General features: G+C 31.8%; 7 protein-coding genes across 8 annotated transcripts; 5 read left to right on the top strand and 2 right to left on the bottom strand.

Moving 5' to 3' along the window:
* Positions 1–49,259: 49,259 nt before the first annotated feature.
* Positions 49,260–50,309, bottom strand: LOC108563999 (retinol dehydrogenase 13-like). Its single transcript, XM_017922868.1, has 2 exons — positions 49,856–50,309; positions 49,260–49,792 (listed from the first exon to the last, which is right to left on the bottom strand). Exons 1-2 carry the CDS (start codon positions 50,307–50,309, stop codon positions 49,260–49,262), a joined length of 987 nt encoding a protein of 328 aa, XP_017778357.1.
* Positions 50,310–52,005: 1,696 nt separating this feature from the next.
* LOC108563998 (retinol dehydrogenase 12-like) lies at positions 52,006–53,066 on the bottom strand. The gene is made up of 4 exons (XM_017922867.1): positions 53,042–53,066; positions 52,616–52,939; positions 52,252–52,571; positions 52,006–52,203 (listed from the first exon to the last, which is right to left on the bottom strand). The coding sequence occupies exons 1-4, from the start codon at positions 53,064–53,066 to the stop codon at positions 52,006–52,008; spliced, it is 867 nt and encodes a 288-aa protein (XP_017778356.1).
* Positions 53,067–54,695: 1,629 nt separating this feature from the next.
* On the top strand, positions 54,696–55,786 carry LOC108563997 (retinol dehydrogenase 11-like). The gene is made up of 4 exons (XM_017922866.1): positions 54,696–54,767; positions 54,819–55,142; positions 55,191–55,519; positions 55,577–55,786. The coding sequence occupies exons 1-4, from the start codon at positions 54,701–54,703 to the stop codon at positions 55,784–55,786; spliced, it is 930 nt and encodes a 309-aa protein (XP_017778355.1). The 5' UTR covers positions 54,696–54,700.
* Positions 55,787–58,550: 2,764 nt separating this feature from the next.
* Positions 58,551–59,795, top strand: LOC108564000 (retinol dehydrogenase 12-like). The gene is made up of 4 exons (XM_017922869.1): positions 58,551–58,719; positions 58,777–59,100; positions 59,157–59,500; positions 59,557–59,795. The coding sequence occupies exons 1-4, from the start codon at positions 58,578–58,580 to the stop codon at positions 59,752–59,754; spliced, it is 1,008 nt and encodes a 335-aa protein (XP_017778358.1). The 5' UTR covers positions 58,551–58,577; the 3' UTR covers positions 59,755–59,795.
* A 2,092-nt stretch (positions 59,796–61,887) lies between these two features.
* LOC108564002 (retinol dehydrogenase 12-like) lies at positions 61,888–63,116 on the top strand. Its single transcript, XM_017922872.1, has 4 exons — positions 61,888–62,081; positions 62,140–62,439; positions 62,496–62,833; positions 62,892–63,116. Exons 1-4 carry the CDS (start codon positions 61,943–61,945, stop codon positions 63,084–63,086), a joined length of 972 nt encoding a protein of 323 aa, XP_017778361.1. The 5' UTR covers positions 61,888–61,942; the 3' UTR covers positions 63,087–63,116.
* Positions 63,117–65,635: 2,519 nt separating this feature from the next.
* Positions 65,636–66,876, top strand: LOC108564003 (retinol dehydrogenase 14-like). The gene is made up of 4 exons (XM_017922873.1): positions 65,636–65,788; positions 65,847–66,170; positions 66,227–66,570; positions 66,632–66,876. Exons 1-4 carry the CDS (start codon positions 65,722–65,724, stop codon positions 66,824–66,826), a joined length of 930 nt encoding a protein of 309 aa, XP_017778362.1. The 5' UTR covers positions 65,636–65,721; the 3' UTR covers positions 66,827–66,876.
* A 2,378-nt stretch (positions 66,877–69,254) lies between these two features.
* On the top strand, positions 69,255–71,783 carry LOC108564001 (retinol dehydrogenase 14-like). Of its 2 annotated transcripts, XM_017922871.1 has the most exons (5): positions 69,255–70,144; positions 70,567–70,665; positions 70,724–71,047; positions 71,104–71,435; positions 71,490–71,783. In XM_017922871.1, exons 2-5 carry the CDS (start codon positions 70,599–70,601, stop codon positions 71,682–71,684), a joined length of 918 nt encoding a protein of 305 aa, XP_017778360.1. In that variant the 5' UTR covers positions 69,255–70,144; positions 70,567–70,598; the 3' UTR covers positions 71,685–71,783. The 2 variants fall into 2 exon arrangements, with proteins under 2 accessions (XP_017778360.1, XP_017778359.1); XM_017922870.1 differs by lacking the exon at positions 69,255–70,144 and having other exon boundaries at positions 70,512–70,665.
* Positions 71,784–72,089: the final 306 nt, after the last annotated feature.

Below are 72,089 nucleotides of genomic sequence, written 5' to 3'. Positions count from 1 at the left end.
TTGTTTGCTATAAGATAATATATTTAAATGGTAAATCTTTAGTACAAGTGAACAATATTGGAATACCTATATTAAAAATATATAAAAGCGCACCTCGGTTAACGAGGCTTTGATGAAATGAAGTCCGCAATTTCAAGCTTCATTTAACTTTTAAAAAAATCCAATTTAAGGCCTACCCCAGAAAATCATCCGAATTGTCGGGCTTTATCTAGATAGTTCAATCAATAGGATTCAAAAAAGTAATGTCTGAAATTCATTGCATAAAGAACATGATGGTTTTTAGTGAAAAAAAAATGTTAGCAAGTGAGACAAAATTAAAGAATGTTCTTGATTTAAGAAGAAGTGTTATTGTAGCAATCAATACTTATTAATTTGCAAATGTGATTTGTTTGGAACAATTAATATGGTTAAAATGATTTATTTATTCATAGTTTTCCTATTGTAACAGATATATCTGATATACACGATACATTATTTAAATGACATGAAATAGTACTCGAACAGCCTGATATTGATGTTGATAGTAGACAACGTTCGAAAATTAATTTTTAATCGAGCTGTCTTGTCAATGGTAACCCTATTGATCCTGCTTCATTGCATGCTCAAAGTTCTAACATATTATTAAATTATTCTGCACGTAGTAAAGTTCAACATAGAACAATTAAATTGAGTTAATTATTGTAATTCCTAATGTAAATTACAGTTATACCTCAATTAACGAATTAACTATGGTTAGAATGTGGATACGTTCATTCAATATATTTCTAACAACATATCACAAAGAAATTATACTATTTATTTTAATTAAAAATGTATTTTCATTGAATTTCAAAATATTTCTATAATTGTAATTGTTCTTGAAACAACATAACACAATTAAATGTATATATTTTTTTTCATTATTAATTCAATTCTAATAAGGTTATTTTATTAATTGAAAACTGTTTACCAGGAGAAATGTAAATTAAATGGTATAAAAAAGGAAGATTGTGTAAATTGCCTGCATAATACGTTGATATATGGTTGAAGTGGTGTGCCTTAGACATGTGCAAGTAATTAGTATATCCCTGGAGGCGGCGTCGGCGTCAGCTAATATGCATAGATGCATTTAAACACAAATTGGCGGCGGGTTGTCTTTGATATAGTCTTCGTAGTCTGAGGGCATTCGGCGGACATTAGTGCGACCGCACGCGTCCGCTAATTACCGCCAGCCGGCCGTTTGTCATCGTTTGTCTCTCTCTCTCCTTGAGAGTTAGTTGGTGGCGGCGGTAACGGAGACGACTCCGCCAAGAATTTCATTAGTCCACCGGAAGATCCGGGTATAATTGCCGACCCCTGCCGACCTGTATAACGCGCGATCCGGCCGAGAAATTTCGTATGCACGTGTTGCCCGCAACGTCATCCATCGTACCGCCGCCTCCGCCATCCCTCGCTCTGCAAATGTTGAACGAGCGAATCCATCTGACCAGACAGAGATCTACGGCCGGTCCTGTGATTAACACGGAGAACACGGTCGCGGAGGCGGCGGCGGTGGCGGCTTTGGATCCACGCTGCAACGCCGACTCAGCCGCCGCAGCCGCCCCCCACGGGACCTGTACGTTGCATGAAACATGCATAAGCCACGAAAATGCGTTAGTATCATTTTCAGTAAACTTATAACTAATATACGTATTTTACTTGTCAGATGAGTTAATTTATACATTGTTATGGAAATTGCAATTACGGCATTCCGTAACAACTTTCTGCGCTGCATGATTCTATGCTTTTTATTTTCAAACTTAACGCATTAAAATGCTTAAAGTCAAGTCAACTTTACTATTAAATAATATTAAGCACTTTATACTAAAAGCTTATTCTGAACTATTGTTAGTCAACTAGAAAATTACTAAATACAATGCAAATCACAAAATTGTCACAATCACAATATTTTCTACAACGCATTCAATCAATATTTAACATATGCAGAAATACCTCGCATAGTCTGAAAATGTCAAAACTAACTAAATTTTAATTAAATGAAATACAAATAAATTCTAAAAAAATAGTGCACAAATTTCTTTCTTTTTTCAACAATCCTAGTTTTTTTTTTATACCGTAAAATTTCTGTTTGTCCAGTGCGGAATAACTGATTACCTGCACTAAGCGAGTTATTATTATATACAGTTTATTTTGTATATATTGGATATCAAAAAAATATGGCAATTTAAAAAAAAAACTGAGATTTCAAATGTAATATTTCACATTAAAGTTACAGATTTATCTTTTATAACATTATTATTTTCATAATTAAAATACTTGCACTAAGTAATTCACAATGCAAATTGACTTGCTAAATATCTCTTGGTTTATTGTTGAGTCTAATTTAATATACTCTAATACCTTTGGATTAATGATAGTAAACACAAACTAAATCACTTACATATCACGTTAATAATTTAATGCAGTGCTTAAACTACCGGGAACTACTTAAATTAAGATTACGTTATAATTTGTGTTATATAATTTTACACTTGTTGTAGTGCAAGATAATCTAATATATAAACTGTCTAATAAAAATGCAACACATGTCAAGCAAGTGTTGAAAATCACTGATCTAGTGTTTCTAACTACACTACTTTCACAAATCTTGCTTATAGTTATATTGCTAGTCTTCAGCAAATCTAAGGACATATCTTTTTTGGAAAAGAAAGACAAAAAAAATTAGAAAATAAATACAACGTAAATAAATTAAACATTTTATTAATTCAAATAAACATACACTAAGTATGATTACATCACTTTTAATTATTTAATTAAAAGAGTATTTTTTCATTGAATGAATATCTTTTATAAATATATTTTCTAACAATATATTGGAAATTTCGGAGCAAGAAATATCCTACATATTTACGGAAAGTGCTGTAGCTAAAGTATCAACATTCAATCTTGATTTCTCACATGTCCAAAAAAACTCCTTCAACTACTGCATTAGTTCCAGAGCAGCACAACGTAAATTCAATCAGTTTTCAAATTTCTTCAAATAGACAATTGTCATCGACTTTAATATCATCGATGAAATATCGAAAAAAAGGACAGATAGGAGGACACTTTTCGACAAAAGAAGAACATAAAAAAGGACGATTGGTCAACTTACATTACAGGAATTGCTAAATCGGCACTAAATATATATTTTCTTTTTAAATGTTGTGTAATTTTATTTACAATGTATTCATCAATGCAAACATTTAGAAAATTTAAGATCGCGGTTGACATTAGGTAGGTAATCTTTCCTAGTAGATAGTTATCATTATGATGATTTGATTTTTTAATTTGTTGGTTGGCTGTCGTCTTATAGGTTAACTTCAATAGTATATTGATGCTCTGCGATTCCACTATTTCCTTTCACTGTGAATCTGCTGCTATCATTAACACTGTCATTGTCCATCGACTTGGCTGAAGGTCCATATGCTGAACCTCATTCATTTCACTGTCGATCTGTGATGAACGATGGCCCTATTGCAGCAAGCACAGAGAGGGCTCACAAAGGGCCTGGCTTGACCAGAATTTAAACCGGGAAGTTTGGTTTCAAATGTATTTTAAAAATACATACGACTTCTAGTGCATTTAACGTGGTTGTTTTACTGAGCGCTTTTGTTCTACGCGAATTTATTACTACGTTACATTCACTAATCGACTTGTCGTTAAGTGATCGTCGTTTAAGAAGCGGCTTCATCACTTGGTAAAATGTTTGTTAACCGAACATGTGTTTGTTTTTCGAACATAAAAATATTTTATATTTTAACATTTCTACATTTATTTATATCAGCTCAAAAGTCTATTAACAATTTCGTTATAGTAATTACACTATTTGAACCAATGCCCTTGTCTGTAATTTATCGGATTATCCAGAATTATGGTATTGTGAGTTTACACGAATTTATTGCCAGACATAATTTGAGCTCCGCAATAACGTAAATAGTGTTAAACCTTGCTGAAACTACTCTCAGCATCGTTGGTTCCATTGAATAAAGCGTAGTGTTAATAATGCTTCGAGGAATAAACCGGAGTGGAGCGGAAAATTCTCGAGTAAAGCACCTAACTGGCCGTTGATGAATGCGTGGATTGCGGAATGTAAATGGGGGGAATGGAAAAACAACCGAATAACTGACGGAGGGGAAAGGAAAGGAAGAAACAAAAAACAGTGGAAAGTGGGTGGATGGTGAAGGAAGGACAATTGCTAGCAAAAACCCCGACACGTACAACACTACAAACACATCCGGGATGTACAGACAATGAGACAGAGTTGGCTATAGAGAGAGAAGGAGGTGGATGTGCAGCAACCCTAAACCCGTCGCTGCCACCTCCTGCACCCCCCGGACGGTAAAGCTGCTGCCAACCCCGTTTATTTCATTGTTCAACACCCCCCGGCGATACTTCACGCTGCGCTTTGTTTCGCGGCCGCTGATAAATTTCGAAACGTCAACTTCGGAATGGTTTGGGTGGGAGCGCAGCTTCCGCACCACCCTCAAACCTACCACGAATAGAACCCCACTCACTCTCTGTCTCTCGCACATACTCACGCACAGCACTTCCGGTTACGGCAATAATCATTATAGCGAAATCGTTGCGAATGTAACCTTTCTTTTATGTTATTTTTCATTTTAATTATTCCCGCCGAAAGTCGAATTGCAATTACTTTGGAGCTGCAGACGCACGAATGCGGAGGCTGAAACCGACGCCCTCCCGCTCCTCCTCCCGTTTTCTGATTAAAACTTATGGCCGAACATTACCAAGGATTTTAATTAATATTCCATGCGCTTTTTCGTCTCCCGCAACTTTTGCGCTCCGAGAATTATGTGGCAAAGTCAAGTTTGAAGGAAGAAAAAGGGTGCTCGGTTTTGGTGGTCGGATCACTCGATGAATAAATCAAACGATTAGTTTATTTGAGGATCATTTTTCATGGCGCGCCGCATGTTCATTTCGCCTGCAGAATTATCATTTGTTCCTCGGATGTTCCATCCCCTCCTGTATACGAAACAATGCAATACAATGGTCGGAGAACAAAGGATAAGTAAACAAAACCCAATCGGACCGGCAAACATGAAAAAAAAAGTGGCAGACGTGGTGACGTAATTTATGATTGGAAATACCGCAGTTCAATTTGTTAATCGCAGTATTAATTGCCAAACAAAAATTATACTTATCCGGATATTCAATTTAGATTTATGTAACAGTTATGAAACGACTAAATTAAATACTATTACAGCAATAACTCTCATAGTCCGAGTCGGTTCCGCCAATGTCCAGAAGTATTTAATACCGAAACTAAAAATATTCTGTACCATAAGATACGTTGATTGATTTATGTATAAAAAATATTTTTTTTATTTTAATTTTGTCATTTAAAATTTAGTTTATTTTTAAATTTATGTAGGAAACAATGTGTTAAATATCCTCTTAAATAATAAATTATTATTGAATAATAATTACCAAAAATGGTAGTAAGACAGTCTTATTTGAGTGTAATTGAACAGACATCCCACAGGGTTCCAGTCTGGATCTCATATAGTAGACATTTAACAGATAATACTTAAATATTAATAGATAATTTTAACATTGTAAGTAATCAATTGCAATATATATTATGAATTCAACTAAATTTACTTAACTAATATATTGTGAATTGAAATTAATCAATCAAAATAAAACTTATATCTTTCAAAAAACTAATGAACTAACTTAAAATATTCTTTTAAATTATTATAAAGTATAAAATTTTCACAAATTACTGAAATTTGATTGTTTTTATGAATTTGAATAACAATTTGGTTCAATATGAATTTAGAATTATTCTTTAAAATGCAATAAAAATAATTAATTTTACTTCTGCGATGTTGACTACTAATAAGAAAATAAAATAAGTTATTTACAACAAGTAAAGTAGAATTTATTATGTACATAAAACCATTTGACTACAGTTTTTAATAAACTACTATAGTATGGTTGTAGCTTTATTATTAAATGCACTCTTATATACTGATTGTTCAAATCAATTGGATTATAAATAAATATGGGACGTATATAAATATTGAAAGTTTATAAAACAAATGTATGATTGTTTTCCACTCGATTGATAATTTTCCCACTCGACTTCGGCTCTAATTAACTGAATTGCACAAGCACTTTACCTACATTAATCGACGTGCGTCATTTTCATCATCAGCGAACAAACAGATTCAACTACAATCGCACGTCAAATTAATGGCTCACCCATTTGATACTCGTCAATTAACGTCAACAAAAATAATGAACCACCGATTCCATTGATCTCTACAATCAACAATAACTGCGAGAAACATTAATTCTCGGTGGCCGATCGAATAAACATGTTCCTGCTCCCGTTTCGCTCTACCCTTCATTTTTTTTGTTGTTGCTTCTTGCGTAGGTGTTCGTAATGGCGTTCGACCCATTTCAATTGGATGCCAGAGGCAGAATTAATGCGAAAAAAAACGCATTTTTCAATATCTCACCCTCTTATCGATATATACATTTTTTTGCGTTGTTGTTCGGTAAAGCGGATTATTAATGGAAAACGACAAACGCAAATTGTGTCTCGAGGTATTTATCACCGCAAAGGCATTGTGAGAAAATCCATTGGAAACATGCTTTTCTTACGGCCTTGACACAATGTGTTTTTATAGTTGCTTAATCGGCACATAAAAATGTAGTGATAATATTGGTAAAGTTAGAACCGATCAAGCTTCAAAGGATTTCATATTTAATTTAATGAGATTAAGATCGAAATTAAAGTCAATAAAAATGTATAAATAAATAATATATTTAAATCAATATAGAAAAAAAATATTAAATTAAGAAATTAACTTTAATATTTTGTTTAATTAATACATATTTATAAACAGGACTAACGAAACTGTACGTTATTGTAAACATATCAATTGTGATTATTCAATTATAATGAATAGTAAATGAAATTCCGATAGTTGACGCGATTCAGAATGTTATATGCGCCTGCCGTAACAACGTATGAAGTGTAAACACAGTATGCAAATGTCTATGTGAATGTCACACAATGGATCGTTGTTAGCGTGGCTTTCGACTCTTTAATTTTTCAATTGCTATCACGTTTAGTTTATATTTGTTTCCCTTGAGTATACATTTCAAATTTAACGTGAACAAATGTGTTTAAATTACAAAAGAGAATAGAATAGTTTTAGATACCAACACAAACTTTGGTCGAGTAAACTTCATAAAATTTGGATGAGGATGAATGACACCGCTTGCATGATAATATTGATTAAATTTCTTTTATATAAAATTTTGATGTAATTTACTTCAAAATACAAACTAATTTGATATTTGTATTATTTTCAATTGTTTCAAAAGGTAAAGAATGGTGCGAAAACATTGCCTTTCATATGTAAAGTATTTTGTTTTTGACGTCTATCAATAATTTCTGTAATATTAAAGATTAAAATAACAGCAGTGAATATTAAACTGAAGTAAAATTAACACGTTAATATTATTGTATTTGACAGCTATCAATAATTTAGATAATAATCAATTACAGTAAAACAAAAGTGACATTTAGTAACTATTTATTAATTAATTTTATTATGAAATTTACTTAAATTTATGCTTAATTGTTCAATATTACACTTTATTAATACATTGATAATATTATTTTAAATTAATTTGTTTATATTTGATAGCTGTCATTAATTTCAGTTATGTCAGAATGACAGTTGAACATAAGTGATAATTAATAATGATTTTATGTTTATTTTTTGTATTTGATAGCTGTCAATAATGTCAGTTAACTTTTATAGTTAGCAATGACAGTTAAATAAAAGTGACATTTGCATATTTTATGAAAATAAATTTTTAGAAAAAAATAACGTAACAGCTCTATTACCACGAAAAGTAATATTTGATATACTGTGGATGCATCAACAGATGATTCTGAGTCATGTTGAAATGATGAAACCATATATATACAGCAGGATAGAAAAAGTCTGCGCTTAAATCGCTGAAGAGGCAAATATAAGTAGTACTTAAATTAAGGACGATGATTGCTGTTTCCCTCGTTGTGAAGCATAATCTGCAGTAAATCGAATTCGATTCCATTCAATCCCTTTTTACTATTTCATTTTCGTTCGGTTCTCTGGTACATAAATGATAGATAGAAGACATAAAAACTGGAGGTTGTTAGAGGAGTTTGTGTGTGTGTGCAGAATCAATTTGTGTTGGTTCGTTCGTTTTTCATATCCGGGAGGTTGCACGCGCCGTTTAACCGTCGCAGATGAAAAATTGATGTGCCCACAACAATAACTATTACGAGATACAAATGACCATGAAGCACATTGCCCATCGAAATTCATCCATTTCTTGCTTTGTGTTTTATCTTAAGAATGGTGTTTTTGACATTTGACAGCTTATATATCGTTTAATCCGAATGATACTTGGATGAACGAATAGTTGTATGAAATAATTTGATAGTGTTATGATGTATCCACATTATATATGACACATGATGTCAAGCTACCATTGATTATTATATATTCTTATGACAATTGTATATTTCACTGATATAAGGTTGCTGCTATCGTATGAATTTATTTATTTGTGACAAGAATTTGAAACAATTTGTATTCAATAATCTAGTTTGAATATGTATGTTCTTATTGACTACAGCAATACCTCGCATAGTACGGGTAATTGGTTCCGATAATATCTGTTTAAAACTGGACTAATTAAAATTTAGTTGGTTTCGAAATTTTCATGTCGGATCCGAACAGATCGAAACCGCACTATGCGAGTTATTAAAACAGCAATAACTCGCAATTAAATTTGTAATAATGGCTGTGACAAAAAATTGGGTTATATTAAATGATTAATTGTTCACGAAATTGACAGCTGTCACCTTGTGTCAAGTTGTGTCGCGCAGCAAGACGGTTGAGAAACCTTGCTTTATACAGAAATACTACTAATGTCTTACATTATACGTAAATTTGGATTATTCTTAAGGAATCTTCATAATAAAATATAGATATTACTACTATTTTATTTTGCTCTTTATATATAAAACAAACGTAATGGAATTATCAATTAATATTTTGCGCGCTCCGAATGATGGATGCTCGTGAAAAATTAATGAAGTAAACATCTGCAGGCTTCTGAGCGCACTCCATCCTTGCGAAATCCCTAAAGCCGCCACTCCTGAACTCCAACTTCTCTCTCACTTTACACATATTGTCAAACCTAATACTTCAATTTCATTTTTATATACCGCCTGAGCCTCTTTGCTGGCAATAATCAATCAATTGTTTAAAATTTTAATATAAATTATAATATTTTCATGATTTCATTATATTCATTTCATTAATTGATATGTGTTTATATGTTTATATTAATTAAAGACACTTAAATTAACATAATAATTATAAACAAATAAATTTGACACAAAATCACATGAATTAAATATGTAAGTTAATATGATTAACAGTATTTTTCTATAATGTTAACATACATGTTGAAGTTTCTATTTCATAAATTTTGAGTTAAATTTATACAGTAACTACAGTATGTTGGTGTTTTAGAAACGTGTCTTTGTTTAGTAACATATTGTTTTCTAAGAAACTTTTTTGGGTACTTCAGAGGAAAAAATACAAGTTTTTAGTTACTTTTAAAGTAACATTCAAAGTTTCATTCTAAGAAGTATATCAATATATTTTATTAATATATATACACTAAATACTATGTCAATTATGTGTAAAGTGTTAAAAAAAACGTTAATGAAATAAATAAACAATAAAAAAATGTAATACCATGAATTATAAACATTATTAAAATATACTTTTAGTTTTTTTTTTAATTTAAATGAAAAGTTTTTAAAATTATAAAGGAAAATACGCGTGTTAAAACCGTAAACTATTATGTTTATGTGTACAGATTCACCTTACATGTTATAAGTATATTTTTTAAATTATCTGAATGCATAATTATTTTATATTTTTTGCTGTATTTGTTATTTATCAGCCGTAAAATTATAATGAAATAAACAAATATTAAAACACTACTGAATAAAACTATTGACTCAAATATGGAAACAATGATTTTTGTATAATTAATGCCCTGAAGTCTAAAGTCAAAGATTATTTACTTTTGTAATTATTTTTATAAACGTTTTTTTTTACTATTCACTTAAATAATAACATGAGACGTCGTTGTGTATCGTTAAAGAAAGCATGTACCATAAATTATAGTTATTACATATTTACCTTCTCCATTACACGTAAAAGGAGTCGTTTTTAATTGTTTCTCGTTGATTGATCTTTTTTTACAGTGATAGTCGTACGTTGTTGCTGTTGTTGTATGTGGTTTACTTGCTGGTCGTTAAAGGAAGTACGGACCGTAAATTACGGCCATTACCTATTTATCTCTTGCATTACACGTATAAGCGAATTGATGGTTTCTATTTTGTTGTGATTTACGCGGTGTTAAACAGCTGAATAATAAAGCAGTGTTTAGCATAAAGTTTTAATAAAATCCGAGTTGAATGAAATTTAAACGTAATTTATGCGTGTGTCTGTGTGTGAGTATGTGTGCGAAAACGACGCGTTCGGACGATTTAAACGACGTGTGTAGAATGAGAGCCGTAACAAATAAGCTTAAACAAATTGAATCGCCTCCTCTCCCTTGCTCTGTTCCCTTTCCACAAGATCTCCCCTTTTCATATATAAATGGTGTCCATCAAAAGTCACATACACAGAACAAAGTAAAAAAAAGAGGAGTCGGAGGAGGCGGCAGCGGCGTGCTCGCAATTAAAGGGACACCCCCGCATCACCCTCATTCTCTCTCTATGTAAACGGTCGATGTCTGCATCGCCGCACTCTGGGATTTCATATTCTAATAAGACCCGAAGGGGATGATGAGATGAGACAGTTGTGACGCGTGTCATGTGTCAATCCGACCGCACGCATATCCACAATGATGATGATGGTAGTGGTGGTGATAATCATAATAAAGATTCAAGGGACAACCAAATTGAAATTTAAATTGCACTTTCTTCTCAATCTTTGTAATAATAATATTTATCAATACTGTATGAAAATAATTAATTTTTAATATTTCATAATCATTAAGCAAAGATTAAGAGATTGGTTTCTAAGCTGCGGTAGATACGTTCCACAGGAAAACGCATAAAAAATAAATCGCCCAAAAAAGGACTAGACACACGTATAAAAATAAAGGATACGTTCCATATTTTTTTAAAACCGCATAAAACTAAATCAATGAGTTACAATATACTGATAATCGCATAAAATAGGGTTTATTCAATTTCAGAAAAATAATTAGTCTTACTATATTCTTTCTGAAATGTTTATTCATAATTTTATAAAAACGTTAACAATCATAGACAAGTTTATTAAATTTCATAAAAATATAATCTTAACATATTCCTTCTAAATTTATACAAAATACAGAATAGGCAGATTTCGCAAAGGAGCAGTGACCGGAAGCGGATCTTCTTATCATAACCATCCCTTACTCGTCGTATTTCTAATCAGTCTTAGTAATAAAGTTAAAGAAGCAACTACATTTGTCTTAGAAGTATTGTTAAAGGAACAACTACATAGTCTTAGTAATAACGTTAAGGTAATGGCAGTCAATAACCATAGTTGAGACAATAAAGCAAACTCATTAACAAATATTTAAGAATAAACAACAAGTAAAAACTTGTTATTTACAAATCCTAAGACTCCGAAGAAAATATTCCCAAGTGATTCCATATCTTGGACACGACAAAACATTAACATCCTTATTTTACAACGCATCTTTGAAAAATAACTAAATTAAAACGACGTAAAGCAAGGTTTGGGTGTAATGAAGTATTAGATAAATAAAAACAATTAGACAATATATAATCCTTTAAAACGAAATTAATTCAACGGAAGTTACGCCCGCTGCAAATGCATTTTAAATTTCGGGGCCAATTTAAAAACGAAAATGAGCTTTTCCGCACATACAAAATTTAATTTGCTAAACGGATTTTAGGGGGTGTGTATGGAGCGCTCTTAATGTCCTTTTAATTTAAACGCCGCTAATTTCCATCCGACGGCTCGCTTTTTTGTTGCTGTAGTTGTACGCTTTTACTTTTTTCGATTGCCGCCCCTCTCGAATGTTGTATGTGCGTGTGTATATTAAAAATTTAGATTCTCTCATCCTGCAAATGGAAACGTGGAAAATTCCCGTACGCTTTCACTGCCGTGTATCTGGTGGGTCCCGTGCTACATGCGTGTGCTCGTTGTAGACACTCGTAAAATGATAATGGATTCCTTTATGCTGGCCGCAGAAGGGGGAGAGATCGATTGGGTGGTTGCTTGGTTGGAGATACGCTAGGCCCAAATGGCACGCCAATATCACTCCAACCATCCATTCATCCGGACACAGCCACTACCCTTCCCAGTCTTTGATCAATGGACCACCAAAAGAGAGCGACGGAGATATGATAAAAACGACGAATTAATTCGTAGCGTATGAAAAAAAAGAACGGCATGGAAAAGAAGATGTCAGATGCCGTTCGTCATGCGGGATTTTGATGTTTGCATGGATAAGAAATTGAAATGCGTATGCCTGAGCAGTTAGATATACACGTTGGAATAAAATGTAATGGTGGACATAAAATGTATGGGAAATGTAACACTCGCAACCTGTGTACAGATTATTCCGCATAGATACTTTGAGCATATTTTATTGAATTTTATGGAATTTCTCAAAGAGATATAAATAAAATATTCGAAAATTAGGAATTTTAATGCAATTACATGATTTAAGGCGACTAATAGCCGAATGGTAAAGTTGCCCTACCCACGTGCCAGTAGTCACAGGTTAAAAACCTGGTCAAGCCAGGCCCTTTGTCTCGGTGCTTGCAGCAATAGGGCCATCGTTCATCACAGATGGGCATATGGGCCTTCAGCCAAGACGATGCACAATGACACTGTTAAGGATAGCAGCTGATTCACAGTCAAAGGAAAAATTACCTACCTAATCTTAACCGCGATATTAAATTTACTCAATGTTCACATTGATGAACAGATTGTAAATAAAATTACACGACATTAAACAAAAAATAGTATCGCAACTATTTATTGGTATTTTTAATCTTCTAAAATAGTTTTATACTAAATCTTATAAAAATATTTGTAAAAATTGTAGTTCTACATATTTTTCTTAAATTAGATTAATCTTAATTAATACTTATAATTGCATATAAACTATCAAAGAAGTATTATGTTTTATATTGTATAGACTTTTCCCGCGGAAAGTTAATAGATGTTTCGTGAAAATAAAATATTTACTACAAAATAAACAAGGTGTTCCGTGAAAATTTCAGTATTTACCAATTATTCCGTTTCAGGAAAAGTTTGGAGAACCCTGCTATAGACAATAATTAATTTACTTAATATCATTGCACATGCATACAGATATGATAGAAAATCATTTATTTTCAATAAAACATAAATATTTTTTCAAGGTTAAAAGTCCCAGGAAAACTTACATAATTGGAATCGATAATTAAGTTAATATATTTAATAAGTAATATACATTTTTTAATGCAGCGTTTCTGGACATATTCACCGCGTGAAGCAATATATTTGTTATTTGAGAATAAACATTGGTTGTTTTCTCTTTACGGCATAATTCTATTAAGATGTTTTCTACTATACTAAGCCCAAAGAGTTACATAATAAATGTATCTCAAGGGCTTCACAGTAAGTAGAAACACTCGTCGAGTAAGACTTAAATATAATTTATTAATAATTTATAAGAATTGATACATTCTAATATTTCAGTTATATTATTAATACTACGTAGATTAATCACGCAATGATAAGTATGTTCAAATATTGAATGATTCATTTATAGATTAATTCTGTGTAACAAAAAAAGGAGTAAAATTACATTTTCAGAAAGTCTACAATTGATTACCCTTTATTCCACGTGAATTAATACATATTTGTAAAAAAAATGATATTGAATGTGTTAATGAATTTTGAAAATGCAACAAGTTTATATTTAAATGTTATATTTATAATAGATTAATATTTGTAGAAACGGTAACATCAGTGGTAATAATGATTATCAAGAAAAATGTTATACTTTAATGAATAAATTGTAATCACCTTTGAATGAAAGTCAATTTGACGGCTAATATCATATTGTAAATACAAATGCTGTCAAATTGACTTTTTAAACTTATTCATACATTGGTTAAAGTCACCTTTGTTACCGACGCTTCAATATAACGACAAACTTGTGGTTGGTAGACATTTCTTACAGTTATAATTTCATACTTACTATCATGCGTAACCACTTAAATAAATGTATGTTACTGTTTTGGACGAAAGACCAAGTTGCGCGGGTGAATTGAAGAAAATCATTGGGGTTTCAAAGATGGCGTTTATTTACTGTATCTTACAAACAACGCTTACAAATATATTAAACTTAAACTTCTCAATGGTAACTTAAGACTCTCTAACTAATAATGTGTGACTAATAATGATCTCCTCTATGCTTAACTTCCCTAGCTGAGCGTTCCACTTCATGGTGTACATTTTTGCCACCTTTCACAACCACTGTAGCTCTCAAACAGTTATTATATTTCGTTATTGCTTTTACTGGAATTATTTTTCGCGCATATCGTGCATCATAAAATACAAACAAAACAAAAAACCGATAGCAATGCGTACCAAATTAAACAAATTTATGTTTCTATATTTCGTTACTGCTTTTTGTGAAATTATTTTCCACATATCCCCTCGTGTAAACGCAGCAAAACGTAATAACAAAAAAAAACAAATATTAATTTCACCTAAAAACCGTATTTATAGTTAACACTCAATAAAATGGTGAAACGGGCGTAATTAAAACAAAAACAAAAATTGGTAAAACAAAAGCAAAACTGAATCGCGGAAGGTATAAAACGGATAGTTGGTAGTATATATTGGATAGTTAAACGCGTGAAACGAGATTAGTCGTGTCGTAATTGGGTTCGGCTTGGAATTCGCGTGGGATTAGATCCCAGCGGAGGTCGGGGATTCCCCGTGGGGACGCGAGATAGGCAGATAGAGAAGAGGAAACCCTGCTTTCATCTCTCTCTCTCTCTCACTTGAAAGCAGACCGCTAATTCAGATAATTAATTTAAGCCGGCATCGAATACACTTATACACTCTTTTTTTTCGTATTATCCGTCGCTCGCTTCTTTCATTCGTTTAATATTTTTTTTCGGTCTCGATACAAGCAAGACCTCGGAATTAAGTTTCAGACAAAACAGATTGCTTCGCATTTTATTTTACGCTTGTTTTATGCTCTGCTTGTATTTTATTCTTGTATTAATTTATTGAAAGGATTTGTATTTGAATGAATGGCGAACGGTGAGCGAACATCTTCTGGGAAATTTACACAAGACCTGCGAGTGCCGGAGGAACGAGCTCGCATATCCTCTCTCACTCTCTCGTTGTTCTCGGTTAATGAGATTTTCGCGTTGAATGGAAAATCTGCACGCGTTCGCCTTTCAATTGAGGAAAGAGAGTGAACGGCATCTTCTCTCACTCTCAAACTCTAACTCACTCATTCCATCTCTCTATATATTGTATGTATATATCCCATATCTTCTTGTAAGGAGTGTGAGGAGTGGGAGAGAGACCAGGGAGGAGAGGCATGCATGTCGAGTGTTGTGTTATGATTGCCGACTGCCTGACAGCTCAATTTCCAGTGCAGCCCACTTCAACAGATAGAGAAAGATAGGTTGAGAAAAAAAGGGGAGCAGCAGATAGAGGAAACGACGTGGGTGGAAAAAAATATATATAAATAATAGGGAAAACCCGGAACAAGAGAGAAAGGCGCAATCTTGGGCATGTCTCAAGTATTGATTGTGTCCTATTACCTTGATAAATATCACATTATATTATCAATGAATGTACAATTATTGGAATATCATTGACACCTTTTAATGCAGTGTTGTTAAAAATTTGATAGTAGTATTCCCATTTCCTTCGTAAAGGAAATGAAAAAAAGTTTTATTAAATTACATTAATTCAACTTTCGTACAAAAGGAAATCACATTTTAAATTCTGATGATTGTCTGTGATTTTTTTCTTATATTTCTAACATCTTCTTTATTTTCATTTTTAAACATACCTACTTCTTGTAATACAACTTCTGGTCATATTTCATATTTCAATATTTTTTTGTAACAAATGTATATCATAATTGACATTATAATTAGTATTAAGACGAAGTATGAGTAATGTCTATAGTTTATAATAATTGGTTATTATAAACTGTAGTTTTTCAACTTATAAGTTGCAAAATGCCAGCTGTCATCAAGTATCAAAGAGAAAAACTGTCGAAGTACACTTATCAATTGGGTGTAGCAAAAAGGTTGAGAAATTCTTTTATAAACGAATAAGAACATAGCATAATTATATTTGTGTTTATACTAGTAATAAAATATCATTATAAATCAAATACTCGAATTCAAGTACTAATTTATAAATAATTATATTTTGTTAATTAATAATGTAATTAACCGATTTCTTAATAATATGTTAATAGAAAATGTATACTCAATACTTGTTGGAAACTTAATTACAGTTCATAATAATGATTATATTGTTACAATAAAAAAAAACAACTGTGTTTTGCCTGAAAAATGTTGATATTTTTGATTTTATTTACAATATGTTCTGAGTGAACATTAAGTAAATTATTTTGTGATTACTATTTGAATGGAATTGCCTTAATTATATAATCAATTTTGAATCAGGGTTGCTGATTCAGTGAGTTGAAACGTTTCAGTCATTGTGTTGTTAAGCTGCTATCAAGTAGATTTATAGCTAAAACATTTGTATGCCATTCAAGCCCATCTTCTCTTTCTTTCGTAATTTTCAACCCGTTTCCATTTGTAGGTCCCCATATATCCTCTTGCTTCATTGATCTTGTTTAGGCTTGTCGACTGGAACCTTAGGATCATTATTCGTTCCATTACATTTATTAAGTTAATGTATACAGCACTACCTCGCATAGTGCGTGTAATCAATTCCGCCAATATCACGGACTGTCTGAAACCGGACTAATCGAGGAACTAAATACATATAAAGAAGAAACTTCAAAAGAGATTTGAGATATCTTTTATGGATAAAAACTTATAGTGTATTTTTTTTAAATTAATTTGTTTTTAGCTCAAGAGAGATTTAGTTTGTATTGAAATTTTTAATAATTAAACTTCAAGAATACTAGACCTTTTTAAGTAACAATAAATTACAATAATACGTCGATTATCCGGGGCTCAAATTACCGCGGTTCGGGTTAACAGAACATTGCAAATCTGCCGTTTAGTAAATAATTTTATAAGGAAAACAATAAAAATTTACAGATTACCTTTTAAAATTGTTGAAAATATGTTTTTTTTATATAAATATTTAGATATTAAGTTTTTCAAACAAATAAAAGCGATGTATTAACTTGAATGTAATTGCTTTGAAAAACTCAATTAAAAAATATCTTCAACAACCTGATGATAATTTGGTTCATTATTTAATACTCTAAAAACTATTAAACTCGGTTTTCTAGCAAGTCAGAGTTTTTTTTCTAGTTCTGTAAATTTTGTATGTGCAATAGATCCAAAATAAGTTGTAAAAATTCCTTTTCTCTATATTTTATGAAAATTCGAAAACCGGTTTAAATGAAAATTGAAATTCAAAAACCGGTTTTTCAAAAAGTCGGGTTTTGTATAAACCCTAGCCAATATCATGTACAGATTAATCGTGGAAATAAATGTATACAAAAATAAACAGCGCAAAAAAGAATAACTTATATATAAAAGTAATTGTGTGTACTAATTTTTTCCAATTTAATTTTATTTTGCTCAAAAAAAAATCAAATCTGACTATTGTGAATCCGGACTGATCAAAGTCACACTAAGTAAAGCTATACCTTACTTAGTGTGACTTTGATCAGTCACATGTATTGTTGACATTATAAAGGAAATAGATCTATCATATAAAATTGTGTTTTGCTGAATTTATGTTCAGTTTGTCTTCAAATTTTCATAGTAGTCTATAGACAAACCAGACTGATTAAAGCCGCACAAATCGAGATATTGATGTAATTTGTAAAACTAATACTTTGTTTGGTATTAGTTAACAATTAAAAAAGATCATGAGAATGAAGACAATTATATAAAGATCGATTTGCAAATTATGTTTATGTCGTAGTAAGACATCTGAGGACAATCATGTTGATTGATGTTATTTCGTTATTGGATATTTTGTGATACATTTTTGATGGAATACATTATGTATATTTAAAATGCATTACATAATATCAAAAAATGAACAAAAATTTAAAAAAATCCATTTTCATAATTCCAATAGCTATTGCAAAAAAAAAGAAAAGTTTTATGGTTTTGCCATCCTTTGATTCATTTGTCGAATAATTTCGTTAAAAATACTCTGTATATCCTTAATTTTAATGGACGGAGCGAAAGCAACGAAATGTATTGTATTTATTAACGACATAATTTCCCCTGACCCCGTACCACGAATTTATTCCAAATAATAATTAGTGTCGGATTACAAATGAATATTACTTTACATGTGTGCCACGGGATTTACGATTATTATTACGATTCGGATCCCTCCGCAATCCAACCGCCCCCGCAGCCCTCCGCGCACACGCGGCACTCCATCACGGCACCCCATCGGAGCGCGCGATCGCAGCAAATGCAAATTGGTGTAATTCGAAACAAACCGACCCTCTCGCTGAGGGAAAGAGATGCGAGAAATGCAACCCCCGCGTAATACACAAAGAATGGAAAGAATAAATAAAAAAGCAGTGGCATCAGCGGCGGCAATGGCGGGAAATAAAATATGAAGAGTGCTGTTCGCTGTCGGGGTGGGCGGCAGACCGACTCGTTATTCATCCGCGAAATAATTCCGAAGAGTTTCCTTGTCTAGTTTTTTTTTATTCCATTCGCAACACCTACTCCGCATCCGTTGGGGGCGGTGCGAAGGGGACGGTTGGGTTAGGTTGGTGCACGCGGTGGCACCGGTTCGGGGGGCGCATCGATTTACAACTGCTACAGCCGTCCTCCCCCGTTCATTAACGCCGCATGATCGTTGCCGTAATTGCGAATATCGTTAACAAAACTAGAGAACGGAGATCAGAGACAGAGGGAGCGAAACAGACACATTATATATTGTCTGTTTATTTCTATATTCTTTTTTGCAAGTATTAAACTATGTCCAAGTCATTAAACTTGAGAATATGAAAGACTTGCAAATTTTAGTTAGAAGGAACAATTTGTCTTGTTTATATATAAAAATATCAAATTATATTCATTATAGAAACAAATCTTAACATATAATTCGAAGCATATTCAACAATAAAAAAGTCCAGAGGATGAAATACATAAATATATATATCAATAATTTTATAAAAAATGAATAATTTAGGTTGAAACCCAAAAAATTATTGCAAACCCGAAGTCTTCGTGTAAAAATTACATTGTTTGCAACAATGCAAAGCATAGGTGCATGGTGCTTCGATTACTATTTTACAAAGTTGAAGCTCAGTTAACGTGAATAATACGTATCAAAATTGTAATACGTTAAAGGAATGTATTTTAATCTGACTATGTATTCTTAGTAATTGAAAATATTATCTTATCTAACTTAATATTTAAACTACCTTACACTAACTTAATATAAAAATCATCTATGTTTGTGATGGGTCTCTTCTTTCTGATTCGTCTCTGTGTTGATTCGTTTGTTTCATGTAGACCTTCTTCGAATAGACGTTTTTTATAAAGTTTTTGGAGTCATTTAACTCTTTCTTCATGCTACGTACACGATGTTCATAACTACTTTAGTATAATGAATATACTTTGATTAATACTTACTTATAATCAATGTAAAATACAATAGAAGAAAATTAAACTTTTTGTTTTCTGTTTTAATTATACAATTTATTGATTAGTGTTATTTTGGTTAAAAGTTATGATTGGTTATTAAATAAAAGATTTTCTTGTATTAATATTTGAATTAATTTACATAATTGAAGGGTTGAAATTCAAAATTCTTTGTCCCTTTGTATGTTTGTAATAAATTATGTTTGTTATTTAATCATAAGATAAGAAATTAAGTTTGACCAATTTTATATTCACATTGTGCGGTATATGTAACATGAAAGTATATAATGCATTCCAACACATGACAAGTGCATAAAAGTAGTTGGCAACTACTTGGTTTTATTGCTTTTGGTTTATTCCATTATAACTAATAGTAATTGATACACCTGATAATTCATGATTCGTATAACGTGAATTAACTTAACCGTTTGTTAAATGAACTTATAAAATAAATAAAATAAAATTTTTCTATGGATTTCTTGTAATAATTGATATTTTATTATTAATTTTCAGCAATATTTTCAATGAAAAAAATATGTGCAACTTTTTGGTAAAGTCAGGAAATTTTAAACTTAAATCGTAAAATAAGTGAATTAGACTGATTTAGATATTTAGCAACAATATTATTTTATTGCATGGTATTCTGATAAATAATTTTTCTTTTCGTTACGACATAAGAAATTAACCTATACTGGATGGATAAGTATTACTTGAATGTACATTTATACTCACTTGGTGTTTCCAATTGCAAAACAAAACAAATCATTTTATATACAATATAAAGATTACATTAAAGTACCAACAAGTATTTAGGCCTGTTTCACGACTATTTATAACTTAAATAGTGACATAAATGTGCCGGTACTTACAATCAAACGACAAAGGGTTTAAATCTTTTTATTTTTAACAATATTATGTTAATTAAATCGACAAGTGACGATTCTTAATCAACGAATTTTTCTGTTCTTATTTGTATAAGTGACGATTTTCCAGAGAAACAGGTCTTTACATATTTACTGTTTGATGGGCAATTGGGAAATAAAATTGGTAACAAAATCAGATGCATCACTTATTCTGCATTGAGATTGCACACTTCAAGTATAAAGGTGGTTGATTTCTGGTACAGTCTGGGATCTACGACGCTTTTGAAATCATCGGTGGCTTTGTCTGCTGCATTTCCTGTAGGAGCGAAGATGATTGACATCCCATCCTTTTTTGACGCAGTGTTAAAAGGGTGTTTTTGAACTCGTACGAAACGTAAATATTGCGCCATCCGTGTAAAACCTGGATGCGTTCCAAACGTACAGTGTAAAAGACTGAGAATGAGTGAGATAGATATGGTGCAGCTTTCGAAAGACGAGATGTGTTGTCTTTCGTTTTGGGCTGTGCAGGGTGGAGACGATTTTCATCTATTTTGCACCCACCCCTCCAAAAAAAAATAGAAAAGAAACCGAAGGGTGGGTTCGTGTTTATAAAAGTGTTTGGAGCAGGTGCGCCGGGCGGACGGGATCGGGATTTACATTTCCATTCCTGCCTGGCAACTTGGCTCCATAAAACCAATCTCCTTATAAACCCATCCTCGTCCTCTTCTTCCACCTTCCCCACCCCATCGTCCCCACTGCGCACACATTCTCACTTAAACCTTCATAGACGTTTCAATTTTTGCGCGACGCCGTCGTCCGCAAACTTTTCAGAGAGGACACTTTGTGCGAAAAACCATAACCCGTTTTCCATGAAATGCACCGCGACCAACTTTATGGCCACCCCGTTAACTATGTAATCATCGTCTACCGCGCCTCTGGAATTTTACGGGATGTAGGAAAACCGTGTGTCCATCCCTCGATAAATCATCCCCATGTCGCGAATACGAATCGGGACATATTAAACTAAAAAAAAAAGCGAGAGATAGGGCTTTGTAATAATATATAAAGAAGAAACGCTACGAATAACGCAGGAGACGAGACAGTTTTATAGAGGGGTTGTTTCAATGAAAAGCGCCCCCGTTTCTTTTCATAATAAATAAAACGTGGAACAAAAGCAACCGCGAGGGGTGGGCCTGAAGGCAACAAGATGAAGAAGAAAAAAAACGCGTTTATACACGCGTCTTGTCTTTCCTGTTAAGATTAACGCAACGACACACAACGAAAGTAAAAGAAGGGCAAAGTCGAGGTCGCCTCCCCCGTATCCGCAGCTACCCTTAAATCTAGGCACGCGTTATCTTGAGCTTTATGAGACGGCATCGAAGCCCGCACAATTGTCTTTACGAGATTTCCGGATTGTCGACGTATGTGGTTGGGTTTCAGCCAAAAAAAGAAATAAACACACATACATACATACTTTCACATATATAGATTTAGAGGGGGAGTGTAAACGCGACGTGCGTGACGGGATTTAACACTTAAATATGCCGATACAACCCCCCGTGGCTAGAGCAGGAACGCAACAAAACAGAATACGAAAAAAAAACAAACTTAATTGGAGAACGTGGAAATGGGGAATAACGGTGGTGGTGGTTCTCCGCAAATGAATTACATACATCCAGGAAACCACGAAACAAAACAACGGGAAAAATGGATACACATACGCGACAATAAAAGTCACTCGCACCCCTGTTTGTACGTAAATTAAATGCACGCGATGTTCGAAACGCCTGAGGAAGACCAAAAAAATAAAACGACAACAACAACATACACGGGGAGACAACTGTTACGATTATTTATTTTTATTTTTTGGAACGTGTGTTTCGTTCGTGATTTACCAAAATATTATTTAATTTCCCCTCGGCCGCTATCTGATTTCTTCATAATAGATGTTTTAACTCATTACGGATTGTAAAAATAACACTTATGGTAAACATACACACGATTTTAGATTCACGCATAAACGAATGGAAATGATGACATATATCAGTAATTAACACGTTGTTAATTGATGTAATCAAATTTACTTTGCTGATATTTTAATAAACTTTAATAAATTTAATTATAATAAATAATAATGTTTATTGCATCAGTCGTTTAAAAAAAATATATACAGTAATAAAAAACAAAATAAATATATATAATTTAAAAAAAAAAGTCAAATGATACAAAGGGCTATTGACCATAGGTCTTTCTTCCAAGTATAAAATTTTTACTCAAACTCCAACAAAGAAAAAAAACAAGATTTTATCTTAAAAACCCCTTCATTTGTAATAACTAAGCACAAAAAAATAACATAGCACATTTTTTTTTCAAAAATATGCAATAAAATCGGTGTACTCGGGTGGGTACTGTAAAGCATTATTTTACGCACTATGTATGTTTGCATTGTTTTACAAATCCACCTGATTATAGCGAGGTAACATAAGGGGTTATCAATTATTTGTGGAAAATGTGTAGTATTATCATTTTGTATACGAATAACAATACAATAAGTGTTCACAGACTGATCACTTAGATCAACTCCTCCCATTTTCTTCCTATAATTTTTGAACTCATAACAACTAAATCATTGATTTTATCAAATTGAAAATCAAAAGTACTTCTCAGTTATTCTTATAATACCTTTGACGATTGTAACGGACACTTTGACGTTCTATTTTGCCCTAAAGCCTTTTCGGTGAGAGTTTTCATTAATTGCAGAGTAGATGTCTTAGTTTTTTTGGTTATACTGTATAATTCTATATATTAAAAAACAAATATACATCTACAAGTTACTTATCATTGAATTGCTGAAAATTCAATAAATACTGCTGTACCTTCTTGGGAACAGTGGGCAAAAATGGGTTAATGGTCGTTAACATACGTTACACTTATTACATTGTACTTGATAATAATAATTATACACAGATTTTATCTTTTTCACTCATAATATCTTAACAGGTAACGAACAGTTAAGAAGTAAATTAAATACGGAAATACCTCGCTTAGTGTAGTTCGATCAGTCCGGGTTGAAAATTTAAAAGCAAAGTAAATTATATTTGAAATAATAAAACTAAACTCTGAAAAAATAGATCACAAAATTATTATCTGTATAAATTAAATTCTCTTTTTGTGCAGTTAAGTTTTATGCGGATTCAAATATTGCGGGATATTGGATATTATGCGAGGTGTTGCTGCATAAATACAATTCCAATATTGATATTCATTTATTTATTACTGTGTACTTGCCAAGTAATTATTATTTGTACTATTATTGTACTATTATTATAATAACTTCGACTCTTACAAGAACGAATTGTAAAAATAACAGTTATTATTTAAATTAAATATAAACACAAATTTAACATTGACATTAATTTAATTATTACTTGGTATAAACGTACTCATAATAATTTCGACTTCTACAATAACTACGTGTAAAATTTATAAGTAATAAGGACGCACTGTATTCATTATATTGAATTGTACCTACATTATGCATGAGGAAATAAACTTGAACATTGCAAAATTTAAGTACATAAATCTACATTTTTCTTTTAATTCTAATATATGTTTGAAATTGGAGTTTTAAAAGCTATTTATTTAAAATATTTACTTAATAATATTTACTATTTAATAAAGTTTCTAATAATTATATTAATATTAAATTTTGATAGTAATTTATTTATGAATAATTGCTTATTAATTTGTTTTTCAATGTAACGTTAATGTTTCACTTTTCATTTTCATTTCCTAAAATATATAGTGTAACATCAAACTAAATTTTAATAAAATATATCATTTGTACTAATTTAATAATAATTATTTGTTTACTGTAAAATTATTAACACAGGCAAAATTATATAAACAAATATATTTATATTAAATATTTATGTTTTACGTAATTTATTTGTTAAAAATAAAATTATTTTATATAGAAAGCACGTTAGAAAACACTACTATGACATAACGTGTATTATTTGCTATGTTTGTGGTTTCACCTTTATTTATACTTGGTGCATATATCAATAAGTTGATTGAAATAGAATTATTTCCCAATTTAATATTTTCGGATTTCTTCTTCCGCCCAAATAATTAAAGTAAACAGCTTCTTCCAATAAAACTATAACTTCCTTCTTCAGCCCAAATAATCAAAATAAACAACTTCTTCTAACGAAACTAAAAATATAACTATTAAACCAAACTTAAATTAATTTCAATGAAATATATACATAAGAGATACGGTATGATAGGTAAAAACAAGAAAGCTTACGAGTCGAACATAAAAATATAACATATTTCGAACCGGGGCCCCAGCGGTTCAGTACATGGGTTCTTGGAGTTTCAATTTTTAAATTTGCTTTGACAGTGGCTGGCTTGTTGGCGCGTAATGTGGAAGTGGGAAGGAAGAAAAAAAAATGCTTTGCATGTGGCAGCGACACCTATCCAAAACAGTCAACTCTATCTTGAAGCACCCTCTAGCGAATAAACTTGGTTTCAACCAAGTATAAAGTGAACTACGAACTTTTATCTGTACTGTGGCGACATCTATGATTTGTTTAAATACATTAAACGCTGTATACATTTGGTTGCCTATAATAAATAAATATGAATGTCACAGATCTTACTTAATAAATCAGTAAAATCTAATTAGATCGTAAGGTTCTATAATCAGTATCATAGTTATCAAATTAAAACTAACAAGAAATAATGTAATAGGAAAATAAAAAATGGTTGAAAAGATAGTTAATGCGAAAAACAACTATAAAATTAAAACTTTATAAAAATATGTACGTTATAAACATATTGAATAAAATGAAATATTGAATAAAAAACTTCATTAAAACTTTCGATCTCAAAAAAGTTTGATATGCCATTCATAGAGGGCGCTGAATGCCGTATACTGAGTTGCCTACGTTGCATCTCGTAACAGCTTTAATCGCATTGGATATTGTCGCCTGCCTCACAAAATCCTTTACAAAGGTGATGAGTTGGAAACTCAAATCAAGAAAAAATAATAATTTTTAACTTTAACAATGAATATGAAATACGCAATAATTAGGCACTCTACAACTTTTTTTATTATAAAATTATCATTGATAAAACGTGATACTTATGATGATGATGATTGATGTTTCGATAACTTTTTTAATGTGGTAACTTTTAAGAAGTTTGTGAACTTATTGATGTCTTTACTTATTCACAAATGAATCGATAAATTGGACTGTCAACAACATAGGAATCTAATTAGGTGCAAATTAATTTATTGACAGCTTTTCTGAAAAAAAATGTATAACAATTCAAACAATTCTCATTTATAATTTATGTTTAAGAATATATAAATTAATAAAAAAATTGAATTTATCAAACGCAATGTTAATTCTTCATATTATGAAAAGAATAGGTTTTTTAATTTTTTCTTTGATAAATCTAATTAAATTATTTGGTTGCTGGTACAATATTCTTTTATACACTGAGAAAATCAAAGATTAAAAGACAAGAAGAAGAAATTATATTTTCGAGTAAAATTACTTTCATTTATATAAGTTTTTAATGAAAATTCCTTTATCGTAACATGGCTCATCCATACGGTATGTAAGTTGTTACATATGTAAGTGTCAGGAATAATATAAATTGACAAGAATTTCGAGGACGTTGACGTCTACAAAGCAATTCTTAAGTTTATAAAAACATCTAACGCCTCTATATGATTTTAATTTGGTAACGTTTCTAATTAAAACCCATCCGAGGTCTCTCTAAGTACCTATGTACACTTAAGAACATGGCACAATTTGCAATAAAATACCAAAGTAAATCATGTTATTTGTACATGATTTTATAAATTAATTGAATATAATGATTCGTATGTAAATATTCTCATGTATGTTAAACTTGATGACTAATTATGTATTTTCTTTCTGTTTACCTTTAGGTAAGTTCCCGTTACATAATCCACTGCTCTGTACGCACGCACGACATTCGAACGGGTGAGTAATGAATGTGTGAAATAGGGGTTGTTACGATGAGTACACTCATATGTACATAATATCGAAGAAACATCGAGCGATAAAAGTAATTAGCGGTTACAAACAGCTAGTAATTAATAATGACACAGAGGCCAGTGTTTATAATTGTAATTAATTGATTAAAACGTTTGTTTGAATAGGACCGGTCGTGTAATATGGACGACACGGCACTTGAATATTCGATATTACTAAATAACTTGAAAACGATTTCGTGTGCCACATTAACGGCAGACTTTTCGCATCATCATCAACATCAGGATGGTAATGATGATGATGACGATCGTCATAGCGATGGAGAGATCGTAATCACTTCTGAGTGCGTCGAGAGGGGTGGCGTGTATTGTTTCAATTTTGTAGCTGGTTGTTGGTAGTTAGTTAGCCGGTATTATTATCATTATGACAGAGAGAGGGATGCTCTGCTCTCCACCCCAGCGTCACTGAACGTAGATCATTTCAGTTATCGCCGGTCATTACAACCCTCTCTCGCTCTGTCTCTGTTTGTATGTCCCTGGCAGCAGCTCGCCGCTTCCAACCCCCTCCTCACCCGACGGCAGCCCACATATTACGCAAAGTTCTGATTGAATCCCGGCGATAACGTCGACCGATAACCGTGCAATCATAATTTACGCAGTACCAGATAAACGCGAAAGAAGAAAAGGGGACGAGCATTTCACCACAAATATATTTACACGTGCGGCCACACTTAACGAGACACCCTCCAATATCAATCCAGGTTCATTTGCAAATGGGAATACTAAGCTGCTCCGGACATAGCAATGCGCACACAAATTATCTTTCATGACGACAGCGTTAAATCGTTATCCAGTACATGATTGACACTGATAGAAGTCTCTTAAAATATTAATTTACTATCTTCTCGTTACCCTATACTTGCCAAGTAGGTTATACAAGTAGTAAATAAAGTACTCATGAAGAGATTACATTCATCCCGTGTACAGTAGACAAGAATAATACATAAACTACGAAATTCTTTTTCAAAAAAAGTTTATTCAACAGAAAATCTCTAATGGAATTATTTAAATATTAAGACATAAATTTATTTATGTTGGTATTTACAGCAGGATTTTTTTTATTACAAATTATCACTAGATTTCCTGATGTTTAATAATTGGTAAACTTAAGTGAATGAATCCTGTTAAGTGTGGATGTAGTAAAAAATTATTGATGATATCGGTGTTTACATTAACACTAAACAAATAGTAACATTTACATTGTTTTCTTTTACAAAAACATTAATTTTAACAATACACAATTATCATTGACATACATCAAAATATATTACTTGCCAAGTAACTTCAGAATACAATTCCGCCAACGCTCCGGCCTGTTTGAAGCCGGACTAATCGAGGAACTAAAAACATATAAAAATCTGAAAAAAAACAAACAATTAAGCATAAACATATCATTTTGTGTACTATTTTTTTTTATATTTATTTTTTATTTTTTTCAATTAAAGTTTAGTTTGTTTTGAAATTGTGAAACCGGACTGATCGAAGCCAGATTGTGCAAATTATTGCTGTATTATTCTTCCCAAAAAGTGTTTGTAAACTGATAAATCATTTTCTAAAACTAACTTATTGGGACAAAATTATATACCTATATTACATCCACACTATGTGCGATATGAATCATACGTACGCAATATGCGAAATAATCCCCTCAAAGGAAGTGATAACATAAATTAATTTATGTTGGTTCTCATTTAAAATTAATTAGTATTAATTTGCTGTGTAAGTTAATTTTCAGTAAATGTATTCATAGATAATGTTTGTGTAATTGACAGTTACATTTGAGAAAATTGTTACTAATCAATTATTTTACACTCACACAATAACACTGACAACATTACAATTTGTACATAAATCACTGTCACAATAATTATTATGTTATATCTAGTCGACAGTTAATAGTACAGTAGATGTAGTTTAATGGTCATCGCATTACATAATAATAAATAACAATCAACTAAATACTAACAATTTTATCTTAATGTGCGGATGTAATATTATAGGTTTATTAACTTGAAATTGAATTTAAAATATAAATTCTAACATAGCTGAACACAACAATGAGCATTTATATTAATTATCATAACAATATTAAAGTTACCAAATACACGATCGTCACTCTCAAAATCTTTACTTATGAAAACTATGCATTACATTTATTGAATACAAGATTTTAGATAAATATTGTCAATTTATCAAAAAATAAACTTAGAAATCGTAAAATTAAAAATTACCGGGACCGCATTAAAGTTGTCGTGGGCCCTAGGCAACAGACCTTCTATCACCAGCGTATTTGTCCTAATTTCAATATATATTTCTTGTGCATTATTTCAAGATGGCCCTAAGCACTGTGTCTATAGTAGCTAATGTCAGTTACTTTATAATGCATCCCGACTATGCGTGAGTCACAACGCAATATGCGAAAAATAATTCCCCCAAAGGAAATACTTACATATTATAGTACTTATAGCATAATTGCAAGTTGTTTCTTTCTGACATGACTCTAATAATCAATGACTACAAACTACTCATTTTTTGGATGCATTATATATTTATGAATAATTTCACGTACAAATTAATTAAGAATATATAAGAATAAAAATATACTTTTTTGATGGCAATAATAGTAATACAGTAAAACTTGTTTTTGTGCTGTAGATAGAAACCGCATAAAAAAATAGCACAAAAAATACAATTAAATTACACATGGAAATATTTTAAAAACATTTAATTTCTCATTGTACATTCAAAAAATGCACATACATAATTCACTGCTACTCGTTCTAATCCAAAACGCTCATCTTCTTGTGATGAATTGGTTCAAAGTCGACTAACAGAATCGTTTGAGTAGGCTGTACATATACACACTGATAGAAAACATTACAATGGTGACAACGTCGTTGAAATTGGTTAGATTTCGTCAACCGCATAAAAAAGGACCGCACAAAAACAGGTTCAACTGCAGTTTTTAATTTTTGAATATTAATTTGTAATCACTTCTTATTTGTTTATTACTTATAAAAAATACATTTTATAATAACCGATGATGTTCGTATGTATTTATCGTACATATTACAAGATAAATACATTTTATTGAATGCATCATAATGCACATTAATAATACTATAAACACGTATTTAAAATAATGTGTAATAGATGAACAAGACTTAAAAAAATGTTTTTTTTTAAATATTTTTTAGAACTGCACTTTTAAAACTAAATTAAATAAACATCATCACTTAAATGTAATTATTACTTATGTATACAGGTAGGAGGGTATACAGGTTTTACGACAGGGTGTGGTATCTTGCAAAGAAGGGTCGTAAAATGAAATTCCTTGCGTTGGTAGCATTCCTACCAGAATGCTAAACGAAACACGAAAATCGTAAAATGTTTAGGCGTGTATTTGCTATCCAATATTGCCACGCAACTTGTATTTATAGAAGTACCACGTAAACTTTAAGTATTTACAAGTGCCGAATAGCCCACTTTGATAGCTTTTTGTAACGCATAATATTTTTTTATTTTATTATGATTTGATTCATAAAGACGTATTCATTTTTTTTTAGTTATGTCTAACTTTTATTGATTTTTGTTTCTCACGTTTGCTCACATTTTCATAAAATAATGATCATTATTGCAAAATAAGACATACAAAAACCCTAGTCATTAAAACAAAGGAAATCATACAAATATATTACAAATTAATTGAAACAATATAATTTAATTAATAATAATAATAAAAAAACATAATTTAAAATTTTCATACAATAATAATAGTGGAACATAAAGTAATTGCTGTAAAGGGCTATTAACCATAGGTATTTCTGCCCTAAAGTATAATTTAATTTAAGCTTTATTCATCTTATCCAATGTTTTCAAACAGTGAAAATATCCATTTATATCTTAGTTCATTTTGATTTATTCTAGAAACTTTTTGATTGATGTAAACATCATATTTCAATTGTTTCCATTATAAGAACATTTTAAGTCCAGTTGTTCAGCTGATGCTCATATCAATCTAAATGCTCATTTCAATTTCGAACTAAAATTATGTTAGCAATCCGCTCCGCAGAGACGCTTTGTATCCATAGCAACATATCACTGGTATTGACAGCGGGTTCCAAATTTCGACGGGTGGCGCTTATTCGCACATTCCTTTGCCCGTATGTATTTATTTACAATGGTATAAAGTCCTTTATACCTCTGATTCCCTACTATAACATCGACATTTTCATTATATAATACCCAGTATGTGTACTCTACACATTTCTATGTTTGAAAACAGACTATTGTATATAAATTTGAAAATGGAGCTACTCAAAATATAGATTACAATACAACAATACCTCGTATATTCCGGGTAATTACTTCCGTCAATATCGCATTTGAAGACAGGATTAATCGAGGAAATAATCACATAAAATAAACCGTACACAAAAACACTTGACAATATAAAGAAAGAAAATCTGCTATTTATATATAAAATATTCACTAAGTATCATTGACAATTCCTAAATATATCAGAATTGTGAAAACAATGAACGAACTTGTGTGAAAACTGAGATTTCAACAGTTTTTAGAAAAAAGTTTGATTTGGATGGAGAAGATGGAAGAAAACAAAGTGCATTTTAGAGTTTGATACTTTTCTATTACTGTAAAGCCAAAAATGCCGGAGAAGTTGTTTTAGCGAAATGAACTTTAGGAACATAATTCTCTAAATTTAGAGCTGATGATTTCAGCATTAAAGTTCTGCTAGTAATAATGATGAAATCAAGACATTGATCGAGAATAACCCGCACTAAATGACACATGAATGAGCAGAGATATTAAAAACAACGAGCTTTTATGCAATAAATTCTTTTTTCCAATATAAGTTGATTCTAACTTATTCCATCCTATTTTCAATATAGTATATAATAATATCTAAATTGTTTGTTTACCCCGAATGTATTGCCAAGTAATAAGAAGAACAGAAGTATAATAATTTCAAAACCAAAAGGATACGAATCTGTATTTTCATGAAATAAACAACTGATCTTCTTGATATCATTTCAATGAACAAATTATTTTACGATTACTATTTTTATGTTAATAATTAATTTATTGTAGTAGAATACGAACTTACATAAATTTGATAGAATTATGTGAAAATATGATCAACGTAGTTTGATGTAAATTGTATCTTTAACAATGTTACGCGAGATTCGAGCATATTGATGTTTTAAGGAAACCAGGATCACGTAGGCTATATTCATACATTCCCATTCGTTAGTTAAGCATTTAAGTGTAAAGCCTTTCATAACTTACCGAATTTCGTAAATATTCCTAGCAAAATGTTATATGCGAATCGAATCGTCGGTTATTTAACAAGTATAACCCCGGTAAATTTCGGCGTTTCGGTCTTGGAGAATTTGTAGTTTCCTCCGACGATGCGCCCTCTCGTTCCTCCTCTATTATGCAAGTAGTTCATAGCTATTCCTCGCTCTTTATCCTTCAAACACACTCACCATATCTCCATCCCTCTCCCGTATGCATATATACACACACATATAGATGTACGTGTATTTGAGGATGATGTGTGCGTTTCTGTAAGTGTGTGTGTGTGTGTGTATGGAGGGGATATTAATATTCAGCGTCTCGCATCATTATTCATGTTACCGAACGCAACGCGAGGATCGTCCCACTTCCATTGTCTGTGAACTGTGGCGTGGGCGGAGGAGGAGGGTTATGTTGGAAAATCTTCATTAAGGGCGACTTTTAAGTGCGCCCTTTTTAATTCGAGGGCGCCAAAGTAAATATACGTGATTTCCCAACCGGCTGTGCAGACGCGGAATCTGAGCGCCACTTAAAGCGCCCCCCCGCTTTTATTTTTGGGACCTCAAACCGAAATCAGGTGTGTCTAATTTGCGTAGGTTCCGCTTTCGGGAGGGTCGCAACCCCGTCTATTTTAAAGTTGCTTTTTCTTCTTTGTTCGTGCATACATATTTTTTTTTGTTTGTTTGGGCTCTGAAAAATGACATTCGCTTCCTTCCGGTAAATATATATATATAAAAAAATAACAGTATGCTTTCTCTCATGCATGCGTTCATAAAATGTTGTACCATAAAAAAAATATCACCATGTGTAAATTAAATTTTATGCAGTTATAGTGTGCATTCATGTTTAGAAAAAAGAAAATAAATTAAATTAATTGCTGTCATTATTCAATTTTTTTTATAAAATTGTGAAAAACAAAGACATGTTTTAATAAAAGTTCATTTTTCTTAACACATAGTTATGTGATGGTTGGGCTCGTTTAATTGAAACTAAGTTTTTAGAATTTTATCATTATCAACTTTCTAACAATTTGCAATTTAAGCCAAAAGTTTCAACGACACTATGTGTCCTTCTACATTTATATTATATACGTTATTATCTCTTAAACGATCTTTTTAAACTCCCGTTTTCCTATATGAGATTGGACAAGAAATTCGTTCAAATATAAAAAAAATAGTGAAATACACACAGCGTTCAGTTAACGTACATAATGTTTACTAAATTGCCGTACCATAAGCGAATATTTGTTAGTTAAATGGTAAATCACATATAGAATTATTGATTTACAATTTATTGGTTTGAACGTATATCTCTACATGTACATATTGATTATACGAATGTTTACTGGTTTTTGTTTTTTATGACCATTTAAAAGGTTTGTTTATAATAATGTCACCTGTAATGACTTACGAACTTCCGGATTTACGAACAAAATTTTAAAAGCTCTAACTTGTTACAAAATTAACTGTCCAAGCAAAAATTGATAATTGCTTTAATAAAATATAATATTTTTGTCTACATTGAAAATTTGTAAGTAAGTATTTTGTTTATTTTAATCTATTTTTTCAAATGTATGCAGTTAGTAATACGGAATTTAACTTATATAAAAGTAAAAACCATGATAAAGTGTGGTACCTCAAATAATTTGCTTAAAAGGTTGTATATACTTATGTACGTATTATCGAACGTTTATAGATATATTTAATCAAAATTGTATTTAGATAATCAAATAGCCAAATAGCTTCAGCGTTCGGTTTAGATCAACATATTATAGTGAAAAATGTTTGAATTTTATATTTATTGGTGCGATCATATGAATATTGACTGGTTTTTGCTTTTTTTTGATGATTTAATAGATGCGTTTATTATAATGTGAGTACATTTATTTTTCAAATTGCTTTATTTACGTACGTATGTATCTAAGTCAAAACGTGTTTTTTTTACGAAACGAGTTTTTTTAGAAAATAAAAATTGAGAGCGCTTCAATTTGAATTTAACAGAAGTGAAATATACAATATTAATGTTCATTTTACCGACTATATACATCATTGTACGTTCGGACATTTTGAACATTAATGTGTTTGAAGGGCTGTAAATATTCATGTACGTACGAACATTCTTACATAATTTCAATCAGAGATTATTTGCATATGCATTTAGATAAGCAATTCGTTTAGGTAAACTAAAATATTAGTTAAACACCTTCAGCGTTCGGTTAACAATTAATTGGTTTGCACGTGTCTTTTTGTTTAAACGAATGTAATATAAACTTTTACTTGATTTTCTATGATGACATTTTATTTTTCAAATAACGTCACGTTTACGTATTACAATTTTATTTCAATCAGATCATGATTTTATTTTATTTTAAAAGACTTGAAAATACTGTAATAATGAAATATGTACGTTAAATGAACGCTGGCAATAAACTTAACGTCCGTTTATTAGTAAAACGATGAGTATTCATGTTTGTATTATGTATATAATATATAACTGCTATATAATAAGACATTTTATAGTAAGAATATGGATATCTGTATCTTTATTTTTCAGCTTGAAACAATGAGATGCACCATTAGCAACTTTTTTTGGTATCTGTTTGTTGAGATTTGTGAGACTTGGTAATTAATCGATCAAAAGCTGCAAGGAAACTGTCTCGAGACGCGATATACGTTTGCATACGGGTGTGTTTCATCCACCATTAAGCCACGCGGATCCAATAATCCATCATGTTTGTATACGACGAACAAAGCTATACAAAAAAAATATTAATAAGCTATGCCGGTGTCTGCATTAAAGGGCTTTATGCGCACCGGGAGGATGAGAGGTAGCTCGGTATTACGTAACTGATAACATGACTGCGTGTGCGAGGGTGGTGTAGGTTGGTTGGATGGCGTCGGTGGTGACTAATTAATCGAGGGGGATATTATGGTAATTGAGCCGAAGCTCAGTCCCGATTATATGTGGGTTTCGATGATTGAAACTTTGCCCCTCGCGCAATCAATTCAGAACTATAAAATAGAAAATTAGCGTTCGATCGAATTACGCAGAGCGAATTGATATATCAATTCGTCCTTTTTGCGCGCGTGTGCGGGCATCGGCGGTACTGGTTAATTGAATCCTATGGATTAGGACTTTGCTACCGGTCGTTTCTCGTTTCAATTATTTGATAAGCAATCGATCTTGGGCCTCAGATAAGTGGGATGGCTGGGCGTGGTGGTGACTAATTGCTCCAACCACCCATAAACCCATCGTCGAAATACAATTCACCATTGCAATGTTCCTGTACCAATAATAAATCTCTGAACAGAAAAATTTGATTGTGAAATGGAAATTATCTCTATCCTGATTTCAAAACGTATGTTTCCTGTCGATTTGTGATTCATTTTAGTCAAAACTGTGCAATACATTTCGCACTATTATTAACCCTTTGCCGTCTGACTGTACTTGTAAGTACAGGCACATTTATGTCACTATTTAAATTATAAAGAGATGTGAGACAAGACAAGATGTAAGGTAACTTAATTTTAATGTGTTTTAAAATATTTTTTTTTTAATTTTAACTATGTTCAGGTAACAAACGGTTAAGCCAAAATTATTAACAAAATTTATGTGAAAATGAAGATTGTTAATATATTTTAACTAAAATTTATTGATTTTTATTTCTACTTAATATTAGTAAACTAATATATATTTTTTTGTTGTAAGTTAAAATTTATTATGTATAAATTGTACTTTTTTTCTCTTCTTCTTCTGTATCTATGTTTGGCCAATAAATTATTATTATTAATTATTATTAGTAAACTAAATAAATAAATCAGTTTAATAGAACTAATAACAACATATTAATTTAACATCTACTTGTAATAATAGTAATTATTCGCTGTGTGTTTATTAATTTGTTACACAATGAATGTTCAAAGCTGTACAATTCATTTGATGAGAAATAAATCCTTTATTCGAAGTATTATTAAAGCAAAAATTACCAACAAAATTTATGTGAAAACGAAGATTGTTAAAAAAAATAACTGAAATTTACTGATGTTTATTTCTAAATAATAATAATAATTTATTGACCAAACATCGACACATAAGAAGAAAAAAAAAATTCAATTAATACATAAATAAATTTTAACATACAATAAAAAAATATATACTAATAGGCTGGCCAAAGGGCTAACGACCGAGGTCTTTCCGCCCAGGAACATAAACTTTATTATGAAATAATATCAGTATTATAATAATAATATACAATGAACAACAGAAGAATAAGGGGAAAAATATGTATATAGAGTTGTAGTTTATTTTTTAATAATCAAAGGATGAAGGGTGGAAGGGAGTAGTTGTAGGGTGTTATTTTGATATTGGGGAAGTTCTGAATGTTTATTTCTATTTAATCTTAGTAATCTAACAACAAATAAATAAATCAATTTAATAGGACTAATAACAACATATTAATTTAATATGTACGTATAGTAATAGTAATTATTCCCAGTATGTTAAAACACATTTATAAATCACTAATTTGTTACACTATGAAAAATTTGTTTCAAAATTGTGTCTATAAATTTATCTGAATTTGATTCTAACTAAATTTTAGTAAAGTTCAGTGTACTATATTAGATTTAATATTTCTTTTTTTGTATATGATTTTATGCAGGAATTACTAAAATAATAGATTAAATAAACTAGAACAGATTATCCGACTTGACATAAATTCTTATGGTGAAAATTTTTCGAACTGCCAAACAAAGTATGTTTGATAACCGTGGTTCCATTGTACATTCTTTTCAATTTCTCCTTATAATTTAAAGTTTTTAATAAATGAAAATATTTACGAAATATTAAAGCAAAAATATGTATTACGGTTTGAAAATTGAAAAAGAAATTAAATTTTAATTGAGGAAATTAAAAATGCATTTTAAAAAAATGGTACACAAAATTATTTCGGCTTCGTTTTATCCGTTTCTAAACAGTATACAATTTTATCCATTTTTTTTTGTTTCCATTAATGTAGTTGTAAATCTGTAGGTATTTAGCGTAACGTAGCAATTAAACAACGTACAGCTTCTTGTATCAACAGTAGTACCAACCATTACTATACGATGTAACTGAAAATGTCGTCAACTAGTTGGTTTGTCAAACTTACAACAACTATTAAAATACGATCTCACTGAAAACGAGTTGGCAACTGTAATAGTATACCGTAGTGCTGCATCTTATTCATCTTGACATACATTTATTTTGGTTCTCAGGCAGGTACAATGTGGAAGCAGCATAATATACACAATAAAACATAAATCTGACAATCCTTGTCATTCCCTAAATAAACATGTACTACATGACGTGTAAAATTCGATAAATCCGTCCCTTACGCATTTTTTTTTTCAATTGGAACCTCTCATTTTCTCCTGAAGACCCTATTCATACATTTTTTTTCTTTGCCAATATTTACCTTCCCCATAACATTTTCTCGCTTTGTTAGGATTAGCGCCGCGCGCCTGCTCTTATTTATATTTACCCGCAAATATTTTTTTTCGCCCGTCGCAGTTTCTTTCCCTGACCTCTTTTTTCCGCTCTTCTTTCTATCCTTCTTCTCCGCCTTCAAATTGGGCTCTATTCCATCACGAAACCATGCATACCAAGTGGGGACGCGGGCAGTTTTCTGGTTTACTTTAGTATCGACGTTTTATAGCGGGAACCCTTTTTCCCCTTCCCGACCCCATCCAGAATCCGAACCCCGGAGAAAACGGCTGCATTCCCTAATCGCCTCCCTTTAAATACTTTCATTCATCCCGTAAATTATGTTCAACTGCGGACCCAATCGATCCCTTTTACTACGTTGGATAGTCGAACCCTCCTCCTTCTGCTTCACCTCCACCTACTTCAACAACCCCCATTCCCCTCATAGAAGAGAATCCCCGCGCAAGATAACAACTTCCTAAAAGGGGGGACTCCGCGCCCGCAAATCGCCCAATTTACTGCTGATACCGGGGCCAATTTTTATCTCCGACTCGGAACAAGTAAAGGCATCTTTTTAGCACCTAAATCTCGGAACGCGTCTTCCCTTAATCTTCTCAACGTTAAAACGAGCAAAAGAAACTGGACGTTAGTTCCGGAATAGCGACACCCTGTATACTAATTCTCGTAACGCGATTACAGACAATGTTATTGATTCTGATGAATTCGATGCCACCCTCGTGTCTATCCTCTTCTCTCTGTCTATTGTTTTTGTATGTATATACTTTTCCCCCCGTTGCCCTCGGGGGCAGCTTTTATGCGCTTCTGTGTGCGGTAACGCAACGAGCGTCGCGACGCCTCTCATCTTTATGTCGCGAATAAAACTTTGACGGAACGAAGCAATAAAACATCGCCGCAGCGAAACAACAGTAAAACAGTGAAATATGGGTGTATCGGTGCATGTTTATGCAGGCGGCAGGAAAAATATTAAAATTATTATAAAATTCGGCGCCGCTTAATTAAATGAAAATACTATAGCTCCGCACCAAAAACAACATTGCGTATCAAATATCTGCCCCGTAGTTAATATTAAATTAAATTTAAGGGTGAATGGGAGGATGTAAAAAGAAATGCGCTATATTTGTGGCGTAAAGTAAACGTTAGTCTAAATTACAAAACTCGCTTAATTAAGCAACTATATTAATAAACACGTTTATAAATTCTATGATATACTTTCATAGAATTTATTATCGTAAATTGATCCGAATTGTGTACAAATCCTATAGATTATTATCGTTCTATACATTGCCTGTTACAATGCACAATACAGAATTATATACTTTACCAGTAACAATATTATAGTTGAAAAATTACTATTGTTAAAAAAATATTTCCACATTTCTATATTCTATGAACTTTTTTCATTGAAAGAATAAATTTTATCATTGATCAGTTTATGGATACATTTCTCTTTCGGTATTTTATTATAATAAAGATTTATCTTGTTTTATTATAATACATTCAATAATATAGTATAAAATTAGTGTTATGTGAAGTATATTTAATTATGTGTAAAAGTTGTCTAAATTGGACCAGAAGGCAGCTGTATTGTCAAATATTTCCTATAAAACCATTTTATTTAAAAAGTTTTGCAATTTTAAATACATTTATTTGTGCTTTTCTTTAAATATTTCCGATTTCAGAAAAAAACAATAGATTTATGTATATTCTCTATAAAAAATATATATTGAATATGTGGGAATAATATATATTGCATACAGATGGAGAATTATAATTAAAAAAATACAATAAATGTAGAAATTGTGATGTAATGAACGAAAACATACGAAAAACATGTTTTATTTGTTATGAACTGCAATACACACAGCATGCATTGATGCTGTGCGTATAGAAATTCGTAATTGATATTAAAAACTTGCTTAATATTCATCTCCTTCAAAGTCCAAATTTCCTATCCAAATTACAATCATTGAAAGATAAATCTAATTATATATAGCTATTCCCATGAGAGTATTTTATTTAAAAAAATGTCTACACTTTGCTTTCAGAAAGTATTCATAAACTTCTGAAATATCATATTTGTATCAATATAGATTGTTTATTGATATATAGTACTAATTTTAACAGTAAATATACATATAGAAATGTTGGTATCATGTGTGTTTCAAATTGTTTATGATGATGTAAAGTTTAAGCGAAATCCATATCTGATTAACGATATAAAGTAAAAACCCGTTTTCAGAAAACAATATATAAATAATTTAAATATGTATGCAAATGTATATATTTTAATAGCAAAAGCATACAATGATCGTTAAGTGTACATTCGTATGGAAGACGAGTACGTTTGTGCGACTGAATAGACAGGTGTGTATAAAAAAAAACTCGCTTTGCATTTAGCAATTTGTGTGAATAATATACGTAAACTGATATAGTAAATTGTAATAAAGTAACTTTATATTTTTAATATATATTGAAAATAGCTTAAACGGATTAAGATACTATTAGCATAATCTAGTAAGTTTTTTTTTACTACGATTTCACTCTTAAAGTGGAATAAAAAAGAAGTGTAGATAATTCTATGAAATATACTTATATGCAATATATTACTGCTATGCACGAACAGTTTGTAAAGTCGTTTAGAAGCTTGTGTAACGAATGTTGTTTCATGGTAATAAAGCTCTTTTTTTAATTCTGCAGTGCACGTATGTTTGAGTGATGTCGTCGGGGGGAACGATGAAAATTTAATTTTTATTGGTTTTCCCGGTGACAGAAAATGAAAAGCAATAAATATTAATTATCCATTTATTTCAAATCGATGGCACGAAACGAAAATCTACACCGAATAAAAAAAAAGTGCACCAGCATAGAATAACGAAAGCTTTCGGTGCGTGTGCAACGGAGGCGGGTTTTTGGACGTAGCGGGGGCGGCTGCACGTTGCATTTAATTTGAATTTTGGGAGATTTCCAGCTGCGCTTTTTGGGGGGGCGATGCAAAAAGGCCTAACCACCGCCGCAGCAGCAGCCGCTTCCGCCCACCCCCCTTCGCCGCCACCGAAAACCGCCCGTAAATCCATCGGGGGGGTCGAGAGGCGCGCTGAATTAATAATATTTTCAATCGATCGAATCCGAATGCGGGGGTTGTGCTCTGCCCCCTAGACGCGCATTCCCGATTAAATTCGCATACGTGTATCTGAGCCTCTGAAGACACCGAATTACCAGCATACATAATTTATTTTCCTACCCGGATGAGACATAGGCGCTGGCACAAAGAGGCCGTACTGTATAGAATTAGGCACTTAGGGGTACTTATCAATTCTATGTTACCTGAGAATTATTGATTGCTTATACGTACATTAACGTATTTTTAATAGGATTATGAAAATATATACTGACGAATAATTCAATAAAGTTAAGCAACATGGATGGTAACCTTCATCTAATATGGACAAAATACTGTAGATCAGTACTTCCTATTATGGCCATATTTACGAGTTTGTAAAGCTTATTTTCCAATAAATTATTGATATTATCAGATTAACATAACATACATAAACGTGTACCTCTAGACTTAAAGATTAACACGAACTCGTAAAGTTAAGTATATCTTTAAAATATGTTTTCCCAATGACCTAGATCAATCATGTCAAAGTTAAAAGTAACACGGATCTTATATACTGCTATGTTGTATGGGCCATACAATTATTCCTTCGGGGCCTCGAGTTTGACATGTTTTACCCAGATTCATTGGGAAAACTATAATAACATGTAAATATTTACATAGGCTAAATTTACTAATGCTAGTATATTATTAATAAGAAATATGTTATTACATCAAAATGTTCTTGTTTCTGAAACGCTACATAATTTTGTAAACATAAATCTGCTAATTAGTAGAATATGGTGAAGTTTCAAGCACTTATTTATTATAAAATACAACAACTAAAGTCTATATAAGAATGAATGTTTTTGTATATTAATACTTTTTTAAGGAAAATGATTTGAATGATCTGATGTTTATCGTTAATTAAATATAACTATAAATATTATTGATAATACCTCGTATAATGCGGATTGCGTCAATGTTCCCAATTGTTTGAAAACGGACAAATCTATATATAAATACATAGAAAAATAAAACGCACAAAAGAGACTTTATTGTAAAAAAGAAAAACAATCACTTAAAAAAACGAATTCTGTGACTATTTTTGTAAAAATTAATTTTTATTCTATTCAATTAAGATCAAGTTTGTTTTGAAATTTTCAAACCGGCTGTGCGATTGTTTTTTTTTCGTTTGTTTGCAATTGTTTCATACAGCTTAACTGAATATATTATATACATTTATTATTTATTGTTATTCAAAATTCCGAATATTGACGATACTCAAGCACTCTCGTTTTCAACACAGGGATTATATTTCATCCGATTTTACTGAACAGATTTGTATAACATAAATTACTGCTAAACAATTCATTTTGGCTCGAAAGTTATTGATTTTCCGATTCCATATTTAGTGTATTTTTAAGTTACGACATATTTAATCCGCTATTATTAATGTCTATTTTCATTCTATACATATTTTATTAAATAATATATAAATTTCTATATTTTTGTTAAAAGATTTATTTACAATTTTTTTTATTTTACTTCTTTTTTGGTATTATATATTGTAAATATATAATATAAATATATATTATAAATTGTACTATGTTATTATTATTTATTATATTATATAAGTTCATAGAAAATTTCATGGAAATCTGGTGCATAATATCGCTGTATATAAGGTTTTTTTCTGTCTTCTCAAAACAATTTCGTAACTTCTGAACGACTCGATATATTATTAAAATGAAGATTCAAATAAAGTAATATGGCGCAAGAAAAAACAACTTAAAACAAATTAGTCAGGGTTGAAGTTTGAAAAGTTAATTTTTCCATTCAATTTTTTGAAGTAAGACTGATATTAAAATTTTGATTATACGGATTATTCCGTAAGCATACAAAGTTTGAAAAAATCTGTCGAACTGTTAAAAAAATATTAATATATTTTGAAGAGAAAATAGTGAACACTTAATCCTCGAATTATTTGTTTAGCCTTTTATCTTAGATTATAAATATGCTGCAAACTTATAAAGACTGATAAAGATGTTTTGGATAATATTCAACTTGTCATAAAATCATTGACGCTTTGTTTATAAATAACTTTTAGAAAAACAATCCAAATGTAGATTTATTGAATAATTTCAATTTTATATGGAATACAAAAGCGGCTTTTATTATACTGTAAAAATGTGATCATTTTTAAATCTTTTTTACCCATATTTTACGTATTTAGAAATACATTAAGAGATTGAAGAGATAATTTTGTTATAATAAAAAGTTTAAAATAAAAAAATTAGAAACAGAAGTGGTATCATTTTTTTTTAATTCCTAGTGTTTACTCATGTAAATACTCTAGTTTTATTTAGCTTACTTAGAATGTAGTACATAAAATTATAATGGAATGAACAATGCTCGCTTTAAATTATTTTGCTGTAAAACTTTGTATGTTTAAACATCTCACAAATCATGTTTTCTACCCAGTGAATCTATTAATGTTAGGAACCACTGAGTTAGAGAGTACATTTAGATAGAATTTCCATGACAATGAGATCATCGCAGGAGGCAGAGAATGGCTAGCAAATGAGTGCGGATTCGATTTGCCCCGGGGGTTGGTCATTAAACGGTCCGCAGGACGATGGAAAGAATGCGGCCGCTAATGGCGGGATAATGGGAACCTCGAGCACCCCAAACCCCCGAAATGCGTCACCCACCCTCGAACACACGAGAATGCACCTAGAATAGAACAGTCGTCACTTCCGCACGCGAAAAATTATTACTTTTCGCATGAGCTACATCAAATATCGTGAGGGTGCCTTATCCGCCCTGCACATGAGACCCGACCACCCTCTCATGACACGTGCGTCCCCACCGAAATACTGCAGATAATAACGCTTTCGTCGCCTCCCATTATGCAATTTCCGAAGATCGGGTGACGCGTCATTTCAATCGAAACCCATCTAATCTGGAAGATTTATCTGGGCAGGATTCCCACTAAATCCGGACTTCCTCTAAAAATTAAATATAGAATTGCGGCTCTAAAAATACACATTAAATGAAAAAAAAAAAGAAAAATGGAACAAAGTAAAAATGCTTGTTATACCGGTCCCATTACTAAACTAATGTGCTCCTTTCTGGAACTTCAAATATTTCCATACTCCGGCGTAGAATAGTTGTGTGAAGCACATAAAATTCTAAATTCTCGCGTCCTAGGTGTACGTACACTCAAGTGGAATAACCTGAATTGGAAATGCGACACGTTCCATCCAGCGGAGCAATAAAAATCTGTTCAAATCCGATTACGATGAGGGAACAACAAACAAGAGGTAATAAAATACAAGAAGTGGAAGTGTATTCGCTCGAGGACGTTTCAGGTACATCGATGTTAATCGAAAGTAAAACTTGTTACAAATACAACAAAATAAATAAATACAACAATAAAAACAAATTATATTCTTAGTTTATTTTTTCAACCGAGGATCATCTCCAAATTTGAATTCTAATTGATTTTATTTAAATAGTTAGTAACTTTCCTTAGGATTTTCTACAGAGTAACTTTCAATTCTTGAAATTGAAATTAATATAATTCAAAATTATAAAAAAAATCTAGACCTAATTCAATAAATGTATTATAAAACGTCAGTAATTAGATAATCTGAATTATACGAATGTAATATAAAAAATATATAACTTCACTACAGAAATAGAAAAAACTTATTTTATGACTTCATGTTTTATATAAATAACACCTCGCATAATGTCGGTTCCGCCAATATACCGGATATTTGAAACAGGACAAATCGAGGACTTTAAACCACTTAAAAATAAATAGCTCTTTTTGTGCTTGACTGTATAAAAATACAATTGATGATTTACAAACGATGATTTATGTATAAAAATACAATTTTTAATTGTGTTATTTTATTATAAATTACATAGAGATACACTCGAATTATGGTTAATATTTATTGAATTAAAAATTAAATAACTGAGAATCACTTGGTTAAAGTTCACGGTTTATGAGACAAAACCTTGTTACAATGTTAATAATGTTCTTCTGCGACTGATATCATTTTCTCTTAATTGTCTTACACGCTCATCATAATAACCATCTATCTAAAGAGTAATAAGCAGATTGCAGATGTAGATTATTTTGGGATGAGATTGAAGGCGAACGGGAAGCTCGGTGACTTCTATTTAAGCGTATATCCAAGGTAAAACGTACGCATCATTTCACATGACTTCGCCAAAACTAACGACTCATAAATCCTAACTATTATTTACTTCTTCTTCCTCGTGTCTCCACAAATCCATGTCTTTTAACAATAAAAAATAAACGTTCGTTGTTCATAGCATGAAATACGTATGTTTCTAATTGGTCTAATGCTTACAATGTTTGACTCATTTATTTTTATTCTTTTTAAAGCAGTAATTTCGGTATTAATTTACATAAATTTATTACGTATTACATTTCCTTAAGTTTTAGTTTTATCTCCGATTCTTACTATCTTTTAAAACAGCGGTCGCCAACCTTTATGACCTCACGTAGCACTAATTCAAAATATTGAATCTCACGGACTACTAAACTCAAAATTAGTAATTCCGCGTACAAAACTAAGCTCTTGTTTTTTATATTGGTTTTTTTGTAAACTTGTTACTTAATAAGACAGAAATTGCAAGAAAAAAGGTAGAATTAAAATATAATAAAACTAAAATTGCAAAAATATTCAAATTACTATGCGGAAAACCAAAATTCTCTTGCTGATCACCGGTTTGCGACCGCTAATTTATATTATAAATCTACTTATTCTTTACAATTTTCAATAATGCATCGTTAACCTAAATTCCAAAATTGTAATTCTATGCAGTAGAATTAAATTATTAATTCAATAGGTCATTTAATGGATTATTAAGAACTTTATAAAAGTGCTTTAAACTTTGTTGGAAAGTACGGGAAAGTTAAATATTCCAGACTTCACAAAATGTTCCTTAATGAAATGTTTGATTTTATTTTTTAATTTAATGTTTCTGATTACAAATCAAAGGATATTAAAGAATGAATAAAAAATAAACGAGGAATAAGATCTGAAATTTGAATTACCTTCTTCTTGCTTCTTTATTTTAGTTTACCAAATAGTTGTTTAATAATTTTTATTGGGCAATTGACAGGACTTTATCAAAATATTTTTCAAACTTCACCTCTGAACACAGTGGTAAAAATAATTCCATAGGATATGGTCTTATTCATCCATATAAAAGAATACAAACAAACTTTTGAATTTCCAATGTTATTTTGTCATGTTCTTTTGAATCTATGTCATATTGTAATAAGATGCACTAATACATACATGCATAGTGCAACTAATAAAATAAAGCACACAAAAAGAGACATGAATAAAGGAATAAAAAACGATATTTTTTGCATACAAAAAATGTCTTGTACTATTTTTGTTGAATTTATTTTTATTTTGTTCAATTTAAAAAAAAATAAAGCGAGCTATAGTGAATCAAAGCCGCACTATGCGAGGTATTGCCGTATGTATATGCCATTAATTATGACATATTATATTGGTTTTAGTTATATAGTCTATTCATTGAAGAAATGAACAGTGATGATCTGTGATAAGGAAAAATGTAGCGAGAAAGGGAAAAAGGTAATTGTCGAGAATGCGGTGTGTTAAATCGAATCGTGGTATTCGAAAGCCAACCGTTTTCAGTTTAATCCCGGGCTCCACGGGGGTTCGCGTTTCCGTTGTCGATTGTTTGGGAAATCTCGGGAAAATTGAATTTCAAAAAGTTTCTATCCGTCGGGTCCCGGAGAAATAGTGTAGAAAGAGAAAGAGAGAGAAAGCAAGAACAACAAACGGGAATAAAAAAAATGGTAGGACGAAAAGGAGCCGAAAGGACCAAGAGTGAGAAAGAGAGAGAAGGAAGAGAACTGGTCTCCTATTTTCTTTGCGCCCCGGGAATTCCGGCCTGCAAGTATTCCAGGCCGCGCAAACTTCGCCGCTTTCGAAAATTCAATAACTCGCGCGACGCGCATATTTTCAACTTTGCAAACGATGCAAATTATTCGACGGATAGTAGTCGCAGCAGCCGCCCCCAGGCCCATCGCCAACTATAATATCTGCCAAGATGCTCATATAATGTTATTATTCTATTACCGAGCCATTCTATGTGTCCTACTCAGAACCGTCTACTGTATAATTCTTTACAAGTACTTGTGCAATGCTATATGGCATTCGTTGACACCAACTACAATTTCACTACGCTTAACAATTATACAAGTGCTACAAAGAAAAATGATTATAAGAATGGGTGGACTGGACGGACAAAACCTTAAAATGATTCAAAGATGTACTTTAATATTTTTCTAGATCCTTATATAATGTTGCACTGACTATATAATACTTTACAAGTACTTGTATAAGTGGTTAAGATTTGGTGTAAACAAACACCGATACAGCAAATCTTAAAATGGTACAGCTATAGGAAGAAATATGGAATAGCTACTGGTAAGAAGTGTGGACAAGTAAATATCGCGTAAAATTTTGTCGACTTCATAATGACATAATGCAACTTTCTGTTTTATTATCTTATATACTTGGAAGACTTCTAAATTACTCGGTTTCATAAAACGTTAAGACAATCCTTTGAAGAAATTAGAAGTACTTACGATGTAACTGCGAACATCAAACAATTTTAATACTACGAGATATTTTACAACTAATTATCGTGCCAAATAGCGTTTCTCGACCTTTTTACGACAATACACATCATATATGTGTAGTAAATTTGCAACCCAAATGCTAACAGTTTTTCACAAATTCCTCGCAAATTCCTGACACACATTGACACCTGTCAAAATTTTACCCACTATGCTGAGAAACACTGGCGCCTCGGAAAGTCTTTCATTATCATTATCACTATATTTCAGATTTTATATAATTATTTGATTTAAAACAATTTGCATAAAAGAGTTATTAACATTTGTGCAAGATTATTTCTTTAATTCTACACATCTACACTTCCATCTCTCTGTTTTTAATTAATATTTAACTGAAACATTGTAAATAATTATGAAAATCTTAGTTGTTTATCGATTTCTTAATATATTTTCAGTAATTAAAGTTCATACCTGACAAGCTGCACATGTTTACATTTACAATTTCTTGTTTCATTATCTAATGTACTTATAAGTTTTCGCTTTTAAGTACTTGTTTTCATAAAACCTTAAAATTGTGCAGATATGTATATAAAATAATTTGTGGTTGTCAAAGAAACACCATAATTATCATATGTCCTTTTTTTAAAAAATTGTATCAATTTAAAACTTCTTTTAATACTACTTGATTGCAATATAAAAATGTTACAGTAAACAGAAGAATTTACTAATAAATATTACGTGATGAATGCATTTACGCTTATATGCTAATTGACAAATATGGCATAATAAATAATGCCTATCAAATGTTTACACTTGCAATTCCCTGTTTCATTATCTAATATCCTTGGAAAACTTCCTTTTTAATTACTTACGTGAGTCTATGGCGTTCGCACACGCACCCTCGGCTCTCAACATTTTAATAACAAGAAGCGATGTTTAGCTCTATTAGCTGGGGTAGCTTTACCGACGCTCCGATGCGCACAGGGATATTAATCCTAAGGTTCCGTGAAATATTGCTTAATTTTGTCGCCAAAAACGAAAGGAAACAAAAGAAAATGCATATAAATCATTGCATTCATATCGTATGCTATTTACGTACAAACAGTCTTAAATCATTTTTAATTATATACTAATGTAATTATGTAATACGAACAAAACCTTTTCACTTTGTCAAATTAGAAAATCTTCCTATAATAATTTAAATACATTCCGAATCGCTGATAACGTTTAAATATAAAAAAAATATTTTTATATTAAAATTTCTGTGTAATGTCTTTTACAAAAAATATGGAAAACTTGTAATAAAGTTGTAAATATTATTATTTTTTAAATAATCTGAAGTGAATATCGAGTACAAAAGAAAACGTAATTTAGACTATTTAATAATTTTGTCAGAAAATTGACAATCATGATAACTGTCAAAAGTTTAATTTTGGAAAAGGTATTGGTTGAAGAAACTAAACAGATAAATAAATAAATTACCATGGAAATTATGTTTTTTTTGCCGAAACCATCTGCTGAGGTGCACGCGAATGCTGGAGTCTCCTCGATCGTCGGAATGGGCCAACAAAAAAAAAACAGTAAATTCAAAGCAAAATTGCAAATTGATCTCGATGGCCAATTACGATCTCCCTGCGGAGCATTACGTCCGTCTACATATTACCCAATTATTCGGACGTATGCAAATTGAAAGTGGCCTCGGGGAGCACGCGCAATTATTGGCCTACGTTTAACTGAAACCGCCGTAATAAAACATACACAATTTATTTCAATTTTTCGCTTTCGGTCAGTTTGACCAGCTCCTCGCTCTTATTCCAAATACGGGACCTAAAATCCCATATCTGGGCAAGAGGCGGTTGCATCACGCTCATGCAGTCGGCGAAAACCTTCCCCGACACCTGGTTTAGATCGTTCTCCAGAGCGCAGTAGAGTACAGTTTGCGAACCCTCGTAGACGTTTTTACCGTAAAGGACAATCTTTAGGTAGAGGAGTTTGTTGATGATGAAGTTGAGCGGTGAGTTGTTCGGCATGTTCAGGATAGGGTCGTTGGAGGAGAAAACCAGTCCGGGAATTGCAGAGTTTACCATTACACCTCCTTCCTGCAGTTTCTCCGAGAAGACGTTGGCCGCCATCATCGCACATAACTTGCTGTTGCTGTACTCCTTCCATGCGTACATGCTATCAAGAGTGGTGTTTAAAGGAATGTTTAGCATATCGGCCTTCTTCAAGTTGTTTGTGAATGATAGTATCGAGGAAACAAAGACGATACGACTCATTGGCGTTCTTATAATGAGATCTGCAAGCAAATTGCATCAAAGACTCTATGAACAAGTTTCTTTTTTTAAATATTCTATCTAACCTGCCAGAAGATGTGTAAGCAGAAACGGTCCTAAATGGTTTACTTGCATCACCTTTAACTGACCGTCTTCGGTGAGCTTATTTCGTATGCCGCTAATTCCTGCGTTGTTTATAAGGAGGTCGAGCCGCTTCTCTGTTTTGATGATCTCTTTAGCGAATTCACGCACCGATTTGAAGCTGGCCAAATTGATGTGTTTGTAGATGACTTCCGGATTTCCGGTTCTTTCGATGAGCGCCTCTCTAGACACGGCGCGATCCGCCTTATCAGCGATGATTACTTTGCAGCCTCTGGAAGCAAGGTCTGCTGCCGTCTCGTAGCCAATGCCTGAGCTGCCTCCGGTCACAATAGCCGTTTTGCCCACCATGCATTTGTTGCTCCTGCATTGTCCAGCCGTCACCTTTGCGAACACCTTCAGCAGACCGAATGCAACGGCCACATCCAGCAGAAATTTCATTTATATTATATCATCGAACTACGTCAATTATTGACATTAAAAGTAATTAACCCCAAAATCTATCATTTTTTTAACTCGTTACCTTTTTGTCTTCATATCTACTCATTCCTACCATCATTAATAAGATGTGTGGTTATTAATTTTGTATCATCATTACTATTTGATATTCTATAACTTTATTCATACTTTGCATATTTACATACATATACAATTAATATGCATATTTTTTTTCATTAAATTATAGAGAAAATATTGTGAAATTTTGGTGTGTATGATCAATAAAGTTATTATAAATGAAGATTTTATCCGAGTTAAATACAACAGACAATTTGTAAGTGAAATAGAAGTGATATTTCCGTGAAGGGTTGGCTAAATGGAAGTTTTAATATTAATTGAAGCAAAAAGTGTAAGCAGCCAGCCGTTCGAGGAACTCATTTAGCTGAGGATTTCCATTCAGCTCCGGGACGGTAATGACAATAATAATAAGAGGAAAATCCGAATCCCGTGAAATAACGAGCAAACAACTGATGGGAACCCTTTAGCCCCATGCCCCAAAGACAACCGCGGCGAAGCCACCCCGTCGTATTAATTAGAAAAGTTTTCCGAGTAATCAGTCACCTTTTGTGCTCGTAGATTTTCCGAAAACGCGGACCGAATGTACAAGCAAAAAAAAAGAAAGCAGCACAAGATGAAGATGGAGAAGAATGAAAGAAAAAGTACAAAGTGAGTACGCGCATTTTAATCCCGCGGAAATCTAACAAGTGGAAATAATGAATGCAAATAACGCTCATTCATATTATCCATCCATTCTTCGGGGCTACGTTCTATCCCCGCACCATCCAACAAAAAAGGTTTTCTTTCATTCCGTCCGCGTTTACGGTCTTGTTATTTTTTTTCTTCTTCTCTCCTTTTGGGCCGTTTCTTTCTTTTTTGCCCTCGTAGACGCACATTCCGAGCTTTCTCTCTAATTTGAAGGGGTGCGAGGGCGGCCAAGTTTTAATTAAGTGGTAATGAAAAAAGTTCTGCGCTCCTCGGGAAAACGTTACAATGTTGGGCGCGCATCGACCCACCCCCGGCACCAACGGCGGTTTTCATATTGGATTTAATTAATATTCCCGCGTATTTAGCCGATACGCCGCCTGTTTATTAACCGCACACCAGGAATGTTTCAACTTTTGCTTTTCCGTCCATACATTCGGTTCTCCTCGTTTTTATTTTCTCTGTGGAAATCCAATTACTAACCGTCGGAATAGCACGTCAGTGTTCGAAATTGATTTGGAAGTTCACTGAGAACATTGAAATCTGAAGCTACAGACCGACCGTCTAGTGAAGATAAGGATGATCTATCCATAACTTTACATTTAGAATTATTTTTTTTACTGATATGCATGAACATATACAGACTTTGATCATAAATAAGGGATGAATGAGGAGAGGAGAGCAACAGAGAAGGGGTCCCGATCAATTTGTCCGGGCGATCCGGCGACAATTTGAAGGGTCCCCGGGACGTAATGGCTTTAACAGCGTTCGAAACGAAACCCCAATTTGCATTTACAATAATGTTATTGCTGCCATTTGCATACGCGCGCTCTCTCTGCCGCTTATTTACGGCGCACCCCTCGAAAGAAGGTCGCTATTTCATTCAAATATTCACTTCGGTCGTCACGTGCACTCCGCAGATTTATTGCTCTTTAATTTACTTGATTTTCTCTTCCTCCCCGATTTTGACAAGCATCTCGCTCTGCTCCCAGACTTTGTCGCATAGCTCCTTATTCCTCAACGGTCGAGGTCTTATCGGAAACTTGTAGCAGTTAGCGTAGATGGCGAGAGGTTTTCCGTGTAGTTCTTTGCTAACGGCGCAATGAATGGTAGTCTGTGACCTCTCCCACTCGTCCTTGAATCAATATTGCATCAATCAGACGATAAACTAAATATCGAATACTTTCCCGAAAAGGATGATGATCTTGTAGATGAACCGCATAAACGTGTTGATACTGCTCGAAGCCAGCGACTTGTTGATCAGGATCTTGGAAATACCAGGGAAGACACAGAAACATGTGACACCTTCAAGCTTTTCGGAGAAGATTTGTGCTCCCATCAGCATGCACAACTTACTGTTACCATACTCGTAGATGTTCGACATTAGATGATTCTTGTGAGGTATTGCTGCATTCAAGTTCTCTGCATTTCTCAATTTATGAATAAGCGATAATAGAGAGCTCACAAAGACCACGCGGCTCCCCGGTGTTTTCTTCAACAGATCTGCACGGAATTGAATAAATTTAAGAAAAGCGTTTGGTAATTACCGCTCAGGAGATAAGTCATCAGGAAAGGTCCAAAGTGGTTGACCTGCATTAGCTTCAGCAGACCATCCTCGGTGTACAAATTTGAAAATCCACCGGTTTCTCCCATCAGAATTAAAATGTCAAGCCTCTTCTGTGTATACACAATGTTTTTTGCGAATGCCCTGACGGATTTCAAAGAGGCCAAGTCCACATGGGTGATTTCCACAAGGTTGTTAGTAGTCTCGTCGATTATCCTATCACGAATCTTCGTGTCGTCTATAATATCCCCAATGATTACTTTGCAGCCTCTTGCAGCTAAGTTCATCACTGTCTTTAACCCATGCCCTTAAAATTGAATGAATTAATAATAAGTGTATTCATAGGTGGATTAGTTACTTTTGAAAAAAAAGGAAAATTATTCAATATACCTGTTGCGCCTCCAATTACTAAGGCCGTCTTGCCTTGCAGACATGTCTTACTTGTGCATACACTTTTTATCAATATCGTTCCAGCTTTAAAAAGGCCTAAAGCAATTACAGTTTTCAAAAAAATACCCATCTCCTTGTCAAATCATTAAACTGACACCGAACATATAAACCAACTTAAAAACCAAAAATACCCTATTATATTCTAATAAATCAACTATCATAAACAGCCTCATGTATTCGTTCAAATGATGTTTCTCCATTTACCACCGAGGAGGAAACAGATAAAACAACGTTTTCCTTTTTGCAAAAGCTTAAGGCCGATAACGTCTAAGCTACTAAATCACTCGATAATATTGACGTTAAGAAACATGCGAAGGAATAACGTTGGGTTCAAAAGTAGTAATTCTTAGTTCGAATAAAAGTTCCAACTTGACCAATTCCACGAACTTCATACATACACTTCTGAAATCTCGACGTTCTTAGACTTATAGATGAAATAAAATAAACCTTGCAGTTCATTTTCTTCCCTGCAATACAAAATTCCCCATCAATATTACCAAATGTGACTGCATCAAAACCAAGTAAATATATTTTAAATATCTATTATTATTACTGTTATAACTGAGTTGTCCAAATATACTTAAGAAAGTTCTTTACATCAGTTTTGTGAAGGCTTATTATTTGTATTTCAGTTAATAATGCAACTCTTAATAATAAATATATTACGTGTGCATTTTTTTCTTATATGTCTACACAAAATTTGAAAATATATATATTTTAGACAGTTCTTGTTCTCAATAATTTGTATGTTATTAATTTTATTTATTTGTTTTTTTAAATGAACTAGTATAAATTTGTAACTCTTAAAACATTTTATGTATAAGATATGTGTAATTTGATGAAATTAATTTAAACTATTATGAAGATGTTGGACTTTATAAACGAATAATTGTTAATTATAAAAATATAGGTTATCCAAGTATTTAATTAATAGCTCTGCATATAAATTAGTATCTTCATAATTAACCATAATTTTTTATTAATGAATGTTAATAATATCATATCGATTACATTTCATACTTCCATTTTTACATATATTTATTATATAAAATTACGGTTTTCTTATATAATAAATGTGATTATATAAACGAGAAAAGGCTTTGCATAAATAAATCGAAGCGAAGTCTCTCATACATATGAATTTACAAATATATAATTTCCATTCGAAAACATGCAAATATATACTGAATTAAGGTTTTATATAATCCTTATAATTCATTGACTCTAAAATACATAAATAGTATTGAATCAATGTAAATTAAGATTTGATTATTGATTCATCAATCGTCAACTTAAATATAAAGTAGTAAACAATAAATTCTAAACCTATTGATGTATAATTGATAATAAAGGATCGATGGTTTCTCTGTAAATCACCTGGCAATGCAGATCTAAGTTAAGGAGAAGGAAATAAATGTATATCTGTCGTGGCTTACCCTCTCCATGTTTCTAATCCGTAAGGCAAACGGGTTCCTAAGAATGTCGCATGCGACTATAAACGTTGTCAAAGAACGAGCCAGTAACTCGTCGAGATAGCTTCGACATGGAAACAATCATAGTGGTCTTACTTGTAGTAGTTGTTATACCAATCGTCCTTAAGATATATACTAAATTGATCATGGGAAAATGTCGATCCGAGGTAAGTCTTATCGGAAAGACGGCTCTGATTACAGGCGGAAATTCAGGTATGTGATTGTGCTGGACTTCGATGAAGCTGTGAACAGTTTGACTTTAAGGATTGGGCTTCGAAACTGCGGTAGATTTTGCTACAAGAGGTTGTAGAGTTATTATTGCTGACATCTCTGATTCTGAGGAGAAGACCAGGGAGATAATCGCGAGGACGAATAACCCGTACGTGACCTGGATGCAGGTAGATCTATCAGATTTTCAGTCGGTGAGGACCTTTGCTACGAGATTCATCGAGAATGAGAGCAGATTGGATCTGCTGATCAACAATGCAGGTACTTCGTGTTACACTAACGAGTACACAGCTTCCGGCGCTCTGAAATTGATGGCGATCAATCATTACGGACATTTCCTGCTCACGCATCTGCTGATCGGTAAATATGATGATCCATGTCCGAAATTGTTTCTGAGCGATGTTTAAGATTTGCTTCGCAAGACGGAGAACAGCCGAGTGGTATTTACCAGTTCCATCATCGCGTTCATAAATTGCCTAAAGAGTGGTAACATCAACGACCCGCCGAAGGTTTGGGCTGGTATGCTGTTCAGCTACTTGCAATACGGAAACACAAAGCTCTGCAACTTGATCACGTCGAATATGCTTTCTGAGATGGGCATCTTCTCCAACGCCATACATCCGGGCTGCGTCAAGACGAATATCCACCAGGTGACGTTCAAATTCTTGAAGGAGATGTCCGTGTTGCATATTCTCAGTGTTTTTTTTGGCAGAATTTGTATTTTCATGTTCGGCAAGGTATCATCACATCAGATCATCCAATATGGAGTTTTGCTCTAATTACTCTAATTGCAGACGGCGCATGAAGGCGCGCAAAATATATTGTACGCAGCATTGGAAACTAAACACTCTGGTCAGTTTATATCCGACTGCAAACCCTACAGACAGCCAAGATCTGCCCGCGATGATGACCTTTGTAGAGATGTGTGGGAGGAAAGCGAACGTCTGGCCGGGCTAGAACCAAACGAAAGGATCTTACCCATCAACAAATTAAACATTCCATGATTTCATTCAGCACACGGTAAATAAGCACATGGTAAAAATCCTTTAGCCACCATTAATATAACAATTAACCGATACAGGTATTCCATGGAAATAATACATTTTCTTATAATTACATTAAAAAAAATGGTGTAAAATTATACCATTATGCTAATTGCAATGGTGATACTTTTAACCTACTTACTTTTTAATTACATTGCACGCAGTCTAATTTGTATATTTAATGCGTAATTAGTATTTATTTTTAAGAATACACCAATAGTTCCTGTCATTCGTTAAATTTCCAAAAAAAAATATATTATAAAATTTATAGCTTAACGAGTTTAATTCGTTCAAAATTTTCTGGATTTTTACTCGTATAATGAAACATATTAAAAAATAAGTTTTAAAATGTTATGCAAAACGTCGCTCGTTAAGCGAGTCATTTTTATTACAATTTATTTTGCTACTAAAGCGAAATACTCGTTATTCGAGGTGGTTAAGCGAGGTTCCAATGTACAATGAAAGTAATTCCACACAAAAATATATTTTTCTTTGCAATTTTTTTTACCAAAAAAAAAATTTGTACTATCTTGATATTCATTAAGTATTTTTTAGTTTTTATATAATTAATTAATCAAATTTAATGCCAAATAAATATACATTCTTGAAGATCTTAAAAAATAATAATTATTATATAGATTATTTACTTAATAAAATAAATCTATCTGTGTTGAAAAATGCTAAATTTAATTCATAATTTAAAGGTGATAAATTAATAAAATGATATTACTCAATAAATGAAAAAAATGTATTTTTTTTTCTTATTATATAATATAATAATTAATGTTCCACTGTATATTAACTTTTTTAAATGAAACAATGTTTGTTTGAACAATAAAACGATTTACATATAAAGTTTAACAATGTCGTTGTTAAATGCGCTGCAGCATTTTAGTTAACGCTCGTTATGCGACGATTAAATTGCAGCGATTATTATTTTAATTTCTTTATTTTCCGCATTTCAAAGAACTGTATTAATTCCTTCTGTACACGCTACATTTGTGTATTAAAAAATTGTTTGTTACTTTTGTAAATGAATCAATCAAATGCTCATAAAAAATTCAAATTGAAACATTGCGATTCAATTGCTTTGCAGTTAATTATTTTTTGATTAAATTATTAAAACAAAATATTATATTATTTTCTTAATTGATTAATACTCGTATTTGATTAAATTAAACGAACAAAATATTCATTATTACATTTATTTTAATGTGTGTTGCTTATATTTGTTGTTGTCTATAGTTTTTTTTATTTAATTATTTAGCTTTTGAGTTTAAATTTACTGAATAACTTAAATACAGCAAATCCTCGCATATTCGCATATGCATATATAGTCCTGTTTAATTGATCAAAATCAAAATAAACACTTAAATCTTTGCACTCAATATTATTTTTGTGAATGCTACTTTTTTTTTCCTATATACAGTCAAGTCTCTTTTTGTGCGATTTATTTTTATGAAGTTTAAAATCCGTTCTCGAACAGTACGGGGTATAGCGAATCCGATAATTGTAAATGTTGTTCACTTGGCCTGTGTTAGCTTAGAATTTGACTTGTTTGTAAAATCTCGGATGTCGAATAAAATTCGTTTCTAAAGACTCATTTTATACTTAAAAATAGAATGTCAATTCTACAAACAAAATATAAAACTAATACAATCAGTTAAGAAAGAACAGACGAAAATTTAATTTAGGTATTGAAGAGTTGATGACATGAGTGTAAGATGGGGAGTATCTGATGCTATATTGCCATACATCTCGTGCCAATTTGCCTGAGAACATCGAAGTCTTAAAGATCTTAGTATGTATTTCCGTGTTGATTTGTTATTTTAACTAACATAAACGTTGCATAATTATGTAAAATTTATTATGATGGATTTGCTTTTAATATATTGACAATTAATTTTATCCATTAAGATTTCGAATCTTGAAAATATTCACAAATACTATCTTCTTCATTGAAGTCTCGCTATATAATTTAGGATATAGATGTATAGGAAGCCTCAATTAAACTGCAACCAAGTTAAAACTACTATATCTTTCGAATCGCTTGTGTCTATATTTTGACTAATCATAGCTGATTTTATTGTTTACAAGCGTGCGAAAGCATTTGCATCTCAGTTTCTTGAAAAAAAAAAATATTGGAAGGTGCTCTGAAGTCGTGGGCCACCAATGGACGTTTTAAGAAGATTTTGCACCATCACACAAAGCACGCTAAGAGACAACGTTCCACACTTCATTTACATTGCACGGTGACCAGATGCAAATCCGCTCGACTTAAGGCCAATGTCAGCACTAAAAAATACCACAGTGTTGATGTGCTCAAGAAAGCCCTTCTTTGGGAATGGAGGAAGATTCAGCAGGTTCACATTCGAGCAGCGTGCGACTTGCTTGTCGACCAACTCAGAGAAAAATTTAATTGTTTTCCAACATTTTTTGCTTTTGATTCATAAAATCCGGTTTAAAATAATAAAATACAACGTTCTGAAAAGTTGAATTTCAATTGGACCACCATGTATATAGCAATATACTTGCTTTATCTATTTTCAATATCCATTAATATCACATAATTAATATAATGTGATGTAACTTAACAAAGTCCACTGATTGTATGGAGATTTTTTTTTATATGCCTACTAATAATATATAAATCTAATCATTTTGAGTCTTATCATTGATATGATAAAGTAAAGGTTAAAATACAAACACTCAGTCACAACCAATGTTAGTAGTAAAACGGTGTTCGTAAATCATGTGCTGCTTAATGACTATAGCGTTTTATTTGATCCTGGCCGGGATCATCCTGAAGGCTTACACCAAACTCTCAATGGGTTGGTGCAGAGCTAACGTGTGCCTGGTCGGAAAAACTGCTTTGGTAACTGGAGGAAATTCTGGTGAATCCATCAACATTTCTCAATTAAAAATTATATAACATTGTGACCCTTAACCAGGCATCGGATACGAAACCGCCCTACACTTGGCATCCAGAGGATGCAGAGTCATAATAGCCGATGTCGCTGATTCTGAAGCTAGCAAGAAGCGAATTTCTGAAGAAACTGGTAACTGTAACATCGTCTGCAAAAAGTTCGATCTTAGTAGTCTGAAGTCCATCCGCGAGTTTGCCGAAGACATTACCAAGAGCGAATCTAGGTTGGACATCCTGATCAATAACGCTGGAGCCGCCGGTTTCGTAGATACCTACACCGACGATGGAATGTTGAAGGGCATGCAAATTAATCATTTCGGTTCATTCCTGTTGACTCATCTCTTAGTTGGTAAAGAGCTTTTAACTAGCATTGCACAGGCGATGAAGAAAATTTTATTCTTGTAGATATCTTAAAGAAAACGCCTAAGAGTCGCGTGATATTCGTCAGCTCTTTGATGTCGTTCCTGAACCAACTGGAGACTGTTGAAGACATCAACAGACCACCAAAGGTGGAAGACAAGAACAGGCATACCTTGATCGAGTACAACAACAGCAAACTTTGTAATATAATCTCGGCCAGAGGATTCTCTAGGAGACTCTTGAAGCACGATATCACCGTGAACGTTGTGCATCCTGGTGCCGTCTGCACGGCTATCTTTAGCATGGCTCGCGGCCGTATGGGAGGATCCAGCTGGACATCACGTATCGGTCACATGGTATCCGACAGTTCAATTTGGATGTTCGGAAAAGTAAGCATTACCAAATAATTTCAGCAAAGTATTGCTAAAACATAATTGTATTTAAGACTGCCGTGGAAGGTGCTCAGACCACGTTGCATTGCGCAATCGACAAATCCGTGAACGGCGTGTCCGGTCAATTCTTCTCCGACTGCAAAATTTACTGGAAGGTCCCAGCAAAAGCAGCAGATGAATCTTTCTGCGATGCCGTTTGGGCAGAGAGCGAGAAGCTTGTCAAATTGACAGCAGAGGAGAAACTGCAATGATAAGATGTATTATTATACAATAAATTATTATTTTTACATAATTATTTAAAACGGAAACCTGATTGATAGATGGCAAAAAATCTAACTCATGTTTTTAAAACTACAATTAGCCATCTCAGTTTATAAGTAATTATTTTCAAAACATTTAAATAATTTAATAGTGTAACACGACGGGTGAGATCGTGCACATACAATCAAAAATCTTGAACTTCCGACTGGGCGTGAGTGGGAATGTTCTGAGCGCCATTTCCTTTTGCCGAGTGGAACAACTCCTTTTCTTTCTGCACACAACCGTCTTTGCACACAGTTGGCATTCGACTCCTCTAAGGCAACGGTCCCCAACCTTTTTGACCCCAAGGACCACTAAACTCAAAATATTGAATATCGCGGACCACTAAACCCAAAATTTGTAATCCCACTACAAGGAATTCTTTTAGTATATACATTGGACCATTTATAAAAACGCAACTTAATAATGCGAAAATTGCAAAAAAATGGAGTCGGAATGTAATAAAAACATAAATAACCTCCCGTCCATGGAAAGTCGCACAAACCTGAGAGAAATACGCCACAGTAAATAAAATGAAAAAAAAAATGTTCTTTGGGCGGCCCGGTACCATTTGATCCGCGGACCAGTACCGGGGGTTGGAAACCACTGCTCTAAGTGATATTGTTCGGAGGAGCGTAGATCTTACCTTCTACCAACTTTACAAAGTTACAATAGTATTAACTCTTTTTAACAGTTTTTAACTGTCAGAAACAAAACCGTTATATAGTAACGTATTTTACCCATTTCTGTTCATTCCTTTTAACTTACCTATTAGTTGGTAAAATGCATTCATATGCAATTTCATTAGCAAAATTAATTCTCCAGATCTGTTAAAGAAAACGCCAAATTTCTTTATTCTTAAGTAAAAACTTGATTGATTTTATATGTTTTTATGTCTGAACAATCAATGAAAGCAATCAATTAATCAATCTGATAAATAAAATAATTTTATTAATTTGACGAATATCATAATGATATGAATAATTAACAATCATAAATTGAATTATATCGACAATAATAATTATAATTAATTGATTGATTTCAACAAATTTAATAAATTTCGGTATATTGTTCCATTTTAATTAATTAATGAATACTATTATGTTTGTCAGGGAGACCAACACGGTATTATTATACTTGGAGAGGATAGAAAGACTTATACCCATTATCCGTTTGCAGCGATTTATTATTTTCGTTCCAACCTTTTTTTAGAATATGTGGAATTTGTAAAGTCTTAGCTAAAATTTAATCTTATATTATATAAAAAAAAAAGATAATAAATCTACATTTATAATTTACCAAATGACTTCCTATTTAGAATGAAGAGATGGTAAATATGTTATTTGAATATATACAAGTAGTACTATCGTTTATTATCATATTAAGTAGAAAAAATATTAGACATTTTAGTACTGGCTAATTTCAAATACTGATAAAACTATAAAAAAAAAATGTATCAATTATTCTCATATATTTATTTATGTATTAAAGCATATTTGAGCAGAATTTCTTTTTTTGAATCTTGTTTCTTTTTAAATATGATAAATATAAGATTCTATGGAATAAAAAGAGTTGAAAAAAAACTGAATCTGTTAAAAAAATATTTGACGAATAAAATGAATATAATTTTTAGTTTTAAATTTCTTGACTTATATTTTAAGGCAGCGGTTTCCAACCTTTATGCTACTACGTCTCCCCGAAACTGGCGCCTTCCTTACCTTTTATTGTTTTAATAGATTAAATAATATAGACACGTTTTATTTATTTCAAGATATTATGGTATAAAAATTAATTTATTAAAACATTTTGGCGCCTCTCCTGGCAACAGTCCGCGCCTCTCCTGGCAATAGTCTGCGCCTCCCCGGTTGGAAACCGCTGTTTTAAGGAGCATTTAGTAAAAATAATAAAAAAAGTACAATAATCAAGAAAAAATTCAGTGTTCTTTTCCAGTCTAATCAGTTTTTAATTGAGATTCTATTAAAACAAATTATAGTTAATTTTTCTTTCATTGAAATTTTGGTAAAAGGAATAATACGTTGTTTAATTTGTTGTTGTTTTTTTTTTCAAAAGCAAATTATAAAACATGATCATTCTTCAATAATGACTCAGTAGTGCAACGGTGTTCAGTAAGTGCAAATCATGAGTTGTTTAATAACAATAGCGTTTATACTCTTCGCCGGAATTGTCCTAAAGATTTACACAATACTCTCAATGGGATGGTGCAGAGCTAAAGTGTGTCTGGTCGGAAAAACAGCTTTGGTAACAGGCGGTAATTCTGGTAAATCCATCAATATATTTATATATAAATATGATATAGTACAGTGATCTTTGATCAGGTATTGGATACGAAACCGCCTTGCATTTGGCATCCAGAGGATGCAGGCTAATAATAGCCGATGTCGTTGATTCTGAATCCAGTAGAAAGCAAATTGTTGAAGAAACTGGTAATGACAATATCATCTACAAATGGATAGACTTGGGCAGTTTGGAGTCAACTCGAAAATTTGCTGAAGATATAATCAAGACTGAACCCAGATTGGATATATTGATCAACAATGCAGGTGTTGCTGGTTTTCCAGAAATCTATATGCATATTAACCATTTCGGTTCATTCCTTTTAACTCATCTATTAGTTGGTAACACGCGTTTGTGTGCAATTTCGTAAGCATCAAACGAAAATTAATTCTTCCAGATCTCCTAAAGAAAACACCAAGAAGTCGCGTTGTATTTGTCAGCTCAATTTTGGCTTTTCTGCACCAACTGAAGACAGTCGAAGACATCACTAAACCAGCCAGGTTTTATTGCAAAAGCATTAACCCTTTGTTGCAGTATAACAACAGCAAGTTATGTAATATCATCGCAGCAAGAGGTTTCGCTAAAAGACTTTCGAAACACGGTATCACAGTGAACGCCGTACATCCAGGTTTAGTCAGCACGGCCATTTTCAGATCCGCTGGAAAACGTCTGTTCGATTTGGTTTTTAAGATTTTCCGCTTTGTTAGTGATACAACCATCTGGTTTGTTGGAAAAGTAAGGAAATTATATTGTTCCAAATAAATAAAACATACTTAAATGTTTTGTATTTAAGAGTGCCGAGGAGGGCGCTCAAACATCGTTGCATTGTGCCATCGATAAATCCGTTGAAGAAATATCCGGGCAATTTTTCTCAGATTGCAAAGTCTTTAAAGTCCCGCCAAAAGCTACAGATCAGGCTTTCTCCGAAGCCGTTTGGACTGAGTGCGAGAAGTTAGTAAAATTGTCCCAAGAGGAGAAAATACAATAATGACAATATCTGCTAGTTTGATTTTTAATAATAGGCTTTGTTTTTGCTGGTCTATATGTATGTTATTAACTTTTAATTAGTAAGAAGAATATATTGAATCATATAAACAAATTTTATTCTAATAATAATAATTTATGTACAAAACTAAGTTTGACTCGGTCATAATTTTACTAAACAAATTGGTGATGATTATATAAGAAATTTTAATGATTACGTTTGCTAATTTGACGAAGATTAACACTCCAAAAGCACTTATGAACAATTCTAGTCTTGTGTGCTCACATAAATTGACAAAGACATTACAGATGCTGAGATTAGCCAGCACCTTAATTCACTTGTAATTGAGCATAGATTTTGAAAAAATATAATCTCGAGAGCGTTCTCTTGTTCTACAAAAACAATAATTTCCCGGCAGTAGAGAATACACCACCGCCACCAGTTCTAATACCTATATTAAACAAACTGATGTATTTCCTAGAAAATTGTAAAGTTATAATTTTATATTTACAGCGGGTTAATTTATAACCAGATAATCTATATTCCGATGGGCAAATCAACACCTTACTTAAATAATGTTTATTTAGTCCAACTTTTAGTATATATAATCATATTTTGCAAATAAGAACTCTCTTAGTCAGGGTGCCGAGAGACAAAGATAGTCTCAGTTGGTAGATCGATAAAGTACAGAATTCCTAAATATTAACTTAAGAGGAGCATGGAAACCTTAGTAGACAGTTCATAAAATTTATACTTGTATAGTTGATTATTGACTTTAATATTTATAAAGATAATCCACGAAGTCCAGAGATTTTAATTCCAGAACGATAGAAGAACACATAACATAATTTGAACAAATCAAATATTGCTTGTTGCATACAATGATTACATTAATTTCACGTGTCAACAATATTTTTATAACCAGTTATATTCCAATCCAGTTCAATTTTTTTTTATTCTGGGTCACCTTTATTTCAATTTATTCAATATTATAGCTATTAAACAAGAATATTTAATTATTTTGTTATCTATTTATATAAGATTGGTATAAAATGTACGCATTCTGCTATAACGTGACTCAGCAGTGAAACTGTGATTAATAAGTGTTAATGTTGAGTTTCTTAATAGCCTTAGCGTATTGTATGGTCTTGGCTGGAATCGTCTTAAAGATCTACAAAAAACTGTTAATTCTTCTTTAATTCTTTAATTTTTAATTGTTTTGTAAATTCTCGGGCATCTTCGTGTTGATTTGAGCATTTTACTAATTTGTTTCGGAAGCTCTTCATGTATGCATCTAAAACATTGAATCACTCTTGGTATACAATTATTTGTATAATTTATAAAAAAAAACTCTGAACATCTCCAGAAAATAATTTTAATCTAATGAAATAAATTGAGTTCCTAACTTTGAATTTTTGAATAAGGAAATTGTCATGAATATACCACAATAAATTACACCTTAATTGATCTTTAATAATAGGCTTTGTTTTTGCGGAGTTATGTGTACGTTATTAACTCTCAATTAGTAAGAGGAAAAATAAATTAGATTATATGAACAAATCAAAATTTTATTGTTTTATACCATAATTACATTAATTTTGATTTTGTTATGTGTCAATATTTTAACTATTTTCATTGTGCTATTTTAATAACTTCACAAATCAAAGTTCCCTTTTAGTATAAAATTAAAAACATTAATTTGTGATGGTTAAACAACAAAGTTAAATTATTTGTATTATGTGCAGTTTTTTATAAAGTGATAGAGTAGCGAAAAAGTGTTCAATAAGTGTATATCATGAATTTTCTAATAACAATAGCTGTTGGCCGGAATTGGTCTAAAGATATATTCAAAACTTCCAATGGGATGGTGCAGAGCAAAAGTGTGTCTAGTCAGAAAGACCGCTTTGGTAACGGGTGGTAATTCTGGTAAAACCCTCAATATTTTTTAATTAAAAATGATATATTTATATTCTAAACTTTTCTATTTCAATTTATAGTTTTAATTATTTTGTAAATTCTCGGGCATCTTCGTGTTGTTTTGAGCATTTTACCATTTTGTTTTGGATGTTTTTCATATATGCATCTAAAACATTGAATACTCTAGGTATAAAATTATTTGTGGATGGTGATGAATGAATGAGATGATGAGAATTTATGAAAAACAGTTAAAAAACTCTAAACATCTCCAGAAAATAATTTTAATAACAGCTTAATTGATTTTTAATAATAGGCTTTATTTTTGCGAAGTTATGTGTACGTTATTAACTCTTAATTAGTAAAAAGAAAAATAAATTATTTTATATGAACAAATAAAACTTTGATTATTTTATACAATAATTACATTAATTTGGATTTTGTTATGTATCAACAATTTTTAACTATTTTTGTTGTGTTATTTTAATAATCAAAGTTCGCTTCACAAATCAAGGTTCGCTTCTGGTATAAATTTAATAACATTAATTGTTGAACAACATTGATTAAACAACAAAGTTCAATTATTTGCATTATTTGCAATTTTCTATAAAGTGACTCAGTAGCGAAAAGGTGTTCAGTAAGTGTATATCATGAATTTTCTAATAACAATAGCGATTTATGTGCTGTTAACCGTTATTGCTCTAAAGATTATTCAAAACTGTCAATGGGATGGTGCAGAGCAAAAGTGTGTCTAGTCGGAAAAACCGCTTTGGTAACAGGCGGTAATTCTGGTAATTTCCTCAATATTTTTTTAATTCAAAATGATATAGTGTAGTAATCGTTAATCAGGAATTGGATACCAAACCGCATTGCATTTGGCATCCCGAGGATGCAGAGTGATAATAGCCGACATCGTTGATTCTGAATCCAGTAGAAAGCAAATTGTTGAAGAAACTGGTAACGATAATATCATATACAAATGGTTAGATTTGGGCAGTTTGCAGTCAACTCGAAAATTTGCCAAAGATATTATAAAGACTGAACCTAGATTAGATATCCTGATCAACAATGCAGGTGTTGCTGGTTTTGCTGAAATCTGCAGCGACGATGGAATATTGATGGATATGCACATTAACCATTTCGGTTCATTCCTTTTAACACACCTATTAGTTGGTAATGAGCATTCATGTGCAATCTTATTAGCAAGAAACAAAAATGTATTTTTCCAGATCTCTTAAAGCAAACGCCAAAGAGTCGCGTAGTATTTGTCAGCTCAAATATGGCCTTCTTGCACCAACTGAAGACAGCGGAAGACATCAATAGACCATCCAAGTTCAACAACAAGGATTTTAAGACTATTATCAATTACAGCAACAGTAAGTTATGTAATATAATCTCTGCAAGTGGTTTCGCAAAAAGACTCACGAAGTTTGGTATTACCGTGAACGCCGTACATCCAGGCTCAGTCTGCACTGAAATTTACAATTCCTCTAGAAACCGTCTTGGGGATTGCACATGGATTTTCAAGATTTTCCACTTAGTATGCAACATAATCACCTGGTGCTTTGGAAAAGTAAATAACTTCAAATATTGCACAATTAAAGAACATATTATTTACATGTTTTGTATTTAAGAATGCAGAGGAGGGCGCTCAGACATCTTTGCATTGCGCCATCGACAAATCCGTTGAAGGAATATCCGGGAAATTTTTCTTCGATTGCAAAGTGTTTAAAATCCCGCCAAAAGCAGCAGACGGGGATTTCTCAGAAGCCGTTTGGGCTGAGAGCGAAAAGATAGTAAAATTATCACAGGAGGAGAAAATACAATAATCGTATTAAATATTTTTTTAGTGATATTACCTGCTAGTTTTATTTTTAATAACATGTTTTTTTTTGCTGGTCTATAAGTATGTTATTAATTATTAATTAGTAAGAAAAATATATTGAATCATATAAAGAAATCAAAATTTGCTTGTTACATACAGTAACTTCATTACTTTCGAATCTGTCGTGAGTCAATATTTATAACCAATAATAATATTTATTGCAATTTTTTTTGTAACCTGCCAATTTTTGGCAAAGAGTAGAATATGTTTAGGCAAAATAAAATAGGCGGTGAGCGGAGAATGATCTCCCATCGGAAACCTTCCAAATACATATAAATTAACTAAATAATAATTTGACAAATGCAACTTAAATAAAAATTAATTTTCTCTATACTTTATGTAACATCTTTAAAAAATATAATCTAGGCTCTTGTTTTTCAATTTGCTATTTTCAATTTTTTTTATGTGATAAGTGGAGTTGTGACTTCCTAAAGAGCTTATGGTTGTTACATCAATAATTAATATAAATTCCCATTTTATTTTTAATATTTTTTTCACATCTCACTTTGAACTAATCTGTAAATTATAATTAAAAAATATAATTATGTATAATTATACTGCTTTAAATTTGATCAGTATTTGAATAGTATTTGGTCTACCTTTTTGTAATTAAGACTATACTTTGTAAAATAAAACTGTTAGTCGAAGGTTGGTGGATCGAAGAAAAATATAATTCCTAATTATTTATTTAAGAGGTGAATGTAGATTTTAGTTGACTTTTCTATAAAAACATTCATAAAAATTTGTTTATTGCATACATTTATTACATCATTGTATTGTTTTTTCTTCTTTAATAACGTTAATGTCAAATGAATAGTAAGTTGAATAATATTTACAAATCAAAACTCGATAAATGTATATATGATACTAAATATAGTAGGGATTGTGCAACAATATTTATGCGTTGTCTACTTTGATAAGATATATATATAACATGTGCATTTTGCTATAAGATTACTCAGTAGTGAAACTTTGTTCAATAAGTGTAAATTGTGAGTTGTTTAATAACGTCTTAAAGATCTACACAAAACTGTCAATGGTATGGTGAAGAACCAAAGTATGTCTAGTCGAGAAAACCGATTTGGTAAAGGTCGGAAATTCTAGTAAATCCCTCAATATTTTTAGAATTAAATATGATATTGTGTATTGATCGTTAATCAGGAATCGAATCCCAAAATGCATTACATTTGGCAACTAGAGCATGCAGGGTCATAATAGCTGACGTCATTGATTATGTTTTAAGTAGAAAGTATATTGTTTAATAAACTGGTAACGATAATATCTTTCTTGATTGAATATCCTGATCAAAGATGCAAGTTGCTGGTTTTTCAGAAATCTATAGGGACGATGAAATATTGATGAATATGCATATTAACCATTTCATTTCTTTTAACTCACCTTTACCAACTAATGTAAACAGCATTTATATGCAATCTCATAAACAACAAACCATATTCTTCCAGATCTTTTGAAGAAAACGCCAATAAAAATTGAATCAAAATACATTTCAATCAATCAGATAAATAAAATAATTTTATCAACTTGACCATATCATAATTATATGAATAATTATTTATCATAAAATAAATTGTAGCCGTAATAATATTATTAATAAAAATAATTAAGTAATAAAAATGAATGGATTGATTCATTTCAACTAATTTAATAAATTTCGGTATATTATTTCCAAATATATTCATTATAATGATTGATTTTTTAATTAATTGATTAATACTATTATGTTTGTCAGGGAGACCAACGCGGTATTATTATACTTGGAGAGGATAGAAAGACTTATACCCATTATCCGTTTGTAACGATTTATTATTTTCGTTCCAACTTTTTTTCAATATGTGGAATTTGTAAAGTCTTAGCTAAAATTCAATCTTATATTATCCAAAAATAGATAATAAATCTACATTTATCATTTACCAAATGCGTTCCTATTTAGATGAAACTAATAGTAAATTCTTTAAATGTTAAAATGAAGACAATAATTATTTTAAATATATAAGTTATATGAATATATACAAGTAGTACTACCATATATTATCATGTTAAGTAGAAACAATATTAGATAATTTAGTAATGACTAATTTCAAGTACAAATAAAACAATATAAAAATGTATGAATGATTTTTAGTTTTTAATTTCTTTACTTATATTTTAAGAAGTATTTAGTAAAAATAATAAAAAAAAGTACAATAATCAAGAAAACATTCAGTGTTTGTTTCTAGTCTAACCAGTTTTTAATTGAGATTCTATTAAAACAAATTAAAGTTTATTTTTCTTTTATTTAATTTATGGTAATATAAATAATAAGATGAATGATTTTTTATTAACCAAACTTTACATTTAAGTAATACGTTGTTTGTTTTTTTTTCACAAGGAAATTAAAACACATGAGCATACTTCAATAATGACTCAGTAGTGCAACGGTGTTCAGTAAGTGCAAATCATGAGTTGTTTAATAACAATAGCGTTTTATATTCTCTTGGCCGGAATTGTCCTAAAGATATACGCAATACTCTCAATTGGATGGTGCAGAGCTAAAGTGTGTCTGGTCGGAAAAACAGCTTTGGTAACAGGTGGTAATTCTGTAAATATTCACTTGGTCCTTTGAAGGAATATCCGGGAATTTTTTCTTGGATTGCAAAGTCTTTAAACTCCCGCCAAAAGCAGCCGACGATGATTTCTCAGAAGCCGTTTGGACTGAGAGCGAGAAGATATTAAAATTGTCCCAAGAGGAGAAAATACAATAATCATATGAAATATTTTTGTAGTGATATTATTTGCAACTTTATCATAAGTAATGTTAATAATTCTTGGTAACATTTAACTGTATGATTCACTTTGTTGAATATTTTATTTTTCATTTTAATTTATAAACTTTTCTAATTCAATTTACACTCCACGTAATATATTCCATGATACTTTGCTGTAATCTATTCTAGAGCATCAATAAAGTCAATAAAGATGACGACATCTAATGGGCTCTAATAATCTCAAAAGATAATACTGCTATTGGTAATTTGTTTGATAGTTATTATTTAAGAAAGTTTCCTTGGCTTTGGTAATTTTTCAGTTGTCATCGCGTCATTGTCTAATGTTTTGGTTTTATATTGCGATTCTTGAGTTTGGAGTAGCAGATCAGGCCATGATGACTCGGTTCAAGGTTTTGTCAATTTCGTCCGCGGTCAAGTTCGTGGTACGAGATTGGCATAGACTGAATAGTGTCGCTGTGAACGGAGCTAGTGTGCAGGTAAATTTCTCGATATTGCTTGTTTTACTTTTAATTGTTTTATAAATTGAAATGAGAAATAAATGATATGAACAAATTAACATGAACAATAATTACAATAATTACATTGATTTTAATGTTGTTATGAGTCAATATTTTATAATTTATTTCGTTGTGCTATTTTAATAATAACTTTTATGAACCAAACTTTATAAACCAAAGTTCACTTCTTGTATGAATTTAATAAGATTAATTAATTTAATCATTTTTGATAAGAAATATATAATATAAATAAATCATTTTTGATAATTCCATTATCTTTTTGATATGAAAGATAATAAATATTTATATTCCGCTATAATATGACGCAGTAATGAGCCTATGCTCAGTAAGAGTAATCATGAGTTGTTTAATATCAATAGCGTTTTATGTGCTCTTGGCAGGAATTGTTCTAAAGATCTACGCAAAACTGTCAATGGGATGGTGCAAAGCTAAAGTGTGTCTGGTCGGAAAAACAGCTTTGGTAACAGGCGGTAATTCTGGTAAATCCATCAATATTTTTATATATAAATATGATTTAGTATAGTTATTTTTGAACAGGTATTGGATACGAAACCGCCCTGCATTTGGCGTCTAGAGGATGCAGGGTGATAATAGCCGATGTCGTTGATTCTGAATCCAGTAGAAAGCAAATTGTTGAAGAAACTGGTAATGACAATATCATCTACAAATGGATAGACTTGGGCAGTTTGCAGTCAACTCGAAAATTTGCCGAAGATATAATCAAGACTGAACCCAGATTGGATATCCTGATCAACAACGCAGGTGTTGCTGGTTTTTCTGAAATCTGCAGCGACGATGGAATATTGATGGATATGCATATTAACCATTTCGGTTCATTCCTTTTAACACACCTATTAGTTGGTATATAGAGTTGATAAAGAAACTCATAAGCAATAAATGAAAATTATATCTTCTAGATATCTTAAAGAAAACACCAAAAAGTCGCATTGTATTTGTCAGCTCAATTGGGGCATTCCTGCACCAGGTAAATACAGTAGAAGACATCAATAGACCAGCCAGGTTTTCTCATAAAACCTTTAAATCTTTATTGCAATATAATAACAGCAAGTTATGTAATATAATCTCAGCGAGGGGTTTCGCCAAAAGACTTTCGAAACACAGTATCACAGTGAACGCCGCATATCCAGGCATAGTTTGTACGCCTATCTTTACTTCCTTTCGAAATCGCATTGGAGAAAGCACATGGGTTTTCAAAATGATCAAAATATTCACTTGGTCCTTTGGGAAAGTGAGCTACTTACACCATCTATAGAAATTAGTATTTATATGTATTGTATTCAAGAGTGCCGAGGAAGGCGCTCAGACAACGTTGCATTGCGCCATCGATAAATCCGTTGAAGGAATATCCGGGAATTTTTTCTTGGATTGCAAAGTCTTTAAACTCCCGCCAAAAGTAGCCGACGATGATTTCTCAGAAGCCGTTTGGACAGAGAGCGAGAAGATAGTAAAATTGTCCCAAGAGGAGAAAATACAATAATCATATTAAATATTTTTGTAGTGATATTATTTGCAACTTTATCATAAGTAATGTTAATGATTCTTGGTAACATTAAATTGTATGATTCACTTTGTTGAATATTTTATTATTCATTTTAAATTATAAACTTTTCTAATTCAATTTACACTCCACGTAATCTATTTCATGATACTTTGCTGTAATCTATTCTAGAGCATCAATAAAGTCAATAAAGATGATGACATCCAATTGGCTCTGTTAAGCTCAAAAGATAATACTGCTATTGGTAACTTGTTTGATAGGAATTATTTAAGAAAGTTTCCTTGGCTTTGGTAATTTTTCAGTTGTCATCGCGTCATTGTATAATATTTTAGTTATATATTGCGATTCTTGAGTTTGTAGTAGCAGATCACCTGATGACTCGGA

Source organism: Nicrophorus vespilloides, unplaced genomic scaffold (assembly GCF_001412225.1).
Source record: "Nicrophorus vespilloides isolate i.1.1-1 unplaced genomic scaffold, Nicve_v1.0, whole genome shotgun sequence".
In the NCBI taxonomy this organism is placed as follows: Eukaryota; Metazoa; Arthropoda; class Insecta; order Coleoptera; family Silphidae; genus Nicrophorus; species Nicrophorus vespilloides.
Note: the sequence above shows the minus strand (reverse complement) of the source record. Positions and strands in the feature narration are given on the sequence as shown.

What these genes read in the sequence shown, in the direction of transcription:
- LOC108564002 (XM_017922872.1), top strand. Translation starts at nt 61,943, where the DNA reads ATGAGTTGTTTAATAACAATAGCGTTTATACTCTTCGCCGGAATTGTC. An exon ending in GGTAACAGGCGGTAATTCTG is followed by an intron (nt 62,082 to 62,139) that starts GTAAATCCATCA and finishes ATCTTTGATCAG; the next exon opens with GTATTGGATACGAAACCGCC. An exon ending in TTTAACTCATCTATTAGTTG is followed by an intron (nt 62,440 to 62,495) that starts GTAACACGCGTT and finishes TAATTCTTCCAG; the next exon opens with ATCTCCTAAAGAAAACACCA.
- LOC108563997 (XM_017922866.1), top strand. Translation starts at nt 54,701, where the DNA reads ATGGGAAAATGTCGATCCGAGGTAAGTCTTATCGGAAAGACGGCTCTG. An exon ending in GCTCACGCATCTGCTGATCG is followed by an intron (nt 55,143 to 55,190) that starts GTAAATATGATG and finishes GCGATGTTTAAG; the next exon opens with ATTTGCTTCGCAAGACGGAG. An exon ending in GTATTTTCATGTTCGGCAAG is followed by an intron (nt 55,520 to 55,576) that starts GTATCATCACAT and finishes CTCTAATTGCAG; the next exon opens with ACGGCGCATGAAGGCGCGCA.
- LOC108563999 (XM_017922868.1), bottom strand. Translation starts at nt 50,309, where the DNA reads ATGAAATTTCTGCTGGATGTGGCCGTTGCATTCGGTCTGCTGAAGGTG. An exon ending in GCTTACACATCTTCTGGCAG is followed by an intron (nt 49,793 to 49,855) that starts GTTAGATAGAAT and finishes ATTTGCTTGCAG; the next exon opens with ATCTCATTATAAGAACGCCA.
- LOC108563998 (XM_017922867.1), bottom strand. Translation starts at nt 53,066, where the DNA reads ATGTCTGCAAGGCAAGACGGCCTTA. An exon ending in TGCAAGGCAAGACGGCCTTA is followed by an intron (nt 52,940 to 53,041) that starts GTAATTGGAGGC and finishes TTCAATTTTAAG; the next exon opens with GGCATGGGTTAAAGACAGTG. An exon ending in TCATCATCCTTTTCGGGAAA is followed by an intron (nt 52,204 to 52,251) that starts GTATTCGATATT and finishes TATTGATTCAAG; the next exon opens with GACGAGTGGGAGAGGTCACA.
- LOC108564001 (XM_017922870.1), top strand. Translation starts at nt 70,524, where the DNA reads ATGAGTTGTTTAATATCAATAGCGTTTTATGTGCTCTTGGCAGGAATT. An exon ending in GGTAACAGGCGGTAATTCTG is followed by an intron (nt 70,666 to 70,723) that starts GTAAATCCATCA and finishes ATTTTTGAACAG; the next exon opens with GTATTGGATACGAAACCGCC. An exon ending in TCACTTGGTCCTTTGGGAAA is followed by an intron (nt 71,436 to 71,489) that starts GTGAGCTACTTA and finishes ATTGTATTCAAG; the next exon opens with AGTGCCGAGGAAGGCGCTCA.
- LOC108564003 (XM_017922873.1), top strand. Translation starts at nt 65,722, where the DNA reads ATGGGATGGTGCAGAGCAAAAGTGTGTCTAGTCGGAAAAACCGCTTTG. An exon ending in TTTAACACACCTATTAGTTG is followed by an intron (nt 66,171 to 66,226) that starts GTAATGAGCATT and finishes GTATTTTTCCAG; the next exon opens with ATCTCTTAAAGCAAACGCCA. An exon ending in TCACCTGGTGCTTTGGAAAA is followed by an intron (nt 66,571 to 66,631) that starts GTAAATAACTTC and finishes TTTGTATTTAAG; the next exon opens with AATGCAGAGGAGGGCGCTCA.
- LOC108564000 (XM_017922869.1), top strand. Translation starts at nt 58,578, where the DNA reads ATGTGCTGCTTAATGACTATAGCGTTTTATTTGATCCTGGCCGGGATC. An exon ending in GTTGACTCATCTCTTAGTTG is followed by an intron (nt 59,101 to 59,156) that starts GTAAAGAGCTTT and finishes TTATTCTTGTAG; the next exon opens with ATATCTTAAAGAAAACGCCT. An exon ending in CAATTTGGATGTTCGGAAAA is followed by an intron (nt 59,501 to 59,556) that starts GTAAGCATTACC and finishes ATTGTATTTAAG; the next exon opens with ACTGCCGTGGAAGGTGCTCA.